This window comes from Hemiscyllium ocellatum, chromosome 42 (genome assembly GCF_020745735.1).
Source record: "Hemiscyllium ocellatum isolate sHemOce1 chromosome 42, sHemOce1.pat.X.cur, whole genome shotgun sequence".
In the NCBI taxonomy this organism is placed as follows: Eukaryota; Metazoa; Chordata; class Chondrichthyes; order Orectolobiformes; family Hemiscylliidae; genus Hemiscyllium; species Hemiscyllium ocellatum.
In genome coordinates, this window is record NC_083442.1 from 24,937,227 (window position 1) to 25,009,315 (window position 72,089).

The 72,089-nt window shown below is 42.8% G+C and overlaps 1 protein-coding gene across 3 annotated transcripts; it reads right to left on the reverse strand.

Moving 5' to 3' along the window:
- Positions 1–6,092: 6,092 nt before the first annotated feature.
- Positions 6,093–35,312, reverse strand: pkma (pyruvate kinase M1/2a). 3 transcript variants are annotated; one of them, XM_060853921.1, is made up of 11 exons: positions 35,231–35,312; positions 27,639–27,817; positions 26,970–27,061; positions 20,300–20,431; positions 19,169–19,355; positions 17,692–17,962; positions 16,069–16,219; positions 15,266–15,418; positions 10,064–10,230; positions 6,848–7,029; positions 6,093–6,706 (listed from the first exon to the last, which is right to left on the reverse strand). In XM_060853921.1, the coding sequence occupies exons 2-11, from the start codon at positions 27,799–27,801 to the stop codon at positions 6,600–6,602; spliced, it is 1,605 nt and encodes a 534-aa protein (XP_060709904.1). In that variant the 5' UTR covers positions 27,802–27,817; positions 35,231–35,312; the 3' UTR covers positions 6,093–6,599. The 3 variants fall into 3 exon arrangements, with proteins under 3 accessions (XP_060709904.1, XP_060709902.1, XP_060709903.1); XM_060853919.1 differs by lacking the exon at positions 10,064–10,230 and adding an exon at positions 9,500–9,666 and having other exon boundaries at positions 35,231–35,308; XM_060853920.1 differs by lacking the exon at positions 10,064–10,230 and adding an exon at positions 9,500–9,666 and having other exon boundaries at positions 35,152–35,235.
- Positions 35,313–72,089: the final 36,777 nt, after the last annotated feature.

The window sequence follows — 72,089 nt, forward strand, 5'->3', positions numbered from 1 at the left end:
CACCATAATGCGTTTGTTACAATGTGATTGAGGGGACAACGTTGACAGCTTAACTTTCCGGGATTTCAAGCTCAATAGAGAAGGATGTAAAAGAGATGCCAGAGTTGTGTTATTGCTGAGAGAACAGTATAACTGGACTTTGAAAGGCCCATCCAGCAAGGTCATTCGGGTAAAGCTCAGGAATAAGGGTGCAATCACTTCGAAGAGATTGTACTACAGTCTTCAACAGCCAACAGGTGATACAGGGACAGATATATGGACAATCGAAGAAAACAAAAACAAGGTTACTGTGTTGGATGATTTTTAACCGTCTCCACTATCAACTCGGACGCACCGAGGGGAAGTGTGCATGCAGGATGCTGTTTTTTGAATCTGGTTATGAATTGTAGGTGTACTGTACCTTTAAGAGACTAGAAGTTTGCATGGACTAAAGAGGCAGAGTGTGTACTGAAAGTTAAAATGCAATATTGGACTGTGAAAATGTAGTTGAGTTGCCATGATACAAAAACCAATTCAAATCCAGCCAGTTTAATTTATGACCCAAGACATCAAATTCCAATCAAGTGTGAACATCAAAACCAATTAAATGATCAATGTTTTGGGGTATAAAACCAGACATTTTGAACAACTGGGGTAGAATTGCCAAGCCACCAACAAATACAGACTGTTAGGTGAAAGGCTCTCTGAAATGTACTTGTCTATAAAAAGGTTTGTGCAGAACAAAGCTGACCTAGAGGAAAATCCAGAGGAAGGGCTACAAAAGGAGAATTGACAAAGGTTTTGAAGTGATTTTTTTTTGTAAATCTTAATTGGGGTTTTTATTGGACCAGAGCTGGAAATGTGTTGCTGGAAAAGCACAGGTCAGGCAGCATCCAAGGAGCAGGAGAATCGACGTTTCGGGCATGAGCCCTTCAGGAATCCTGAAGGAGGGCTCACACCCGAAACGTCGATTCTCCTGCTCCTCGGATGCTGCCTGACCTGCTGCGCTTTTCCAGCGACATTTTCAGCTCTGATCTCCAGCATCTACAGTGCTCACTTTCTCCTTTTTATTGGACCAGTAGAGTGGGAGGTAAAAGGTTTAAGAGAAAGGATTTGTAAATAGTTGTTTTACTATTCTGTTGGACTTAAAATTGTTTAAATAGTTCTTTGCCTTTTGAAATTTAACAGATTATGACAAGGTGAGCTTGTGTCAGTTTAAATTAGTAGAGAGGTTTATCCTGTATCATAATACATACACAAGTCCAATTAGGGAAGGTCCATACAAGGCCTGGTGTTGGGGGATGAGGCCAACCAGCTGATCAAAGTTTCAGTGGGGGAGTATTTCAGCAACAGTAACCATAATTCCTTAAGTAAAACAAGGCATAAGGAAAGCTTAGGAAACTGAAGACAGAGCCCTTGAACAAACAATACAGGAAAGAACAAAAAAGGAATGAGGAGGGTTAAAAAGGGGGACATGAAATGTCTTTGGCAAACGAAGGAAAACCCCAAGACATTTTATACATAGAGAGCTAAAATCCATTTTGACATCACTTGCCCTGCCCTCATTGATTAATGTCACTATCAGAAAACTCCAGTTTGAGACGTGACATTCCACACAAAGCAATGTTGTCTATCACTAAGTCCATGTTTTTGCAAATGTGAGTAAATCCTATCCCTAAGAAGTTTCTCCAAGAACCTCCCTATTGCCGACATAAGGCTCTAGGGTGTCCAGGGAAGTGGAGAGGTCCTGAAAGACTTTGCAGTGGTATTCACAAAGGAGGACATGGTGGATGGGGAATGTCGATTGCCTGGAGCATGCTAATATGAATAAAAGGTGGTATTGGGTATTTTAAAACTTTAGACCAGTCCCCATCTATCCCACATCACTGAGAGAGGCAGGTAAGAAAAGTGCTAAGATTTTGTGCATTCTTTTCAATCTTAAGACTGGAGGGTAGCCAAATGCTGTTTTTTTTTCCCCCAGAGGGGGCAAACAGGGATAGCCTGGCAAATTACAGGCCAGTGAACCTTATGTCAGCAATAGGGAGATTCTTGGAGAAAATTCTTAGGGATAGGATTTACTCACATTTGCAACATGGACTTCGTGCTAGACAACACCACTGTGTGGAATGTCACGTCTCTCAAACTGGAGTTTTCTGATAAAGTGGCATTAACCAAGTGCAGGGCAAGTGATGTTGTCAAAATGGACTTTAGCAAAGCTTTTGAAAAAGGTCCCCTCAAGGCTGATTCAAAAAGTGAAGTCACATGAAATCCAGTGAGCTGTTAAGATGGATACAGAACTGGTTTGGTCATACAAGACAGAACAACAGTGGATCCTTCTGACTGAAGATGAGTGACCAGCAGTGTCCCACATGGATTGATGCTATGGAAAATAAATAGCATGAAAGCATGGGAAGAGTTAAAGCATGAAGACCACTAGCAATCTTTGGTGTGTGGAAGGCAGGATGGGATAAGAATAGTGGAATGCTCTTATACCAATTAACAGAGTGAGGTTAAGGCTGAAGGTCACTATGGCAAAATGAGATGTTAGTAGAAAGGTTGTTTCCCTGTTAAGGATCATTATGACGAGATTGGACCTAAATATTTGGGACATGACATTAAATATCTAATTAATAGTTAGTAGAGTTAGCTTGAGACAAGAGACTATTATAATAGATGGAATAGCTAAATATCTAATCATGACAGGTTAGTCTGGAATGGAAGATCACTGTAGCAGAGGTAATCATAAATATCTAATCATGACATTAGGAAAGTACCAAGTAGAGTCTGGAGTGAAAGACCATCGTTGCAAAAGTTAGCACGAAATATCTTAGTGACATTAGAATCATGTTAAGTGGAATGTACAACTAAAGAGATAATGGGAACTAACATGATTGGTTTATTGTGTAGCTAGAGTAAGGTATGATTAAAATAGATGGACATGCTGATAAGCTAACAGAAACAGGATAAAAAATCCATGGACCCAGAGGGTCCAGGCATTTGAGAATCTGCTTTCTCAGTGTCACAGTTTTTTGTTGGCAAATAAAAGACCTACATCTTGAAGAACTCTGCATCTCCTGGTGATTCTCTACATTTTCTCCACGACAGTGCCAGTTATTTAAATGCATGGGTGTAGGTTTGCTTTCAGAAGTTTCATCACTACACTAAATGACAGCAGTGAGCCTCTGGATGAAACATTGGTGGTATGGCTTGCTTTCTATTATAGATTTACCCAGAGGCTCACTCATGTTACTTAGGTGGTGATGAAACTTCTGAAAATGAACCTTCCAGTTCAGTGAGCAAACCTACATCCAGAACCTCAACCGGAGCCACAAACCTTCTCAAAACTGTTTAAAGACATAAAATGATGGAGAACATCGGTTGCCTGATTTCTAAGCTTGCAAACAAAAAGACTTTGGGAGCTGCAGAGGAGTGCCGGGGTGATAGAATGTAGTTTTATCCAGCCAAATGCAAGGCTATGCATTTTGGAAGATTTAATAAGCTGCATAACTTTTAGCAAGAGGATAAGTATACAGGTCCACAGATCTCTAAAGTGGCAACACAAATTGATAAGGTGGCGAGGGTTATGGCATGCTTACCTTCTTCAGTTGAGTCAGAATATGAAATTGCCAACTTATATTACAGATATATAGAACTTTAGTTAGGCCAAATTTGGCATATCATGATACTTCTAGTCACAAGACTACAAGGCAGATGTGGAGGCTTTGGAGGGTCAGAAACAGTTTACCACGATGTTGCCTGGTCTGTCAGGTATTAGTTAAGAGATTGAACTCTTTTCACATGAATAAAAGAAGGGGTGACCTGATAGCTAACAGAATTGAGGCATGCATGGAATGGTTAGTTCTTTACCCCTGGGGGTAGGAATGTTAATTACTAGCAGTAATTTTATTTTTAAAAAGTTAGTATATGTTTGGAACGCATTGCCAGAGATGGTCGTGCCAGATACAATAGCAAAGTTGAGGCATTTTTATAGAAATAGGAAGGTGGAGATATGAACTACACAATAAATTTAGTTGAGAAAAACATCATGCTGGTGTAGTTTTGGTGGTCTGAAGGGCCTTTTCCTTTCCTGTACTGTGCTTGGTTCTGTCACATCCTTTAACAATGCATATTGATAATCTATCAACACATTAGCTATTTTGAAGCTGTACAAGAACTTGTGCGTGGTTAAGTTGACGAGTGCCTCCCTGTACTTCTGACAGGCCAATTTGGAAAAAAAACAAGCTGCTGGGAAAACTCAGGTCTGGCAGCTTAGATTCCCTACAGTGTGGAAACAGGCCCTTTGGCCCAACCAGTCCACATCGACCCTCCGAAGAGTAACCCACCCAGATCCATTTCCATCTATCTAATGCACCTAACACTATGGGCAATTTAACTGACTCGCACATCTTCGGACTGTGGGAGGAAACTGGAGCACCCGGAAGAAACCCATGCAGACACAGGGAGAACTGTGGAAAGAAATCAGTTAGTTAATGTTTTGGGTCCAGTGACTCTTCAGTTCTGAAGCTAGGAAGGGGAAGGAGTAAAATGTTAAGTTGAAATGAAGCTCAGAACAGTTGGACAAAAGGAATAGATGAAGGTCAGCCTGGGGGCCAATTTGATACATGAGAATGATCTGGTGAAATCACAATTAAAGAACATGTTGCTATTTAAGCAAATGGTATCATTAAATTTTAAATCTCTCATTAATTTGGTCATTATCAAGCAACTTGTTGGTAAGTTCATTCAGACTGGACCAAAAAACCAAAAGAACTGCAGATGCTAGAAATCCAGAAGATAAATTTTTGCGTTCTGACGGGACTGTCACTGGACCAAAAACATTTAACTGCTTTCTCCGACACATGCTGCCAGACCTGCTTAGTATTTCCAGAGATTAGTTTTTGTTTCACTTAGATTGTAGTTTGCACAGTTGCCTGTCAAGCATTTTGGCATTGTCAGATCCATGTGTTTTAATCTTCCTTCACAGGACCTGAATTACCCAGTGGTTCAGGTTGTGATGATCTTCATTTCCCAAGGATGCAGGGATTAAAAATAATCAGTTACTGCCCCATTTCACACAACAATTGCTATTCTTTGATAAGATTCATTTACTAGCAAATGAGTATTTCATTTCTTGCATTTGTTCATTCTGAAATGAGCTTTCACTTGCTGAATGCAACCAAAACATTTCCAATATAGGCTTTGATCATGGGATTAAACTAATTGCATTGCTGCAAAGTTCATTGTTCTTCTTGACAATGGTCAAATGCTAACTAGACTGTCCACAGCCTTGGTGACAGACCCCACCATACACTAGATAGTGGGTGGAATTCATCTTGTACCAGCTCTTATAACCCTCATTCCTTGATATTTCAAAAAAATGATCTACCTTCAAATTTTTTGGAATGTCTGTCTGCAACTCTGGAGTACGGAACTCTAAGCATTCACTGGCAGAAGAAATTCCTTCACAGCTCAATTTTAAACAAGTGTCTCCTGATTGTGTAATTATGTCCCCTGGTTTGCAGTCTTCCTGCTGGTGGCACCATTCTCCACTTAACTCATACCACACAGGGACTGAATAAAGACTGTCCACACTTACAGACAGGCAGTGACATAATGACAATGTCACTAGACTAGTAATCCAGAGTCAGACTAAAGATGTGGGACATGTGGTAGGATTTGAATGCCAGAAATCAAAATCAAAACCTGGAGTTAAAAAGCTAGTTACACTGTCACTATATTGCCGATTATTGGAAATATCCTTGAATGCCTTTATGGAAGGAAATCTACAAATCAACTGCACTCCAAACTGGCCTCGCAAGTCTAACAAGTTCAACAAAAAATAAGGGATGGTCAGTAAATGCCAAGTTAGCCAGTGACGGTCACATCCCATAAATAAAAATATTTTCAGTGTATCCCTCTGAGCGGATTTAAGAATCAAGGTGCATTCATTTGAACTGAACAGTGTAGAAGACTTGGTGGATTTTCACTATTTGAAACATCTCACATACTATTTTATATTCAGCGAAGAAACATTTGCAACATTAATATTTTATCCCAACCATGACATCAATTTAAAGTATCTAATAAGTATGGAAAAAAATAGCTGGTGAAACTTTTGGGAGCTAGCTTTTATTGGTATCCACAAAATGTGCAATTAAACTGCATTTCTCCTACAATCACAAAAGCATGTTGTACCAAGTGAAACATCTGGTCTAATCTCAAACTTCAACAGAAGAATTGCACAGTATCTGAATAATGCACATCTAATTTAACCAAGACCATACCTGATTAATACCAGGGCGCATTATTGGGCACTGTTTCTTTTACTGTCGGTCTCAACCACAGAAGTATAAATAAAGGTTTGTGAAGGTATGATGCACTTAGTACAATATACTACACACTGACTGAAACATTTATAATAGTCTTACATCAGAAAGTCGAAGTTCAGTACAGAGCAATGTGATAAGGAGTGATTATATTACGACCGAGAACGCTGCATTCCTTTATTTGCTGAAGTGGAGGTGCTGAAAATGTTAGCAGCCGCTCTGCAGTACACAAAGCTACAGCTGCCTAAAAGGGAGGTGGTGGTACTGCAGTGGACAGAAGGTGCTCCTAACAGTTCAGGGCACTTGCAGCACCCGCATGGTGTTAGTGGAACCAGACCCTGGACGCCAGCCTGTCAGCACAATCACCAGGTCACACGACTTAAAGAAACCACGAGTCTTGCCTGCAAGTTTAAGAAGAAATTAATTATTCCATGTAATTGAAAAAAGTGAGGAAACCTACTTGCAAAAAGATTCATGCAGCCCAAGTATTTTGAGTGAGCGCCGTCCTGAAGACAATGCATGTACCACTGGGGTAAACTTACCAACTTCCATGGCAAAATTCACCCGGTGGTCAACATCATCAGACCACACTGCATCAGCTGGTGGTTTGAAGAGGACAGGGAAGATACCACGGTAAAGATGAGCCTGACGTGCAGTCTGAGGTTCACGAGTTACAGCAATGATTGGAGCTCGTGGACGGTATCTGGATACCAGGTGTGCAGACCTAAACAAACAACACTTAGTTCGAAGTAGTGGGATAAACAGTTATGGTTTCTGGCAGCAAGATTTTCCAAATCAATTCCACTAAGCCAAAACTCCAAGGTTAAGGCCTCAGAAGTAGGCTGAAGTCACGAGACACAATTTGACCAACATTAAACTATCAGGCTTACACACTGGACCTGAAGACAGTCAAAAGATTAACGTTCATTTCACTGAACTCTCCCAAGATACTAATTAATGTTTATGCTACAGGGTAAGCAGCCCCCAATGCCTCACCAAGCTTTTGAGACAGCCAGGACAGAGCATTAGCAGACTAGTCAACATTATAGATGTCAAACTCAGTTTCAGGTTGACCCAACAGTGCAGAACCAGAAATGACAATTTCCTTTATGTTCTGCAAAACAGGAAAACAGATTTTTAACTTTAGTATCTGAGTCAAACAGAATTCCAACTGTAAAACTGGCTTGGCACAAAAGAGTCAAATCTGCTCTGCACAAGCTTAGCAAGTACACATTCTCCCAGTTCATGAAGTGCAATGTGTTTAACAGCCAAATCAACCTCCAGTTCTAAAAAATTTCAAAGTGTGTAATCTTATTTCAAAAATTAAACGATATGTAAATTTACACTACTTCCCTGTTTTCATTCAATACCTACTAGATTCTTGATTTTACATCGTTAACTCACTTCACTTTGTCCTGAAGGTTGTTTATCTCACCCATGAAAAGGATTTATTACAGAAAGCTTTGCTTTTAATCAAATCCCAGATGCATGACTTCTCTCTGATCATTGGCAGCTCATGTTTAGCATTAGCTACACAATTGGAAAAATCTTAACTTGCTAGGCAAGTTTAAATCTTCGACAAAGCAATTTCTTGTCCAAAGCGGAGTTCAATTGCAGGCAGAGGAATCAATGGACTACTTCTGGGACATCAAAAGCCCGGATGATACAAAGAAAGCTCAGAGTTTAGGTAAAGGATCTTCTCTGCCAATTTACAACCAAGAATCTTTATTTCTAAGAAAGCATAGGGCAGGTTTTTGATAAATGTACACTAGTAAAATGTGCACTAGTAATATACTTTAATTATGTGGAGCTAGTCCAAACATAATTGATCATGAATTTGGGGGCATTTGTCATTGCATAGTTGGGCTTGAGCTTCATTCAATTTACCAGAGCACATCCCATTTTTATCCAATTGCTCACCAAACATGATCTGCATGTAGTTCTCAACATTTGATATTTGCTAACTCAGCAAACTACAAGGTTGATTAGTGAGGATTTTAAATTTAACTTAATTTGAGACATGGAAATGCTGCACTTACGATTTAGGTTACATGATAAACCCAACTCTAAAAGTGATCACAGCCACATGGGGTGGTACAGCACAATGACAATGAGATTGGACTAGCAAACCGAAAGTCCAGGCCGGTGTTGTAGGGTCATCAATTTTAATCCTACTGCACCAGATAAAGTTTGAATTCAACAAAAGTCTGGACAAAGTGGCCTAATCTCAGCTGTGAAACTATTGTAGATTGTCATCTGGTTCACAAATGTCCTTTAAGAGATGGAAATCTGCCACTCTTGCCTGGTCTGGCCTATATGTGACTCCAGACCCACAGTAACGAGATTGCCTCTTAACTGCACTCTGGGCAATAAATTCTAGCCAAGTGACACCCAGATTCAACTAATGAAAAAAAAATCTCAGGTCAAGGTTTTACATCTCATCCCAGTTCGTGCCCAATATACCTGGATTGCAATTTGAAACTGCTTTTACATTTAGTCGCAGTTGACTTAGGTAGTGACACCTGAAGTAGCCACACTGATGGCATCAGCTGCATCGATTCCAAGGATCTCCATGATGCTTGTTTAAAAGGATATACTGTGCAGTGCTGCCCAATGTAATCAGGGCTGCGAACTACACCTTGAAAATGGAGGAAGCAACATGGAAAAATGTATTTACTACATGCTGAGCACTAAAATTGGAAGTGAAAACTAGTAATTGTCTTCAAACATTGCACAGAAAATTACACTCTGGTGCAGCTGATGAAGCCATTGACACGTAACTGCCCAACACAAACCAAGTTAGTGATGGTATAGCAACATGTGGCACTTACATTCCAATGCGCACAAAAGGGAAAATGTAAACAATTGGCCACATTAATCAGATCCAATCTAAGGACAGACTTACTGGGCATGGAAATACACCTGTGTTAACTGCTTTTAGGCAACCATAACACATGGACTACAAAGCCCAACTTCAAATTACACTTCAAAAAACAAGTAATTAATGCAACACTAAGGTGCACAGAATTTAGCCTTCACTTGAATAAAAGGAGAGATAGCTACAGCTTAAAATCGGAGTGACATTTGCAGTTCAGTCCGCCTATGTACCCTGAAAGGAAAAGGATAACCAGCTGATTGACGAAAATAGACCAGTGAAATGTCAGTAGTTCAGGGAGCAATGGAATCATTCCTACCTTCCAGACTTAGTCAGCACTATCACAGCTGCAGCACAGCACTTGAAAGAGGCCTCCACGGCACCAATGGCTGCTACTTCTGATGGATCTCGGGAGAGGGGTGCTAGGCGACGCAGCTCTTCAAATAGCTGCCTGTGGTACATGGCAGCCTCAGCCTCACGAGCAATCTGCAGATGCCACATAAAACAGCACCAGGGAAGGGAACATTCCGGTCAGTCACCGCTACTTCTGTTCCATTCATCCTGCCTACACCTTGTGCACTGGGTTTCAGGTTACCTTCACCTACCTTTAGTCGACATGCTCCCTTAAATCGGGCATGGTCATACCTGGCAGCATGATAAAAGCCAATTAGGTGGACTCCTTCTGGATCAATGAAAGACACTTGGGTCAGTTCATACATCCAGTTCATTTCTAATGTCCCCAGTGCAAGTGTGAAAAGGTTTAATCACTGAATTAAAAAAAGACTTTTGGCTCTGTGGCCACCAGGCCACGAACAATCCAACAGCCTGCAAGGAGAAATGGTTAATTCTAAACCTGCACAGTAAGACTCCTTTGCTACTCTACCTGCCAGATTTGGTCAAGACTATAATACCAGCAGCAAGGCATTTAAAAGAGGCCTGCACAGCGCCAATGGCAGCAGTCTCCGTAGGATCTACCGTAGGAGGCGCGAGGTGAGCGATCTCAGAATACATCTGTCGGTGATACATTGCAGCCTCTGCCTCACGAGCTATCTGTAGGCCACAAAATAAGACAGGGAACAGAGAAAGATGCAAAAGAATCAGCTATACGTGATACATTAGTGAAAGATAGATTCAGATAGTTGTGCAACATTCACATGGCAGGAGTACAAGGGGAGTGAAAATCAAAACTCACTTGTCTCTCTTTGGGGTAGCATAAACCAAATGATTAGGTTCGAAGGGCATTACTCCTTAAAAATCAACCTGCACTTAGCACTTGAAACTACAATTTTTAATTGTATACTAAGTCAATGTGCACAGACTGACTAACTGGGCAGGGTTTTACTGTTATATGTATATTGCACAACTGCCATCTAAACGTGCCAATGCTCCAGACCATGCAAAAGAACAACATGCAAATTTAGTACTCAATTGAAAAATTAGAATGCAAGGCAAATCACAGTAGCAACTGGCAGAATTAGTCAGGCTACAGATTTACTGGGACTGAATGGTTCCTTAGACAATGACTATTTTGAGATAAGATTATGAAAAATTAGTCAGTGGGGAAAATATTAATACTGAGGAATTCCACAGATATGAAGATGAAACATCCCATTAATTCATCTTTCTCCGGTGGATTTGATTTATTCTTATGAAGCCAAAAGATTTTACAAAGGTCTCCGGGCCTGTGACAAAAATTTCCAAGTTACTGTAGCTTGTTTCTACACCTAGTCAAACACCTCCCATACTATTGGAAATAACTTCCAGGTAAAGTTAAGTAGGACCTTTTAAAAAATGCAACAGGTGCATGATTTCATCGAATATACATTCATTCTCACTGTGCAATGTTAATATTAAGGACAGGACAACTAATTTGAATCCAAATTAGAAGGGATAAACCATTAGACTAAATGATTGGCTGCAAAGGTTGTAACTGTGGTTTAACTTGATCATGCCAATCAAACTTTGAAAAATTCTGAAGACAACATCTATTGTAAAATTCTTATTCCAAAGCTAACCTACAAGGCACACATTTAGTAAACAACCTCAGCATGGAGGCTGACAACCACCAGATAATTTTCATTACATGTACTGGAGCCAAGCAAAGTCCATTCTTCCAGTAAATACCAATTCTTGAAAGAACAGATCACCTGGCGGTGTCTAGGCTGCTGCCCTGTTAGGGCTGCTTCCTGCTCCCCACCCTCAGTCACTGGTGGGCTTTCCCAACTGCAAGCAGGACAGTATGATGACAATTTTACTTCCTTTGGGGAAAACCTATAAACATGTCTACATGAGCAGGATGGCATCAATGCAACCTGGAGTAGCTGTTTGTGCCTGCTTCAGGTGACTATGGGTACCTATGATTTCAAAGTCTCACCTAGAAGAGAACCTTTGATCAAAGGCCATTAGTGCACTCCTACTCCTGGCTCTAACAAGGGAGTTGGGCCATGGCAAACATGTGGACTTTTCCAGTGACATTAGTTTAAGGGCAGAAATTAGTGTGTGCAAATACACAGGAATATTCCAGGTCATTAGCATTACCAATGAATGTTAATTCTCACGGTGAATATTGATGCACTTAAATCTAGATGGACAGAACAAAAGAGCCAAATGCAGTTCGACGACTTTTGCTGGTAACTATTGGTCCTTCAAAAGGTAGCACACCCCTCCATAGATCCACGGTAGCCGGAACAAACAAACACAAACAACTTCACCTTTCTAGGTTACAGATTAATTCAGGGGGAGGCTTACATACAGGTTAAATGCAAATTTTTTAAAGTCAAACTTTCATGCATCAAGACTTTATATGGCAATGTAACTCACACATCTTCCAAATTCTAGAGAATGTTCTGTTCACCAGAGAGATTTACTGCTATTGTTTTTGTCGAAACAACATCAACATCTTGTAACTGAATGTGTGGGAGTAACAAAATTAAGCTGCACAACTGAAGGCGAGATTAGTAAGGCAAACCACCAGTTAAGGACCCTACCATTAAGCCACAAAAACAAAAATCAGTCAATGCAATACAGTTTTGCAAAGATTGATTACCGTATGATGCCTTACTTTCAGGCAAAGGGGCAGAAGTTAATACAAGTGACAGGGATTTCATCTGCTAACTGGATACGGGACCCTAAGTCATGCCCTTTTAGGAACGATCACTGCATCAGGTGTCAATTTGACACTTTATTGGACAGATGGAGATCCCACCTACAGACATTCAGCAGCATTAACTGGAAGGCAGTGGCAGCTGCTACTAATGCACGCACCTAAGACCAAGGATTGCCGAGGGAACCCATGCCCACAGGATAAGGGATCATACGGTAGGGAGTGAATATACGAATGCCTTTGAATAAGGGGCATCAATCCAATTCCTCGACAAAATTCTTATCAATTTGACCAGTGAACCTCATTGTTTTATGGGCAGACGACCAACCACTTTCTTCCAATACACAGATCACAGTCATGTGGTACTCCCTTGTCCAATGGGCTGCACTCATTAGTCAGGCATTAGTTTGGACCTGTGCCAATGAAGTTCACTCTGCAAACAAAATGAAGCACTGAAGGCTGCTGGAGGAGGTGGATCTCCAGGTTAGGTCAAGGTTTAAACAAAAATCAGGTTAACTACACATTACACTGTCCCCATCTCAGTAAAGGAAAGTATGTCACATGCTGATTAAATGAAGGCCCACACTAATTTCAGAATCCTGTGCAAAATGGGACAACTGCATACCCAGCTCAACAAAACGCCATTTTAAAGCAGTTGTCTACATTCAATGCTTGGCCTCTTACTGGCTAAATGCAACTTCCTTGCACTGTGGGGAGAGAAGATTAAAAAGGAACCTTTCTTTCAGGAGTGCAGCACTTAGGCAATGCTATTGCAGGGTGATAGAACATTGACTGCTGTGCCTAGTTATTAATGAATTCAGAATAAAACTGCAAAAGTTCAATTTTCAACTTAAGCAATATATAGAATCTTTGTCTAGATTTTAAGCATCAAATTCCTAATTACTACATGGATTAACTTCCTAAACCACACCAATGGAAAAGTAACATTTTGCCAGAAATACTGCAGTATTTGGATCTTTTACACAAGCAGATGACAAGTTTAAACGCCGGTATATGAATTAGATTTTGTCTTATCCAGTTTGCATGGAGTATTGGGGACCTGTGACAGCTACTGAAATGCTTCAGATTTGAAGTTTAAACTTCGACAATTTTAAAGCTTTAATTGCAAAATTAAGACTGCTGTAACGAATTTCCCAGCTTCAAATCTAATGGAATGATTAATAAACATTTGAGAACATTTTCTGTCCAATTCGCCCAATTATCTAAGATGGTGTTTCTCTGATGCAGCATGGCAAAAGTTGGCCTTATTTTCAGTTCATTCTTGCATGCACCAAATTTAAATGCAATCTGGTAGATGAATGCTACATTAAAACCAAATACAGATCACTTTAAGGATAATATTTAGACTATTAAAAATGGGACATGGTGTTTTAGCTTCCAACAGTTAAACACAATTGTGAAAGTAATATTAGAAACTCAAAACAGCTTTTGGAAATGAGTATGACGCCTTGACATTAGGTGGCAATACAAGTAACTTCGTTGAAATAGAGAAAAGTTCAATTAAGGAAAACTGGACAATAACTACTTTAATGGCTGTACTAGGAATTAGCTAATTTTGTTGTAAAATGTGCAATGAATTTGTTACATTCTTACAGACAAGAGTGTCTCAAATGACTCTGCATCAGGAGCAATCACAAGGAATGATGCAGCTTACTCTTCAAGTGATTTGATTGAAAGTGCAGTGGACATAGTAAGAAACTGTGGGTCTTTTGACATTAGTGAGCAAAATAGATTAGATGTAAATGAAGGAAAGTAAGGTTTACATCCAGTCATTTAACAGAAAATGCATGCCTGCACACATGCTTGGAGGCTGAGCACCTGTACATCATGCAGTGTTTCAAACTCTAGGACTTAGGTGGGAGTCTTGGTGTCAATACATTTCTCCCAGTGCTTGTAACTGTGCTTTTATATGCAATGTTTCCAGAATGTATGTAATAAGAACTTAGATTCCTTATGCTGAGAAACAGACTTCGAAGAATGCTACTGGTTTAAAAAACATACTACAGTAAGGCAAGGGCATTATGGTTTAATGCCTAGGAGAAACAAAATATACTGATAATCAATGAGAGCACAATTGTTAAATTTGGTCCTAAAATGAATAAACTAGGGGGTTGGAACAAGGGCATCAATAAAAACTAAGCCAGCATTGAAACAGAGACAAGTCCAAAGCTGGACAGACTCCAAACAAAGATTGATTTTACTGTGTTTAAAAACAAATACATAGGGTCACACCACAGGGATGGTTGCCAATGGGATCTTGGACCACATACTTTCATTTTCAAGTGTCATATCAATCAAGTGTTTCACCCTCTTCATCCCAAAGTTAGCTTATGATCTTATTTTCATGTCCCCGGGAGATAATGCAGGTGAGTCACGCTGCTCATCATGAAGAATTGTAAACTGCATGTTATACAGGACTGGTGAACCAGTTAGTCTGCTCCAGTCAATCAATCATCCTACAGCAGAAGTGTCACTGCATGGAAGGATTTCATTATTCAGAATCCAATACTCATCTTGAGTAGCACATTTTAACACAGCAAGCCAGTAACATTTTTCAAAGTATTGCAAGGAAAACAGATTCCACAAAATCAATTGCATTCATCGGAGATGAACAGGTAATTAGTTAGATTAAAAAAGGTGAACTTGCTTGGAGGTCTAAAATGATACCAACCAAATATCTAATAACCCCAAAGCAGGAAATAAAACATTAGGTGCTATTAATCTAACATCTGATGAGACAGCTCAACAGCCCAGGAAAATGGAGATTGCATTTAGTATTGCAAGATCACCACATTAAGACCATATTTCCCCAAATTGTTTCTTGGCTCTTTAGCAGGAACTGGAAGTAGGAGTCTTACACCACATTCATTAGTTCAGAGACCAAATTCATACCTCTACTCTTGTAAGTACTAACAGCTTCCAAAAGGAGTGGCTGCCACACCACTACTGTTAATTACCTACCAGATGCTGCATTTTTACAGCCTCAAGAGGGTAGTCTCCTTTAGCAGTCTCTCCAGACAACATGATACAGTCCGCACCATCTAATACAGCATTAGCTACATCACTGCCTTCAGCTCGAGTGGGTCTGGGTTTCTTGATCATGCTTTCCAACATCTGAAAGGAAAGCAAACCAGACAGCATCTAAGATCCATTTCACAAACAGGTCCATCTCGCTACTATACAATTGCTGCATGGTCTGAAATCATTACCCTCATTAATCATGAACAATGATCAATATGAACATAATCTGTAATGTTAAAATCTGAATCTATGCCAAAGCACACAAATCTTGCATACTGCTGAATATAGGTCTGCCACTAAAGATTTTAGTTTGCCCTCATCAGGACAAGCACAAGAATGCCAAATTTCAGACAATTTCTGGAAAAAAGGTGCTGATTACATAAATTGTCTCAATTTTAGAAATTCGGCATTTTTCCTTGGTTATTTCAGCAACACTTACAAGTATTCTAAGTTGCAACATGTCTGAAAGAAAGTTAAAATTTCACTTGCACTTCAATTCAGCATATTAATGAAGATCTTCTTCATTCCCTAACCAATAGAAACAAATACCTGTAACTTTATTATAGTTTATTTGAGAAGCATATACCGAATACCAACTAGTCAGCTCAAAAATGTGAACAAGGCTATAATTTACACATTTATAATTGACTGCAGTGCCAAGAAAGCATTCTATGACAAAACCTCACCCAGCAGGCAAGTTCTTATTAACCACAATACCACTTGAGAAGAAACCAACTACACACCTGAGTAGCACAGATGACAGGTTTGCCAGCCCTGTTGCAGCGCCCAATCATCATCTTCTGAGCAAGGAAAACTTTCTCACCAGGAATTTCAATACCCAGGTCACCACGAGCAACCATAATGCCATCACTAGCCTCCAGAACCTCATCAAATCTGAAATGGAGAAACAGTATGAGAAGCTCAATAGTCATGGCTTTCTCCAATTACAGATTAAACAAATGGTGATGAGAGCCACTGCTGAATTAGACTACAGGACGTCCGTTTCACACTGAGGTTAGAGAGAAATTACTGTTGGCCAATTAGTGTTCACCTCAATGTTTAAAATACCTTGAACCAGATTATATACACTTTCCAAGTCAACACTGAATTAACATTTCTATTCAGAGATGCACTTTTAGAGTTGCAGGACTGAAGGTGATTTGGCAGTTTGGATCAGAAATTGGCAAAGTGAAAGAAGAGAGATGGTGGTGATTGATGGGAAATGTTCATCCCAGAGCTCAGATACCAGTGGTGTGCTGCAAGGATCTGTTTTGGGGCTACTGCTGTTTGTCATTTTTACAAATGATCTGGATGTGGGTGTAGAAGGATGGGTTAGCAAATTTGCAGATGACACTAAGGTAAGCAGAGTTGTGGATACTGCTGAAGGATGTTGTGGGTTACAGAGGGACATCGATAAAGATGCAGAGTGAGCTGAGAAGTGGCAAATGGAGTTTAATGTGAGAAAAGAGAGATAGTTCACTTCGGAAGTATAAACAGGATTGCAGAGTATGCGCTAATGGTAAAATTATTGGCAGTGCAGATGAACAGAGATCTTGGTGCCCTGGTGCATAAGTTCCTGAAAGTTACCACTCAAGTTGATAGGGTTATTAAGGCGGCATATGGTGCATTGGCATTTATTGGTAGGGGGATTGAGTTTCGGAGCCACAAGGTCATGCTTCAGTTGTACAAGACACTGTTAAGGCTGCGCCTGGAGTATTGCATGCAGTTCTGGTCACCGCAATAGAGAGCTTCCTCCTCCCTATAAAGTGTTCAGAGGGGCTTTACTAGGATGTTGCCTGGTAAGGAAGGAAAGTCTTACAAGGAAAGGTGGAGGAACTGGAGGTTGTTTTCGCTAGACAGAAGGTTAAGAGATGACTTAGAAACGTATAAAGGTAGAGGGTTAGATAAGGTGGGCAGAGAGCCCTTTTTCCTCAAATGGCAAAGGCTAACACGAGGGGACATAGCTTCAAATTGAGGGGTGATAGATTTAGGACAGATATTAGGGGTAGTTTCTTCACTCTGTAGTAGAGGCTTGGAATAGTCTGCCTGCAACAGACTCCCAGACATTAAGGACATTTAAATGGGCATTGGATAATAGAACTATGTAGGTTAGATGGGCATCAGATTATTTTCACATGTCAGTGCAACATTGAGGACCGAAGAGCCTGTACAATGCTGTAACGTTCTATAAACTGTATACTAGTCTTTCCAATTTGGTTTTAAATACCAGACAACAAACTGGGGCGTCTACGTGTGACAAAATGTACACCAGCCAAAGTTGGCATAATTGGAATTTCCAATGACTATGTTACTTACCCCATTACACTGATTAGATAATTGCCTCAAGATCATAACTAGCCACTCACCGACGAACTCCCTCGTGGTTCTCAATTTTGCTAATAATTTTGATGCGTTTTCCTTTTTCACCGAGCACTTCTCGAACAGCATGGACATCAGCAGCCTTGCGTATGAATGAGGCAAACACCATGTCTACACCCTGCTCCACGCCAAATTTCAAATCAGCGATATCTTTCTCTGAGACTGCTGGAAGGTCAACAGCTGCTCCAGGCAGGTTTACACCTTTCTTACTACCCAGGAAACCTCCGTTCTCAATCTCAGTGTCACAATAGTCCGCACCTGTAATTAACCAGACAAGTGGTCAGGTTGTAAATAGTAATGTGAAGTTGATCAAGTGCATGGACTCTTGTGGGCATGCACATAGGCACGGAGTCCTAACTGCGGAGCCAGGAATCCCAGGTTCTCAATCCCGCCTGCACCAGAAGTGAGAGATAACATCTTAACAGCTGATGAGAACATAGCCAAAAGTCAAGTAGACAATTTGGACAAAGTAACTGAATACAGATCACATCAAGGAAGGAGGGAAAAGGATGACACTTCTGACCACAGAGAACATGATATTGACCAATTCACATCAAGATTCTTTGACAGATGACAATGCCATATTGCTACATTTATGCAGTGTTGTTGCTTGCCACATGCACTACGAATTTTATATCGAAAGGATGGAAACATCATGCCCTGTTTTGGACATATGAATGCTGTTACCAGGAAGCAATCACTGATTTATCAAAAAAATCACTTTGCAAGATATCAAACAAAATTTGTTTAATCAGAGTCTGGCCCAGTAAAGGCAAGCTTGCAGTATAAAGCACAACTGTAGTAAGGGTGTGCTTTGGCAGGGTGGTGAGGATATGGATCAGACAGGTGATATCACTGGTCTAGTAATTCATAGAAACAAACAATAAGAGGCAGGCATTCAGCCCTTTGAGCCTACAGTCAATCACGATCATTTGTGAACTAAATGGCCAGGTCCCACTTGCTCCTAATGTCCTTTGGACCCTTATTTCAAAGATCAGGTCAATGCTGAGGACATGATCAATTCCGACCATAAAAGCAGATGAGTTTAAACTCAATTAACAAAATTAACTGAAAGCTTATTTTAATGACAATGAAAATGAAACCACTGATCGTTGCGATTATTCGAAGACCACTGTTTGGAAATCTGCCTGGTCTGGATGACACGCGATTCCAGACCTACAAACATGGCTAGACTCTTAGTTGCCCTGAAACAGCTCAGCAAGCCACTCACTTAGGGACAGCATACAAATGTTGGGCTTGCCAGTGACGCCCACATTCCATGAGATAAGCAAACATCTTGCTGTTTGATACTGGGAGATCAAAAACAGTATTTCAAAGCTGGTTTTGAAGGGGAAAATAACAGTTAATGGCTGAACTTGAGCACTCAATGTGATGACTGCCACAAAGCAAACTAACTTGACAAATGTCTAGAGAAGTCAGAATACATGCTGATACAACACCAACCTTTTTCCAGCACACGAAGAGAAATCAAACCATCATCCACGTAGATTCTGCTATCTTTGTCAACGACTTTAGTCAGATTCTTGTAATCTAACCACAGTATATTTTCGTCGCACTTCTCTTTATATGCATCATCCAACGTGATTTTAAGTTTTGCTCCTTTCTTCAGCTCAACCTCAGCAGTGCCACTCTAGTAAAAGGAGATAGATACTAAGCTTTAATGTCAGTTACTCTTTGAAATAGAGAGACCATGACACGTTAGAGAATTGCTGACTAGGTAAAGAAATACAGATATAACCGAAAACAATCCATCTTGGCTTGAAATAGCTACATATTCAAATCGTATGTAATATACATTTGATATACAAAATGGGGTGGGAATGAAACAGACATCTGGAAGCTTCTCTCAAAAGCTGCTCTCCAGTGAGTAATTTGACAAAATTTACTTTAAGAAAGGTCACAGTATTATATAATTTGCAAATAAACTGGGCAATTACTAACTGAAATGATTGTCCCATTTCAAAATACCCAGGCTAAGAGAAGTTCTTCACTGCTCCTAACAAAAATCCAAAATAGTTCAGGTACCAGAAACTTGCAAACTGTCAAGACATTCACTTAAGGTGGTGCTATTTGCTATGGCATGTTTTATTTGTGAATTCTACTAAACTGCATCACAACTCTCCTGTTGAGATAATGCATGTGTAATACCCACACTGGTGTGTTTAATCAACTTGCAACTGCACTTTGTAAGATTCAGTTGAAATTGGGAAGTTTTGCAGATTGAAAGCATTTTAAATCAACTGTGGCATTATTTAGCTCAAAAGGGTGTTACATACACAAAATGAAATTCTATGTAAAACACTCCACAAAATTTGAATTTATACAGAATGTGCTCCACAAAATGGAACAGCTCAAACACAGACTCTTGCCCTTTTTCCAACTAAAGTAGCAAACACACAAATTAAGCAGCTCTTTTGGTTTGCCAGTTCTAGTACCAGATCAATCAAAATGATCAAAACAAGTACAGATAACCAATTTCACAATGCCACACCGGAGAATGCTATCACCCCTACAAATTTACTTTCAAGTAGCACAGGATTGGGCCGAGGTAAAGTATTACACAAAAATACATACTCCCTTAATAAGTCCAGTGCGGATTTCAGGTCCCTTTGTGTCCAGAGCAACAGCAACTGGTCTATAGCTGATGGGATTCCCAGCAAAACTCTCTGTAGCCTCACGGACATTCTTGATGGTCTCTTCATGGTACTACAAAGAAAAAGTAAGTTTAACATTCTGCCAATATCAATGCTTAATGTACTTTGTGAAAGCATTAGGCTAGTGTTTGAATGTATTTTCAAGTGACAGGCTTGTCATTCATGATTGACAAAGGCAGAACCAAAATGAACGTAATATTTGAGACTGCCTTTACAATCGGCATGCTGCCTGGCTTTCTCAAAACATCTTTAAGTATTTAAGAAACTTAGTAATTGCAGAATAATTTGAGCAGATAAGCCCAAGTCTAAAAAAGGTAAAACAACTTGATTGTATGCTTCTCCAACAAAACAAAAACACTTCCCCATCCTGATATTACAAGGTGTCAACGATTACCAAGGCAAGTTATATCTGGCTCAAAGCTTAACATCCCATGCAATGCACAAGTACAATGGAATCTCATTTGCAGCTTCAATCTAACAATCACATAAGCACCCCACCTTCCAACCCTTAACTGTGCCTCAAAAAACAGGGACTGAAAGATGACACCAAGTATTCAAAGTGCTTGTATCTCAATTTGGAATAGGTTGGCTCAACAATAAATGCTGGAATATGACCCAGTTACTCATTCAGGTAAACCAAACTTTTAAACTATCAAGCTTTAATTTGAATGACAGACATTTAGAAAACAGTGCAAGCCCACAGGAAGTAGTTAGCAACATTTGTCTAGCAACATTTTAGAACACGAATAGTACAGCACAGGAATAGATCCTTCAGCACCCACCCCCCCCCCCCCCGCCAATCTAATCTAATCCCATCTACATACACATGGCCCATATCCCTCTATTCCCTGCCTGTTAATCAGTCTGTACAAACATCACTATCATATCTGCTTCTACCACTTCCTGAAATACTTATATCCTCAAACAAAAACTGCCTCAGCTCCTTTAAACTTAATCTGACCTTAAATCTATACATCTTAGAAGTTGAAATTTCCACCCTGGGAGAAAGAACGACTATCCAACCTATTCATGCCTTAATTTTATACACTATCAGGTCACCCCTCAGCCTCCAACACTCATTAGATTAGATTACTTAGTTTGGCCCAACAAGTCCACACCGACCCACCGAAGCGCAACCCACCCATACCCCTACATTTACCCCTTACCTAACACTACGGACAATTTAGCATGGCCAATTCACCTGACCCGCACATCTTTGGACTGTGGGAGGAAACCGGAGCACCCGGAGGAAACCCACGCAGACACGGGGAGAACGTGCAAACTCCACAGTGAGTTGGTTGCCTGAGTCGGGAAATGAACCCGGGTCTCAGGCGCTGAGAGACAGCAGTGCTAACCACTGTGCCACCGTGCCGCCCTAGCAAAAACAATTTAAGTTTGCCCTATCATTGCACTCCAATCCAGACAACACCCTGGTAAACTACTTTTGCACCTTCTCTAAAGCCTCAAAATCCTCCCTAGTGTGATGACCAGAACTGCACACCATACTCCAAGCATGGCCTAAGGTTTTACACAACTGCAGCACAGCTTGCTAACTTTCATACTCAATGCCCTAACTGAAAGCAATCAGTATATCACTTTTACAACCTTATTCACTTGTTTCGTACATTTTGAAAGCAATACTGAATCTAAAAAATCCATGACCGGTGCAAACTCTGCTCTTTAACAAATCAATTACAACTTTCACAGAGTTAAAGCAAAAATTTCAATAGCGTTTTAACTCCTCCCATGACAACAGGCACACTATGTTGACACAGACTGCAATCTTCAGAGAACTGACATATTCCTTGATAAGATGGCTCTCCTTTTCAACAACTAGCAGATTTATAGCACTGAGCATTTTTATCACTTATTTAACCTCAAATGTGTTTAATCTGAAAACAATGAAATAATACAAGCTATAGTTGCACTTTAGGCAATTAAAGCCTTAGAACAATGGAAGCTCAATAGCTGAATATGACAACCCTACCAGACTACTTCTGGCTGAAACAAACTATTGCTTCATTTCCAGACAGGTCTAGGGTTCAGTAGAGCCTTGCAGTGCCTGTAAACTGTACAGTAAATTTGAATTGCTTTGAAAACTTGTACATCACTGCCAATTTGTATATGCTTCCCTGCCAGTAGGGCTTTAATATTAAGCACTCAAAGGGAGCTGTCAAGGTTTTGACAAGGATTCTGGACACCGACATTTTGTTCATCTAGCAACTGAACAGTTTGGCTACATTGCAGATCCACGAAAGGGATACAAGAAAGCAAGAAAATTTCCTACTTCAACTGTCAGAAATTTGCCCTCAGACAAACCAAGCAATCCCCAATTGTGGTCTTGTTTATGAAACACTACTTTAAGGTTCATCCAACTGTACTATTAACAAAAGCCTGCACTTGATTGCAAGATACAACAAGTTGGAAGATCATGGGAGGCTCCCCACAATCAGTCAATCTCTGACATTTTCATCTTCTATTTGAAAGAAGAGAAGCTAGCTAGGTCAGAGGGCCACCAGAGGATATTGTCCAAAATAAGCAAGATAACAGTACATATAAATATTTTAGATTATGATTCAAAACAGGTCTTTTCAATTCCCTAACAGCTCTATCACTGCTGATATTATGCATGGCAAGGGCTTTTAAAAAAAAACTTTGGAAAGAGCAATGGAGTGTCACATTAAATATGGACTAATGAATAAAGTTAAAAAGTGAACACCACTCAGTACGGTCCAAGGAGATTCGCTAATTGCTTTCCCCAAAAGTGTAAAGCCATATTTGACCTCAATAAGAACAAGTCTTTCAACAGATATCCCTTACTTATGCACTAGCTAAATTCAAGTTACATTAGTAAACAGACTGGGAAGCAGTACAGACAAATTGCTGGAAAAACTTCAGTCTGACAGCATCTGTGGAGTGTAAGCAGACTTAATGTTCTGGGTCCACTACAAACTTAACTCCCACAGCCACCTTGACTATGCATCCTCACATACTGCTTCCTAGAAAGATTATTCCATTCTCCCAGTTCCTTCATCTCATGTGTTCCAGTAACACCAAATCCAACGAGGGCTCCAAAATGACCAATTTCCTCTTCAACCAAAGATTCTCCACCATCATGATTGACAGGACCCTCAGATGTGTCTAACCCATCAACCACACTTTAGCCCTTCCCTCCCACAACAGCAATAAGGCCCCCTCTTCCTCACCTATCATCCCACCAGCGTCACATCCAGAAGGATCATAGCTGCTATTTCCACCACTTCAGGCAGAATCCCACCACCAGACACATTCCCATCCCCTCCCTTGTCAGCCTTCCACCTGGACTGTTCCCTCCAGGATACCTTGTTCGACAACTCCATTCCCAACATCATCCCTTACCATTCAAGGACCCAAGACACCTTCCAGGTAAAGCTCACCTCTACAATAGGGAGAGGAAATGGGGATTGGGCAAAGGCTTTGCGGAACTCTTGCGCTGTCTACAATGACAGCTTCCGATTCCCAATCATTTCAACACACCATAATGTTCCCAGGCCAACATCAGTCATGCTTGCTTCAGTGCTCCAGCCTAGTTCAATGCAAGCTGGAAGAACAGCACCTCATTTCACCACTTGGGAATTCTGTAACCTTGGAATCTAGAATCCCTACGGTGTTGCTGCAGGCCATTCGGCCCATCAAGTCCACACTAAGCCTCTGAAGACCCAACCCACCACGCCATCTCTGTAACCCTCCATTCCCCAAGGCCAATCCACCGAAACCGCAAATTTGGATTGCGGGATGGATTCTTCATACAATGAGGACCTGCAAACTCCACACAGTCACCCAAGGATGGAATTGAACTGATCCCTGGAATTTTGAGGAGGCAGTGTTAACCACTGAGTCATTAACCCACCCCATGTGGACACATATCAAGTTAGAGTTCAATAATTTTAAGTCATGAGCACCTTCTTCCATGTCTTTACCCCAACACACGCTAGACCTCACCACATAGGCTGCTACCACTAACAACCCATTGTTGACTACTAATGGTCCCTATTGACAGCTACTGATTATCCCAGGCTAGCCTTTACCCATTTTTTTGTCTGCCTGACTCTCTCACTCTGGGCTCCATCCCTATCACTGACTTGCCCCTCTTCACTCACCCCATCTTTAGCAAGTATACTTGCCCCTTCCTAGTTACAATCCGTTCTAAAGATAGATCACTGGAGCAACACATTAACTCAGCTTCCTCTCCATAAATGATGCTCCACCTGTGTTTTCCAGCAGTTTCTGAATTTCAGTACTTGGAGTTTTCTTGGGGCAAGAGCTTCACTAGGCTAAATGCCATGAATTTCCACAACAGGCTCAGTTTGCCTGGTTTCCATCCTGTGCAATGATATAAAAACCAGGACTGTTGGAGACATCTGCTATTTGAAACAAATAGAATAAGTGACCTTTTGGTTTCCTAGGCCTCCCTCTATGCTTCTCTTCCTGAGTGTAGACAGTAGTTAGTTACACAGCACAGCCGGAGATCCTATAAATAGACAAGTTGATCAATGGAACATATTCCATTTCAGTTGACCTCTACTATATGGAGATATATACCAGTGCAATACGTTCTAATCTCAACTGCTGAAAAGGTCGAGCAGACAGACAGACAGCTGCGCTCACAAACCAGCCTGCATTTGATAGGGCAACTTGTGAAAGCCTGATCAGCGATAGCCCCAAAATTATGCTTATGATCGGAACTGCCATTTAGCAGCTCATACTACAGCACTAGCTGGAGTGTTATAATAACTATTCCAACTCTAGCATAGTGATTAAAAGTGATTAATGAGTTCACACATTAAACTTGAATATTTGCTGTCTCAGTCAAGAATTGCTACCCACTTTTCAAATCAAATGCAGAAAAACACTATACTGGAAATTTGAGATTACAAAAAGCCTCCAATTGGGGCCAGGAATATTACTTGACAAGGTGCTCATGACCCAAACTGAGGACTTCAGAGCTAGTCCAGACGAAGCAGCATCCCGGTCTGAAGTGTTGTTTTGCCTCAGATTCTCTTGACCTGCCCAGTGTTTCCAACACTTTGGTGTCAAGAAAACAAGGCTTTTCCTTTAGCACTGCACGAGTTCACACTTTGTGGTGAATCCATGCAGAAAAATCCTCCAACGTTTAACTGGTGTCAGTTCATTAACCAAAGAGCATGGGTGTAAGTTTGCTAAAATTGAAAGCACTGACATATAGAGGGTAAAATCTAACTTAAGCAGCCATTTGTGATTAAATCTCAAATTATTGCAGCAGGCAAATAATGCATACAATATTCTTTGCAAGCAGCAAAATCAGAATTTCTATTACCACCCAATCACCAGAGATCACTCCAACTAGGCAGGCAAACAAAATTAACTTCTGGAGCACCTACATGTGCAGAGACTCATGTAGATATTTGATCTATCCAACAAAATAAAAAAAGTTAAATCACTTTAGCACCACTGCAGAACATTCAATGCAATACTGGCCATCATTTTGCTTCAAAAAAATGAAATGTTGCTCAAACACCATGTTGAAATTAGTCAGAAGCTTGGTTAAATGGACAAGACTTAAGTGCAAACTGCTGCATTCTAAAAGAAAAGCCTGGTTTTCTTGATACCTAAAAATGTTGGAAATGCTTAAGAGATCAAGAGAACCTAAAGCAAAACAACATTTCAGACCGGGATGATGTTTCATCTGGACCAGCTCTGAAGTCTTGTTTGGGTTGTTGAAAAACATTTGCAATGCTCCAACGTTACTCAAGATATTTATTAGGGTGGCACAGTGGCTAGCATTACTGCTGACAGTGCCAGGGGAACCGGATTCTATTCCGGCCTCGGGTGACTGCGTGTGGAGTTTGCACACTCTCGCCATGTCCGCATGGGTTTGCTCCAGTTTCCTCCCATAGTCCAAAGATATGCAGGTTAAGCGAATTGGCCATGCTAAGTTGCCCATAGCGTGTAGTGATGTGAAGGTTAGGTGCATTAATCAGGGGGTAAATGTAGGATAATAGGATAGGGCAATAGGTTTGAATGGCGTACTTGCAGGGTCAGAGTGGACTCACTGGGCCTAAGGACCTGTGTCCACACTGTAGGGATTCTATTCTAAATGCTGCATCAAGCAATTTCACTGAAATTTATTCCACGGCAACTGCTGACTCGCCAAAGAAACCCCAGTGCAATCACCTTTATCAGTGGAATTGCCTCAGGACAAGAAACTGACACTGAATGACACCATTTTCTTTAAAAAAAGAAACCCCTAGCCTAACCCCTAACAGAACTTCAGTACATGACTAACATCTTTTTAAATCAGTGCTAATCAATGAACAGACAGCATTATAAAACAAATGCTTGTCTAACGTCCACATGTTGAAAGGAAACACCAAAAAACAGAATGAACCCTGCCTTCATTCCAGAATTCTACCCAAAAGCATCGACTCCTCGATTCATATTTCAGATGGTCATCCTAGTTGAATCAGCCAACTATACAGGTGAATAAAGCAGAAGCTTCAAACAGACTTCCATGGCTCAGCACTACAGAGTGGTTTGACAGTGTTCCAGCTTGGAGTTCAGTAAGGCTATACCTCATGTGTCCCATGTGAGAAATTCATCCGTGCCACATTCATCCCAGCTTTGATCATTTCCTTCAGCATTTCCACAGATCTGGAAGCAGGCCCTGGAATTAACCAGCATAATTACATCAGTTCCTTTCAAGTTGATTAATATTTTGATGGTCCCTCATGAGTGATGCAATGCAATACAACTAAGCATCGAAATTCTCAGGTAAAACAGAGGTTTGTGTCTAATCCTTCTGGGGATTCAATGCATCATAACAGCTTTGGAATTCAATAAATAGATCAGGTAAGGAGATGCAACAATCAGGGGAATACAATAATCAAAACAGAGGAATGGATCAGAGAGAAATGCTTCTAATAAAGGTTTTATTTGGCTCCAGATCAGTGACCACTAAACATGTTTTGCTTGAGCAAAGCATTCAAGTATTCAACATAAACCAAGGAAAGCTTCAGGTTAGTATGGAAGAAATAGCATAATTTCTAACCAGCACATACTGATGTAATTAAATGGACGCCTCAGCAGGCATACAGGTTGAAACACCATCATGAATGTGATGCAAGGGTTTACAACAACAGCATTTTAAAGCAGCCAACTCAATCTGCAGAAGAGCAAAGATTAAACCAACTTCGCTGTAACAATCTTTCACATGATGCATTTGTGACTTATACAATACTTACCAATGGTACAGACAATGCCAGTGTTCCTTGCAATTGTTGTTTCGGAGTCAATATCTAGCAGACAAAGGTGCTCCAGGAAAGTGTCAGCCATGGCAGCACTCAGCTGCTGGCGCTGAACAAAGGCGGTGCCCATTTCGTGCGCAGCGTCTTTTGTGGTTGGCATAGTTGTTGATTCTACCCTGATGTGGAGAGAATATATAGAACCTTTAGTCTGTTATGGTATTTTGCCCAACAGTATCTTCCTCAGATTTGATATTAATTTCTATACACTGCAAGGTTGAGACATTACTTTTGGATTTTTTTTTCCCACTGTGACCCCACTTAGACACAAAGGTTGTCAGGGTCTCAGAACTCAGACCGAAGCAAGCAAAAACCAATGAGAACAGGGGTTCTGTGCGTCAGAACACCCAAGACCCAGGCTGGAGAGGAAGTAAAGAGATAGAACTACAGTGTCTGTTATTGCCTGAGCTAGTAACCCAAAAGTTCTACACGTTTAAAAGTCAAACTAGTTTCAATTAAGATCAACCACATACCATCAGGCTGTTTAAACCAATAGCACTTGAGTTATTTTCAAAGATATTACAACACACCTCTCTGCTCCTCTGGAAATACAGAGCCACATACAAATGTAGTTCTCTAAAGTATTGCACTGTTTGCATACTGACCTTCAAATTCAAAGATTTCAGGCCTAACTGACTGCTTAGGAAAAAGCTAAGATCTGTAGCATAGAAAGTAAACTTGATTTTCTTCCCCAACTATCAAACCACCTGATAACTAAGATAATCGCTTGGCTGCTGCATTGAAAAGGTGAATTTACCAAACATGACACAGCAGATTACTATACAATGACCTTACAAAATTCAGCAAGGGCAAACTGAATTGCTCCTGGCTCTGCCAGAATCATGCTTCAGGAGGCAATTTTATTACAAACACATTAAGGATGGGTTATAAACTTATCTGAATAGATCAAGTTTGCTAGAAGTTTGTTAATGCATTCTATTCTGATAATATTAGACTTGCAGCTTAAGCGTACAACTTAGACAGCAATTATAAGCATAAAGGTCACAAGAGATCTACAATGTAGTGGAATTCATTAAGCGGCTAACTTATAAGAGCTGCATTTAGGATAATCTTCGCCAAGGACATACTGACTTTTTATACCATGTCTTGTTTAAATGGCCTTACGGCTTTAGTTAGCAATGCACATTGGTTACCAAAACTAGGAGCTTCCTGAAGGCAAGATTTAAGCTCCCATCTCTGTCTTGCATCTATTGTTGGCAATCATTAGTCAAGCTTATACAAGGAGGATATGATTCACCCACAGTAGAATAAATCAAATAGCTCCTGGCAGCTAAAAGTGAATTGGAGGCAAGTCTAATAACATGTTCATAGGAAACCTTTCATGTGATGGATGATTCATTTTTACCAAGTGAATGGAAAGCAAGGAAGGAGAAATTCAGTTTGCCAATTCAGAGTTGAATTGAGCACACGCCTTTCAGAGCTTTGAAACTGAAAGGAATTTGGGAAAATAATTCTGACAGGAGGATTCAAATCAATACAAAGTATAAACAATAACTGGTAGGGGCTTTTGTGACGTAGTGTTAGTGTCACTGGTCATGCCCCACCTTTCCAGAGGTGTATCATAACATTTCAGTAGGTTGATTAGAAAAATATCTAAGTTATTGGTGATAAGGAGAAATGGGAAAGTCAAGGAGGAAAAATGCACAGGAGAAAGTGTGGTCTCCAGCATCTGCAGTCCTGAGTTTAAAAATGTGGTGCTGGAAAAACACAGCAGGAAAGGCAGCATCCAAGGAGCAGGAGAATCGACATTTCGGGCATAAGCCCTTCTTCAGGAAAATGCACAGGCCAAGATCAGGTCAAGTTAGGCTGGAATGGGATGGGCAGAGTGGGGTTAAAGGTAAAACCTAATTATAAGCACACTGACTCCACTGAGATTAAGGGATTAAGTAAAGAGTTTTGACTGAGGTTTGGAATTTGGAACAAGGCAGCGAAGACAAGCGTGTTGGGAAAGTGGAATATGATGTGGACAGGATTCTGACAGGAAGCAGACAAGCAGTCAGCTTTGGAGGGAAAGACATTAACCTCAAAAAAAGGTCAGACAAGAGTAACATGTTTTGTAAAAAGATGCAAAGCATCCATTTCAGTAGGGTTGAGTAGAACACACCATTGAAAAGGAGAACTCAGCAAGGCTATGGACAAGGGAGAAATAAAGAGCAAAGTGAGGGAAGCTGAAGATAATAGCTTTGGTCTTTCCCAGGGCTGAACTGGAGAGATGCAAGGTTCAACCAAGGTACACTCTTACTGAGCAAACTCAAAGGTTAAGAGATAAGAATCCAATAAAGGAAGCTGAATCCACAGAGGACAGAAAACAGTTCCACTATTTCAGTATTTGAACATGTAAGCTACTTCAGATTTGCTGTATGGATTTCCAGATTTCTGACTGGCACCAATGGAGGAGAGACTACATTTTCTTTAATGCAAATCTGTTTCATATCTTTCCCCTAATAAAAAATCCTATGCAAGTTTCCTATGCTCACTTTTGTCCACAATGAAGACAGAGGTATTTTTGCTGTAAAGTCTTCATGTTATCTGCTTTATTTTGTGAAGATAAATGCAATCTGATTTACTTTGATTCCAATTTACAAGTACTTTAATTAAGAGAAAAGGCTTGGTCAAAATGTTCCGTCCTACGTGTGGGCGGCACGGTGGCACAGCGGTCACAGCACCTGAGATCCGGGTTCAATTCCCGCCTCAGGCAACTGACTGTGTGGAGTTTGCACATTCTCCCCGTGTCTGCATGGGTTTCCTCCGGGTGCTCCAGTTTCCTCCCACAGTCCAAAGATGTGCGGGTCAGGTGAATTGGCCATGCTAAATTGCCCGTAGTGTTAGGTAATGGGGTAAATGTAGGGGTATGGGTGGGTTGCGCTTCGGCGGGTCGGTGTGGACTTGTTGGGCCAAAGGGCCTGTTTCCACACTGTAAATCTAATCTAATCTACCCGACTGCTGAAGACGTGCTAACATATTGACTACCTAGGTTCAATACTGGAGTCTCACCTTCCTCTGCAACAGTGACTACACCTTAGCTCAGCAGAATGGAATGCTGAGGTTATGAAAGGTGTATTATAAAAGCAAGTTCACCTTCTCTTCTGCTGTAGCTTTCAGAACACCGTGCTAACGCCAAACAGGATCTGCTGTCCAGCCCAGTTCAAAGCCAGAAAGGGAATCTGGGCCACTGCAATTGCACACATTCCTTGTAACATTAATATTCTTTAAACCAGAAAATAGTAATTTAGAAGCTGGACATCAGTCAGGATGCTCCATAAGGAGCTCCAACTAAAACGGTTATCAAGTTTAAGGCAGATGTAACAATTGAGCCAGCTCGTAGCCAACATAGCAATTGAGAAGGTTGCGGATTTTTAAAAAACTTGAATTTAAAGTTCCAAATGTGTAAACTAAACATTAAGAGGCAGTGGAAGTTTTGCTCAAGCATAGCCAATATACCCAAGAGCTGTAAACTATTATGACACTGCAATCAATCACAACCAAGATGACTGATCATCATTAGAAACTGAAGAGATAACATGCATTGTATCATGATGACAGAATCAATTCAGAAGAAATCAAAATTCTTTAGTAAGAGGTAGCCATCCCAGAGAACAAGTATATCAAAGGATTAAGGGACCTTTAGAGATAAAATGCAAATTCAATCTCAAGGTTATACTGCAGAGACTCCGGTATTGATTGAACCTAAATAGTCAATGTTAGGTTTGCAAACAAACATTGAATAGGTGGTGAAGACTGCAAATCCTGGAGATCAGACTAGAGTGTGGAGTGAAGGGTTATGCTGGAAACTTTGATTTTCCTGCTCCTCGGATGCTGCCTGACCTGCTGTGCTTTTCTAGACCATACTCTCGAAACAAACAATGGAATACCTGTTTAACATTGTCACAAATTTTATTACAAGACAAAATCTCTGTTGTAAGTGAACTAAGCTCAAGATTTCACATGTTAAATACAAGACTGATCCAAAAAATTATTTCTATTAGCAAACACAGATGAACCAGATAAGAGATAACAGGCTAAGACTGCATTGAGTTGATGGAAACTGTGGGCTGCTTTACAGGGAAAAGTGAAGTGCCTAAGAACATTTTGCGTGGCTTCTGACACTGTAGACATTAATCTAAAATGAATTCTGTTTCAAACATTTGATGCAGAATCTTGTTTTAGGGTATAGAGGGTGAGGAGAGAGGAGATTGGAGAAGGTCATGGAGGATGGAAGAGAGAGAATTAGAGATGGCAAAGATGACAAATGAAACTGGATCACCAGGGCTTTGAATTTTGACCAGCAAGGAGATCCTCTATATAGTACAGCAATGACGCATCAATTTTGGACCAAACACTGCTGGAAAGCACTTTCGTGGAGTTGAAATGCCGATGCTCATCAATTGAGTACTACTTGCAGTATTATCAACTTCAGGTTTCCAGTATCCACAGCATTTTGTTCCTATTGCAACATTAAATTCAAAAAGGGAAACCAAAGAAAATACAGCCTGCACATTAACCTTCTACACAATCAAGGGCAAGAAAAGGTTTTTAATGAGGAGACGCTCGCTCTGCAGCACCAATCTGGGCGCTGTGGCAGTCACGTCCATATGGCGCTGGGTGTACGTGCAGTCTGCCTCGTGTCCACTGACTCAGAAAAGGAAGGCGGAAAAAAAGTGACAAAATTCCATACATGAGTAACGAGAAAAAGACCAACGTTATGTCGAAAAATTGCACATTAAAAAAAAGCGAAAAACTTAAAACGCGGAGGCAACCCGAAACCGCAATTGACGCACCCAAGGGCAAACATTCATTCCAGGTTGTAACGCGGCATGGTCTTTAATGATGAACATTAAAACTGAACCGCGTCTCCAAACCAGTCGAACAATACTGGTATCAAAGTTGGGGTGGGGGTGTACCAGAACGTGTGGAGTTGACCGCATGGCAGAGGGAGCACAAGCTGCTTTCCATCTCGTTTTCACACACAAAAAAAGCATTTACTGTACATGCCTGACTTTCTTCCCCCACCGACAAAAAAAACACATTAACCTGCACCAATCTGTGGTGGTTCCCAGGTTAGATTAAGGGATATCTGGACAAAAAGTTCGTCTGGACGACGCCACATTCTCTGAACTCCCTCTGCCGGCTAACAACACCTTCAGGAAGACGCAAAGAAAAATCTCAATTGCATACGATTTTTGAAACAAAAAAATCTAGGTACAGCCAGCTGAGAAATGTCCTTCAGAAGAGAACACGATTTGCTGGGGATACAGGTAGTATCACCTTTAACGAAATTGCAGAGGCAGGTTCAATCGTACCTTTCAAACGGGGAACTGGATATGCACCTTCAGAGAAATAAGTGGCATGGGATTTGCTGATTTCTTGCAGAACCATGCTGCGGTATAATTAATCTCTGCTGAGGTAGGGCTCAGCATGCGACACTCCTGCAGGTTTCTTTCCGCCCCAAGTTTTACATAAAAAGTGGTCGCTTTAGGCTATTAAAAAAAATGCTCGCTACTTTATTAAAGCGCATCCGAGAAATCACCAGATATCTGAGGGGTGAACACATCCCCATGGTAAATGGAGTCACCAAGGGCGAATAACTCGCCATGAGTGCCAGGTATCATATTGCTGCAAGAGGAATCATTACAAACTCCTTCAGCCAAGGATAGATCACATAAAAGTACTCTAGTTACCAAGGATTAAAATTAGCTCAAGCACTATTCTGGCAAAACCTAAAATTTCTGGAACGAGGTAGACACAATATAAATGAGCGAAGTGGGACAAACAGCACCAATTTTTAAAAATCTGGATAAAAGATCAACTTGAAGTGAATAAGTGAACATTAAATAAAATATTAGGAATGCACCTATTGCAACAGCACAAATGCACTTGCCGTAAGAGGATGCAACAAACGGTTCAAAGTCCGTTAGGAAGAGCAGATGGAGAACGAAAATAAAACAAGTTATCCGAAATTAAACATTTAAAGCTCCTTATGATTTCCAGTCTCAAGGCGAGCGGTAGGACGCAGAGCAGACTGGCCTACGTGCGAGCATCACGCCGCATGATGAGTGGCAGCAGCGATGGAGAGAGCGACCTTCAGAGGGGGAAAGAAAGGGCATCCTTACCTGCGGGGGGGGTAGGGAGGGAGAGGGGGAGAGGGAGAGGGGGTGAGGGGGGAGGGAGAGGTGGGGAGGGGGGAGGGAGAGGTGGGGAGGGGGGAGGGAGAGGTGGGGAGGGGGGAGGGAGAGGTGGGGAGGGGGGAGGGAGAGGTGGGGAGGGGGGTGAGGAAAGGGAGGGAGAGAGAATAAGGACAAGCGATTTGAGACGAGCAAAGAATGGAGCTCAAGGCCATTGTAACCAGGAGGGATGGAGAAACAAGGGAGCTGCATGGTGAAGGGGAAAGGAGCATCTCAGGGCAATTTCTTCAGGGATGGGGGAGCAGCTGAGGGCAGTTTTAAGGGGGGGGGGGAGAGAGAAGAGTTGAAGAGGAGCCCAGGGTAATTTTAAAGGGGGGGGGAAAGGTTGAAGAAAAGGAGCCCAGGGTAATTTTAAAGGGGAGGGGGCTGAAGAAAAGGAGCCCAGGGTAATATTAATGGGGGGGGGTTGTGTGGAGCTGGGTTTATTTCGGGGGGGGGGCCGCAAATGTGTTGCTGGTCAAAGCACAGCAGGTTAGGCAGCATCTCAGGAATAGAGAATTCGACGTTTCGAGCATAAGCCCTTCATCAGGAATGATTGGGGGGGGGGGGGGGGGTTGTGTGGAGCTGGGTTTATTCCGGGGGGGGGGGTTGTGTGGAGCTGGGTTTATTCGGGGGGGGGGGGGTGTGGAGCTGGGTTTATTCCGGGGGGGGGGGGGGTGTGGAGCTGGGTTTATTCCGGGGGGGGGGGGTTGTGTGGAGCTGGGTTTATTCCGGGGGGGGGTGGAGCTGGGTTTATTCCGGGGGGGGGGGTTGTGTGGAGCTGGGTTTATTCCGGGGGGGGGTGTTGTGTGGAGCTGGGTTTATTCCGGGGGGGGGGGGGGGGTTGTGTGGAGCTGGGTTTATTCCGGGGGGGGGGGGGGGGTGTGGAGCTGGGTTTATTCCGGGCGGGGGGGGGGGGGGGTGTCGGTCTCGGCCATTTTAAACGGGCAGGGGTGAGAAAGGAGGAGGAAGCATCAGAGTCGTGTTAATCTGGAGGGAGGGGGGTGATGGAAGAGATGGGGCTCAGGGTCATTTTTAACCGGGGGGGGTGAAGTCAGGGCTTTTTTTTGGGGGGGGGAGGGGGAGTAAAGTGCGAGGGGGGTGTCTAACGTACAATCAGGGGCCGGGTGAGGGGTGGAGGGAGCCGCCGCCTGCTGCTCACGGAGGCCCCGGGGCCTAGGCCCTGCGGCCTCAGCCTGGGAGCCGCTCCCGCTCCCTCACCCTCACCCTCACCCTCTTCTCCCCCATCCCCCCCCCCCGTGAACACAAACCTGTCCAAGATTAGACCAGACCCTCCGACAGAACGCACGCGTCCGGCCGATGGCGCCGCCTCCCCTTTATATAACCTACCGCCGCCTCCTCACACCCACTCGGCCGGGTCGCGCTCCGCCTCTGGAGGACCGACCGCGTCACTTTCGGAGGACCAACCGCTGACGGATCCGTCCGCCGCCGCCGCCGCCCGGCAGTCGTCCTCCAGCAAGCGCCGTGTGCCGCTCCGCTGGAGGACCGACCGCATCACTCTAGGAGGACTGGACGCACCCATGCCTATTCCCTGCTGCCCCAAAACCCGCTGATTACCTGACAATCGCTTAAGAGGCTGAGCGCCATTCTCCCTCGAACCTCTCGCCCGGTTTCGGCGTGCAAAAGAGCGGCCAAGATATCAAATAAGGGAGAACTATTTTCTTTCTTTACCTGGTGGACGGATTTCACCACAGGGCCGCGAAGTGTCAGGGCACCACGTGACCAGGTTCAGCCCTGAGGAGCAAAGGCGCTGCATCTGAACCATACAAGACCCTCACAAATAAACCTTAAATTGTACATTTGGAATAAAACTGTGACATTTGCGTGTGTTAATTCTCACTTCCTAAATAAAATGCACCAACTTAAGCTGAAACATTATGAAACAAAAACAAGTTGCCAGAAAAACTCAGTAGGTTTGGCAATATCTGTGGAGAGAAAGCAGAGTTAACCATTTTGAAGCTTCTTCACCAGAGCTATCAGTCACTGGACTCAAACTGTTAGCTCTCCGTTCTCCCCACAGGGATATTGCCAAACCTGCTGAGTTTTGCAAGCAATTTCTATTTTTATTGTCGGTTAAACTATTGCATTTTGTCCTAAATGGTATGACCTAGCCCACATTGACCATAAGACATAGAAACAGAAGCTCATAATTTATCTCTCAGTCCCCAATCCACAAGCCTCATTCCTGATGAAGGGCCAATGCCTGAAACGTCGATCCTCCTGCTTCTCAGATGCTGCATGACCCGCTGTGCTTTTCCAGCAACACACTCTCGACTCTGATCTCTCGAGCATCTGCAGTCCTCACTTTCTCCATTCAGCTCATCATGTCAGCACTGCTGCCTCACAGACTCACGGACCCAGGTTCAATTCCATGTTGGGTGACTGAGTTTGCACGTTCTCCCCATGTCTGCATGGGTTTCCTCTGGGTGACCTGTTTTCCTCCTGCGGTTCAAAGGCATGCAGCTTAGGTAGATAAGACATGGGAATTGCAGGATTACAGGGATGGAATGGGGTGGGGGGTTTGTCTGGGTGGGATGATCTTTGGAGAGTCAGTGTGGTCTCAATAGGCTCAATGGCCTGCTTCCACACTGAAGGAACACTATGATTCAATGAGATCATGACTGATCTGATAATCCTCACCTTCACTTTCCTGCCTTCATAACCTTTGATTCTCTTATTCATTCAAAATCTGTCTATCTCATCTTTGAATACACTTAATCATCCAGCCTTTACAATCCTCTGTGCTAAAGAGTTTCATAGATTGTCACAAGTAGGCATTTAGCATGTTTGTCTTCATTGCTCAGACCTTTGAGTATAAAAATTGGCATGTCATGTTGAGATTTTACAGGATGTTCACGAGGCTTCTTGTGGAGAACTGTGTGTAGTCTGGTTGCCGTGCTATCAGAAAGATATAATTAAACTGGAAAGGGTTCAGAAAAGATTTACCAGGATGTTTCTGGTAATGGAGAGCTTGAGTAATAAAGAGAGGCTGGATAGACTGGGACTTTTGCACCGGAGTGTAGAAGGTTAAGGGGTGACCTAATAGACATTTATAAAATCATGAAGGCATAGGTAAGGTGAATAAAAGGGCTTTTTCCCTAGTTTGGAAGAATTGAAAACTAAGGGGCATATTTTTAAGGTGAGAGGAGAAAGATTTGAAAAGGACATGAGGGGCAACGTTTTTACACTTTAATATAGTAGCTCCTTAGTAAAGGAATATATATTTTTAATGTTCATTCATTGTGGGTGTCCCTGGTCAGGCTGTTATTTTCTCCCCAAACTTAAGTTAACGCAACCAATAATTTGATATAAAAACAAAATGCCAGAGATTCATGTTGGACTCTCAACATTAACTGTTTTTCCCTCTCCGCAACTGCTGTTAGACCTGCTGACTTTCTCCAACACCTACGTTTTTGTTTTTCTTTTAGATTTCCATCTTCCACAGTATTCTGCTTTTACCTCTTAAAATGTGATTTGCAGGGTGTTGACATGATTGGCACAGTGAGGGGTGACCTTATTGAAGTGCACTATTGCCTTCGCAGACTTGACAAGGTAGATGTGGAAAGGTTGTTTGCTGTTGGAGCAGATCCCAGGACATTATCTCAAAATAAGATGTCACCCATTTAAGACAAAGATGAGGAGGGATTTCTTCTTTCCGAGCCATGGAGTCATACAACATGGAAACAGAGCCTTCGGTCCAACCAGTCCATGCTGAAAATGTTCCCAAACTAAACTATTCCCACCTGCTTGCACTTGACCCATGCCTCCCCTAAACCTTAAAAACCAAAACATCTGCAAATGCTGAAAATCAGAAACAAAAACAAAAATTGCTGGAAAAGCAAACAGGGTCTGAACAGCATCTGTGGAAACAAAGTAGGGTTAATGATTTGGGTCCAGTGGACCCGAAACATTAACTCTGATTTCTGTCCATAGATGCCACCAGTCCTACTGAGCGTTTCGAGCAATTTCTGTTTTTGTTTTTGTTCCCCCCCAAACATTTCCTATTTATGAACTTATCCAAATACTTTTTGAATGTTGTAGCTGTAGCTCCATCTCTGGCAGTTCATTCCACACGCGAACTACTCTCAGTGGGCAGGAAGATGCCCAAGAACCACCATGATCATATTGAATGACACAGCAGAATTGAGAGGCCATAGTGCCCACACCTGGTCCATCTCTTGAGAAATGAATGCCCTCAATGCTGGAATGTAAATTAGATGCAGTTGATAGATTTTTGCTCGGCAAGGGTGGGTACAGCATAGCTAGATGAAGTTAAAGATCTTTATCATGGTCTAATTGAGTGGTTGAACAAACGAAAGAGTTTGACTCAAACAAAGAGAATGATGGAGAAACTCAGCAGGCCTGGCAGCATCTATGGAGAGAGAAAGCATAGTCAGTGCTTCAGTATTACCTTTCTTTAGAAGTGGAGAAGGGCTAAGAAAACACAACAAACAGCGGAATCTGAGAGGTGGAAGAAATGCATGGACACAGTCCAGTGTAGGTGGTAGGGCAGGTGGATAAGAGAGTAAAAACGTTCCTTTACTGGGTGAGGTGTTAAACACAGAAACAGGGATATAATGGTGGAACTATATAAAAACATAGAACATTACAGCGCAGTACAAGCCCTTCGGCCCTCAATGTTGTGCTGACCTGTGGAACCAATTTGTAGCCCATCTAACCTACACTATTCCATTCTCGTCCATATACCTATCTGATTACCATTTTCATGCCTGTAAAGTTGGCAAGTCTACTACAGTTGCAGGCAGTGCATTCCACGCCCCTCCTACTCTCTGAGTAAAGAAATTACCTCTGACATCTGTCCTATATCTATCACGTCTCAATTTAAAGCTATGTCCCCTCATGTTAGCCTAACCATCTGATGAAAAAGGCTGTCACTGTCCACCCTATCAAACGGGTAAAAAATGAGGTCTGCAGATGCTGGAAATCACAGCTGAAAATGTGTTGCTGGTCAAAGCACAGCAGGCCAGGCAGCATCTCAGGAATAGAGAATTCTTATATGTCTCAATTAAGTCACATTTCAATTCTTCTTCTCTCTGACGAAAATAGCATCAAGTCCCTCAGCTTTTCGTTGTAAGACCTTCCCTCTGTACCAGGCAACATCCTAGTAAATCTCTTCTGAACCCTTTCCAAAGCTTCCACATGCTTCCTATAATGCAGTGACCAGCTGCAGAATGACCTCATGGTTTCGAAACCCAATTCCTCCGAAAAGTTAACACACCGTGTGCCTTCTTCACAACCCTATCAACTTGGGTGGCAATTTTCAAGGTAACAGATTGTTTAGACCACAGCTGGAGTTTCGTGTGCAGTCCTGGTCACCGGACGGATATAATTGTTCTGGAGAAAGTACAAAATAGATTTGCAAGGATGTACAGTCTTGAAAATTACAGATTGAGGAAAGGTTGGATAGAGTAGGGCTGCTTTCCTCAGTACAGAGGAGGCTGAGGAATTATTTAATTGAGGTGTACAATATAAGAGGAGCCTGGATAGGTTGGTCAGGGAAGGCCCGTTTCCCCTACTGGGGAGATCAATTACCAGCAGGCACAAGATTGACAGTGGTCGGTTGAAATGTTAGAGAGGACATGAGAAAAAAAACGTTTTTAGCTAGAGGGTGGTGGATATCTGGAATTCACAGTCCAGTTTGTGATTAAGGCAAAAACTCCCCAACTCATTTAAAAAGAATCTGAATCCGCCCCTGCAGCTCTGGAACATTCCAGGCTACAGACCAGGTGCTGGATGGTGGGATTAGAATGGGCGGCTAGTTTGTTCAGCTGGGCACCACAATGGACTGAATGGATTTTCCTTGTTGTAGTTCTTCTATGGTTTCTGTGGTAACATACCTTTCCTTTTTCAAAACCTGATGTGCATAAATAGTGTTTATCACTACATTTAGCTTGCATTTTTTTCTGTTAGCTTTTCAGACTTACTAACGCTTGTCATTAAATCCAACATTATAGCACACACAAGTTCTCAGGTTTGAGGGTGGCATGGCGGCACAGTGGTTAACACTGCTGCCTCACAGCGCCATGGACTTTGGTTTGATTCGGGTGACTGTGTGGAGTTTGCACATTCTCCTTGTCTCTGTTAGGGTTTACTCTGGGTGCTCCAGTTTCCTCCTACAGTCCAAAGACGTGTGGATTGGCCATGTTAAGTTGCCCTGTACTGTTCAAAGATCTGCAGGCAAGGTGGATTAGACATGGGAATTGTAGGGATGGAGTGTTTGTGTGCAGGATGTCCTTTGGAGGGTCAGTGCAGACTAGAGGGGTCAAACAGCTTCTTTCTGCACTGGAGAGATTTTATGTATTTGTACATTTTTTTTCAGAGAGTTATAGAGATGTACAGCATGGAAACAAACCCTTCAGTTTAGCCCTTCCATGCTGACCAGATACCCCAACTAGTACCACCTGCCAACACCCGGCCCATATCGCTCCAAACCCTTCCTATTTATATACCCATCCAGATGCCTTTTAAATGTTGCAATTGTACTACCCTCCATCACTTCCTCTGGCAGCTCATTCCATACACGTGCCACCCTCTACGTGAAAATGTTGCCCCTCAGATATAAAAGAGTCCTAAGGGGCAACGTTTTCACAGAGGGTGGTACATGTATGGAATGAGCTGCCAGAGGAAGTGGTGGAGGCAGGTACAATTGCAACATTTAAGAGGCATTTGGATGGGTATATGAATAGGAAGGGTTTGGAGGGATACGGGCCGGGTGCTGGCAGGTGGGACTAGATTGGGTTGGAATATCTGGTCGGCATGGACAGATTGGACCGAAGGATCTGTTTCCATTTTGTACATCTCTATGACTCTATGCCATCTAGTTCTGGATTCGGACCACCCCAGGGAAACGATCTTGCCTATTTATCCTATCTATGCCCCTCATGATTTTATAAACTTCTATAAGGTCACCCCTCAGCCTCTGACGCTCCAGGGAAAACAGCCCTAGCCAATTTGGCCTCTCCATTTAGCTCAAATCCTCCAACTTTGGCAACATTCTTGTAAAACTCTTTTGAACCCTTTTAAATTTCACAACATCTTTCTGATAGAAAGGAGACCAGAATTGCACACAATATTCCAAAAGTGGATGAACCAATGTCTTGTACAGCCGCGACAGGACCTCCCAACTCCTGCATTCAATACTCTGACCAGTAAAGTATAGCATCCTAAACGCCTTCTTCACTATCCCATCTACCTGTGACTCCACTTTCAAGGAACTATGATATATCAATGCACTTGACAATCAATCAATTATGTTTCAAAGAGTTGCGATTGATTCTTTGGGGGAGCGAGTGTGGGGAGGGGTCAAAGGACATATTGGTAATTTGGAATTATCACCAATGATCATAATAAATGGCAGAGTAGGCTCAAAGACTGAAAGACCTACTCCTGTTCCTATTTCAGCTTTATCTATTGTTTGCGGTGCACTTATTGCTGTTTTGACGGCAAATCTAAAAATCAGTTTCAAAAAACGAAACCAGGACTTGCTGGAAAAATTCAGCAGGTCTGGCAGCACGTGTGGAGAGAAATCAAGAGTCAACGTTTCAGGTCCAGTGAGGCTTCCTCCGAATTGACTTTAACTGGGAAAGAGTTGGTATTGACGCTAAAGGTGAGGTGGAGGGGTGGGGGGAAGCAGTAAGCAATAAGTGGAGATGGAGTCCAGAGAGAGAGAACAACAATCAGACAGACAAAGGATTGCATCAAGGTCAGTCTGGGAGAAGGAAGTGCTGCTAATGGGGGCCATTAGTGTCTGACAAAGGTCTGTTTGTGGTCCCAATCCATGTGATGTCAAGGCCAGGGTGTGTGGGGTTGGGGTAAGGACATGAGGGAAAGGGCTTTGGAGCCTAAAATGATTGAACTCAACATTGAGTCCAGAAGGGTCCCCAAGCAGAAAATGAGGTGTTGTTCTTCCAGATTGTGTTGAGCTTCGCTGGAGCACTGTAGCAAGCCTTAGACAGAGATGTTGGCTAGGATGGCATGTTGAATTGTCAGACAGAATGTAAGTGCTCTGCATAATGGTTGCCCCCAGTCTGTATTTCATCTCACCACACTGTGAGCAGAGAATACAATAGTCTAGATTGGGTGAAATGCAGAGAAAGCATTGCTTCACCTGGATGGTTTGTCTGGGTCTTTGTATGGAGAGTGGTTTGGATGTAAACGGACAAGTGTTACACCTTCAGTAGTTACAAGGGAAGGTGTTGATAGGGAGTGGAGGTTTGTTGGGAGTGGAGGAGGAATGGACCGGTCTTTGGGAGGGAGCGGTCTTTGCAGAAGGCTGACATGGGGTGGTCTAGTGGTGATATGCCACAATAGGTGTTGGAAATGGCTGCTTATGATCCTCTGGATGTGGATGCTGGTGGGATGGTAAGTGAGGACAAAGGGGGCCCTAATGCTGTTGTGGGAGGCAAGAGAAAGGGTGAGAGCTGAAGTGTGGGAGATGGGTCGGACCCGGCCGAGAGCCCTGTCAACCATGGGGCTGGGCATTCCTTGGTTGAGGAAGAAGGTGGACATTTTGATGGCTGCCTTGTCGAAGTTGGTCTCATTGGAACAGACGTGACTGAGACAGAGTAACTGGGATAAAGTAAAAGAATCTTCACATGATGTGGAATCGGGGCATGTATAGTTAAGATAACTGTGGAAGTTGGTGGCTTTGTCATGAATATTAATGACCAGCCTATCTCTAGAAATGGAAATAGAGATATCAAGGGAGGGAAGTGAGGGGTCAGAGATGGACCAAGTGAAGTTGAAGGAGGGGTGGAAATTGGAAGGGAAATAGACAAACCTTTCCAATTCCAAATGAGAGAGGGAAGCTGCACCGACGATGTCATCAATGTACTGGAGAAAGAGTTGTTGGTGGGGGCTGGAGTAGGATTGAGACAAGGAATGTTCCACACATCCCACTAAGTGCTGGGCAGGACTGGGGTCCATGCGGGAACCCATGGCTACATCTTTGACCTGAACAAAGTGAGTGGAGTTAAAAGAAAAGTAGCGCAAAGCGAGGGCGGGTGTGGCCAAGTGGAGGAGAATGGTGGTAGGTAGAGATGGTTGAGGCCTTTGTTTCCAGGAGGAGGTGGAGAGCCCTGAGACCATCCTGGGGGGGGGGAATGGACGTGGAAAGGGATCGGGCGTCCATGGTAAAGAGGAAGCAAATGGAGCCTGCAAACTGGAAATTCTGAAACTGACGTTATAGCGAAGGAGGAATAGAGGAAGTAAGTGGGAAGGGACTGTACAGGTGGAGAAAGAAAATTGCATTGAGGTAGGAAGAGATGAGGTCTGTGGGTCAGGAGCAGGCAGAAACAATGGGTCTGCTTGGGCAGTCATGTTTGTGGTTTTTGGGAAGGAGCTCAGGCTTGGGAGATGATAAACCTGGAGGCAGTGGAGCAGAGGTCACCAGATGAAACAAGATTAGCGGCTGTTGTGGATGCAGTAGTCTGGTGTTCATGTCTGGGGTCATGATCCAGGGGAAACAGAAGGAGGTATCTGAGAGCTGGCAGGAAAAAGTGAGGACTGCAGATGCTGGAGATCAGAGCTGAAAATGTGTTGCTGGAAAAGCGCAGCAGGTCAGGCAGCATCCAAGGAGCAGGAGAATCAATGTTTTGGGCATGAGCCCTTCTTCAGGAATGAGGAAAGTGTGTCCAGCAGGCTAAAATAAAAGGTAGGGAGGAGAGACTTGGGGGAGGGGCATTGGAAATGCGATAAGTGGAAGGAGGTCAAGGTGAGGGTGATAGGCCGGAGTGGGGGTGGGGGCGGAGAGGTCAGGAAAAAGATTGCAGGTTAGGAGGGCGGTGCTGAGTTCGACCAACCCAAATACCATACAACCCAAATGGCCTCCTTCTTCAAAGACCGCAATTTCCCCCCAGACGATGCCCTCCACTACATCTCATCCACTTCCCGTTCCTCCGCCTTTGAGCCCCGCCCATCCAATCACCACCAGGACAGAACCCCACTGGTCCTCACCTACCACCCCACCAACCTTCATATACATCACATCATCCGTCGTCATTTCCGCCACCTCCAAACGGACCCCACCACCAGAGATATATTTCCCTCCCATCCCCTATCAGTGTTCCGAAAAGACCATGCCCTCTGTGACTTCCTCGTCAGGTCTACACCCCCCACCAACCCAACCTCCACTCCCGGCACCTTCCCCTGCAACTGCAAGAAATGCAAAACTTGCGCCCACACCTCCCCCCTCACTTCCCTCCAAGGCCCCAAGGGATCCTTCCATATCTGTCGTAAATTCACCTGCACTTCCACACGCATCATTTACTGCATCCACTGCACCCGATGTGGCCTCCTTCAAATTGGGGAGACAGGCCGCCTACTTGCGGAACATTTTAGGGCACACCTCTGGGACACCCGGACCAACCAACCCAATCACCCCATGGCTCAACACTTCAATTCCCCCTCCTACTCTGCCAAGGACATGCAGATCCTTGGACTCCTCATCGCCAGGCCATAGCAACATGACGGCTGGAGGAAGAGCGCCTTATCTTCCGCCTAGGAACCCTCCAACCACAAGGGATGAACTTAGATTTCTCCAGTTTCCTCATTTCCCCTCCCCCCACCTTGCCTCAGTCAAATCCCTCGAACTCAGCACCACCTTCCTAACCTGCAATCTTTTTCCTGACCTCTCCGCCCCCACCCCCACTCCGGCCTATCACCCTCACCTTGACCTCCTTCTACCTATCGCATTTCCAACGTCCCTCCCCCAAATCTCTCCTCACTACCTTTTATCTTAGCCTGCTGGACACACTTCCCTCATTCCTGAAGAAGGGCTCATGCCTGAAACGTCAATTCTCCTGCTCTTTGGATGCTGCCTGACCTGCTGCGCTTTTCCAGCAACACATTTTCAGCTCTGAGAGCTGGCACTCAACCTCAGCAATGTTGAGGTCAGTCTGCCAGACAACAACAGCACCACCCTTATCGGCAGACTTAATAACAAAGTCACAGTTGGATCTGAGAGCATAGAGTGTAGTTAGCTCAGAAGAAGATAGGTTCAAATAGTTAGGCGGCAGAGAAAGTGTGGTAAGCAACATCAGCTCTCGACGAACAGATTGAGACCAGGTAAAAGGCTAGATGGAGGGAGAGTGTTGGAGCTGGATGGAGGGATCTGTGGGATGGACTCTTGTCCAAAGAAATGCTCACGAAGGCTGAGTTGACAGAAGGAATGTCCAACATCATGTCATACTGGAAATTCAGTGAGATGGGTGAGCAGAGGGATAAAACTAAGACCATTGCTGAGTACGGAACATTCAGCATCAGTGAGCAGAAGGTCAGAAGGAATAGTAAATATACAATGGGAGATGGGGCTCAGAGAGGGGATGGAATTAGAATGAAGAGATGGGGAGGGTGGTTTCAGAGGGGCATGTGTATCTCTGTTTTGTTACTTTTTGTGTTCCTTAATGCCTGAAAGGAAAAGAAAACAAGTTTCTTGTTAGAACATGGAATGGGCCGGAAGATGAAGTGGAACTGGGAGGCAGGGCAGGCCTGAGCCAGTGTGAGGCATAGCTGATGGAGAGAGGGGTCCAGAGCGTACATATAGCAATGCACAGCACTGAGTGTGAATCTCAGGATGCGGTGAGAACAGCTCTCTGAGGAACATTGAACATCACGGAGATGCCTGTGATCCTGGGCAGATTCAAAACACGAAGGGTGAAACTTCAGTTGGAGTACACGTGGGTGTGAGTCTGAGCTCAGGCAGTCACTGAGAAATGAGATGTGACTGTGAAAGCGAGATTTGGCAAATGTCTCACCAAACATCAGAAGCAAAATGGAAGTAAGGACAGCGAACAACATTAGAACATAAATCCTGCAGGACAGAGGAATAGAACTTCTTCAAGTTGAATTTAGCTGGAAGAGACATGGCAGTGAGGTAAACACTAAATAAAACAAACCAAAGAACTATAGAGACTGGAAATCAGAAACATGAACAGATATTACTGGAGAGTCTCCACATCTGTAGAGAGAAAGTATAGCAATTTAGCAATCAAATTGTTTGAGCAATGCATAAGAAATGGCAATGCAAAAGCTGAAGCAACATAGATTTTCCTGGTCTATAATCGTCCATTTCATGAAAGGATAGGAGGTGAAAAGAGAATAACATTTTGAGAAGGTTACAGGTTGTTTATTTCAGCCTTTCAAGATGTTAATCGGGTCGGACAGTCTCTCTCCACTTACTCGGTTCCTGTTCTTTGAAAGACTAGGGGTGCTTAGAAAATAGACCAGATCTTTCATCACAGAAATTCGGAAACATTTCAACACGCAAAGGATGGGAGGTGTCTCGAACTCTTTTGCAAAGGCAGCCAATACGAGAATACAAAAAAAAGTGCTGGATAGGTTCAGCTTTTTGGGTGACATCTGCGCAGAGAAAAGCAGAGAGTGAGCTTGGTATTTTTTGCCGAAGTGACAAATGTGTTGAGGTTTACGTTCAGGATTTTTTTCTGCCACAAGGCCGAGCAAGATGTCTCACCATGTCTTACTGAATCCACCTCACTAACTACCTACCTGCCCCTCTCACCCTATTCTAGCCCTATGCCATACCTGGATCACGCTCACTGGATCTCAAGGTCTTATATTGTTTCAAATGATGACTGCTCATTCTTCTGAACTCTAATGATTACATTCCTAACCTGTTCAATCCCCCCTCATAAGGTAGGCCCAATTTTAGATATTTTCTAATCAACATACTAAGAGATGTTATTACACATATCCAGGGCAAGTAGGATTTGAGCCCAGTTTTAACTCTGTGTCCATTTTTGATCTGTACTATATAAATGGTGGGAGGGGCAGCACTGCTGTCGAATTGCATCAGGAACCCAGGTTCGATTCCAGCCTTGAGTGACTGTGTGTAGAGTTGCACATTCTCCCAGCGTCTGCTAGAGTTTCCATCACGTGCTCCGGTTTCCTCCCACAGTCCAAATATGTGCAGGTTGGGTGGATTGGCCATGGCAACATACAGGATTATAGAAATAGGGTGTGTGAGTGGATGAGTATGGGTGAGATGCTCTTCAGAGAGTCAATGCAGACTCAATGGGCCAAATGGCCTGTTTCTGCACTGTAGGGATTCCATAATTCTAGAAAGGAGGGAGGATTAAGATTCCATAGGATGTCACATAGTATGTGTTCTTTAACCTTACTGTGAACACTGTATTGTTGTAACTTTAACCAAGCACTGAAGATTGCAACAATTTTACAGGCAGGCATATTCTTGAGTCATTGGACTACTTTAATAGCTGAGTAAAAGTGAGTACTGCAGATGCTGGAGATCAGAGTCAAGATTAGCATGGTGCTGGAAAAGCAGGTCAGGCAGAATCTGAGAAGCAGGAAAATGGATGTTTCGGGCAAAAGCCCTTCATCTGGAATCCTGATGAAGGCCTTTTGCCTGAAACATCGATTTTCTTGCTCCTCAGATGCTGCCTGACCTGCTGTGTTTTTCCAGCACCACACTCATCGACTTCAATAGCTGAGTCAGTCTCATCCATATTTATGTGACAGGAAATATTCCAGTGCTACAAATGCCAATACTTAAATTAAGGAATGTCAAGGCCCTTCCCATAGTTTCATCATCACCTCCACCTCATAATAATTAGACTCACATATAAGTTTACTTCATTGGAAAATTATGGATCATTTTATTAATGTTATGTTTTGGGTCTGCTGCCTCAAGACGCATTTTAGTGTAAAAATCTTACAGATCTACAGATAGTAAACTCACTATAATCCCAGAGGCTGGTAGTAGTTTAACCCAAGGGTCACCACATCTCAGGTGAGGGGAGATGTTGAGAAGGAGTGACCTTCATTGTAACCTTAGGAGGTTTGGAAACTGAACTTAGACTGTTGCCATCATGATGCTTTGCAAACCAGCTGTTCAAGCGAAATGATCTACTCACGACACAGATAGGTGTCAGATTATAAACATGTATTGACATTGCTATAGTAAAGGACACTAATTCAAACTAGCACTAAGTCACCAAGGACAGTTGACTGAAATGTAGTATTAGGAAAGTACTAGAAGCCATTCTTACAACCTTTTACTTTTACAGTCTCTGTGTCACTCAGGAAGTAATGTCGCTGTTGCATTTACAAAATCAGGAAGTGGGGAAAGGAAGCACAGAATGATTGCCTAAGAGACTGAAAGATAATCGCTCTTCGAAACAGCTTAGTTTTAGGACTCTATATTGTCATAGCACAGAATGGCAGGATATGTGTTGCTGAAACACGGGCACAGTAGTAAGTAATTCAAGATTTGGAGATGCCGGTGTTGGACTGGGGTGTACAAAGTTAAAAATCACACAACACCAGGTTGCAGTCCAACAGGTTTAATTGGAACCACACTAGCTTTCGGAGTGACGCTCCTTCATCAGGTGATAGTGGAGGGCTAGATCATAACACAGAATTTATAGCAAAAATTTGCAGTGTGATGTAACTGAAATTATACGTTGAAAAATTGATTGTCTGTTAAGCCTTTCATCTATTAGAATACAGTGATAGTTTCACTTCTTTCATGTGGAAATCACAAAACCTTTTTTTAAAAGTTGCATTCTCGGTTTAGCTGTTAACAATGGTGATAGCTAGACAATATGTTGAAGGTGTTAGCCCCCTGTGTTCTCTGTCTATGACCTGATGTTTAGATTGATTCTAATCTAAAAAGTGAGATAACAGAGTTTTACATAAATTCATGCAGTTTTTGAGCTCAGAGTTCTACAGGAATGTATGCAGTTTTTGAGCAAAGTACAATGTAACTCTGCAAGTATAAATTCACCCCACAAAATATATGTGTGCATGTGGGTCTTTGTCTGTCTGTGTGAGTATCTGCCTGGTGTGGGGGTTGTGAGTGTCAGAAAGTGTCCGTGTGTGGTGAGTGCAGAGTGTCTTAAGTCTGTGAGAGGGTGCATGTGCGAGTGTGAGTGTGGGAGTGTGTGTGTTTATAAGGGTGTGTGTGGGTGTCTGTGTGCATGTCTGTGTGTACCTGTGTCCGTATGTATGAGAGAGTGTGTGTGTGTGTGTGTAGTGCAATGGTGATCACCTGTAATGTGACATGAACCCAAGGTCACATGTCACATTACAGGTGATCACCATTGCACTACACACACACACACTCACATACACACGGACACAGGTACACACAGATGCGCACACAGACACCCACACACACCCTTATAGACACACTCATCCCATACTCACACATGCACCCCCTCACAGACTTAAGACACTCTGCACTCACTACACACACACACACACTTTCTCACATTCACAACCCCCACCCCAGACAGACACACACACACAGACAGACAAAGACCACAAGCACACATATATTCTGTGGGGTGAATTTGTACTTGCAGGATTACATTGTACTTTGCTCAAAAACTGCATGCATTCATGTAGAACTCTGAGCTCAAAAACTGTATGAATTTATGTAAAACTCCGTTATCTCACTTTTTAGGTTAGAATCAATCTAAACATCAGGTCATAGACAGAGAACACAGGGGGCCAACACCTTCAACATATTGTCGAGCTATCACCATTGTTAACAGCTAACCCGAGAATGCAACTTTTTAAAAAAAAGGTTTTGTGATTTACACATGAAAGAAGTGAAACTATGAGTGTATTCTAACAGATGAAAGGCTTAACAGACAATCAGTTTTTCAATGTATAATTTCAGTTACATCACACTGTAAATTTTTGCTATAAATTCTGTGTTACGATCTAGCCCTCCACTATCACCTGATGAAGGAGCGTCGCTCCGAAAGGTAGTGTGCTTCCAATTAAACCTGTTGGACTGCAACCTGGTGTTGTGTGATTTTTAACTTAAGTAATTCAACTCCTTCAGCTAGATTGTAGACAATATGTATCTTATCTTTATTGCTCTTACCTTGTTTTCATAAAGTTGAATAACCTTTCCCAACAAATGTCTACTGATTTTGGTTTTGATGTGTTCACTTGACACATGCCAACACTCCCCTACTTGCTTATTTTGGAACAGAGAGAATTGAAGCTTGCAATTTAAAACAAAATCTCAGAATTACCCAGTGCAGGTGTTGAAAAGAGCTTTTCACAGAGGGAAAAGATTGCGTCCTAACTTCTAGCAGCTGCTCCAGGGTATATTACTAAAGTAACTGACAGAAGCATCTGTGGGGGAGGGGAGAAATACTGTCCAACATGCGCACGCACACACACCCTCATCTGGAGAAAGGTGAGTGCTTTATTCTTTTGTGGGGATGTGAATGCTGGAGATCTGAAATAAAAACAGAAAGCACGGAAGAAACTCAGCAGGTTTGGCAGTTTCTGTAGCGAGAGAAAAACAGTTGACATTTCAAGTCCAGAATATGACCCTTTTTCAGAATTGAAAGTTAAAAATCTGACAAAAAGTCACTGGATTTGAAACACTAACTCTGCTTTCTCCCCCTCTCCCCCTACCCCCTCCTCCGCGCGCACACACACACACACACACACGAAGTATTAAGCCCAAAACAAGGACTCTCTTGCACTTCAGATGCTGTCTAACCTGTTGTACTTTATCCAGTGCCACACTTCAGCGACTCTGGCTTCTCCCCTACAAATACTGCCAGGCCTGCTGAATTTCATGAGCAATTTCAGTTTTTGTTAAAAATCTATCCTTTGGTGAACACTCAGAGTTATACAGCATGGAAACAGCCCAACCAGTCCATGCTGAACCTAATCCCAAACTAAACTAGTCCCACCTGACTGCTCCTGGCCCATATCCCTCCAAACGTTTCCAACTCACGTACTTATCCAAATGTCTTCTAAGCGTTGTAATTATACCGTCATCCACCACTTCCTCAGGAAGCTTATTCCACACACAAACCATTCTTTGTTTAAAATATTTGCTCCTCAAGTCTTTTTCAAATCTCTCTCACCTTAAAAATGTATCCCCTAGTCTTGAAATCCCCTAATGTAGGGAAAAGAGAACCACCATTACCCCCCATCTATACCCCTCAGCTTAAGATAAAAGTCAGAATTTAGGTTTATTTGAGTTCCAGCAACACTTTATGCCAAATTATGTTTGTTGTATGTGTCACGTATGTGTGGTTTAGCTTTTTTGACTAAAGGGATTTTCAGTCTCGGCAATATGCATCATAACTCACTTGGAATCACAATTTAGGTTTTGTCGACTGTGAGAGAATTGTGCTGACTCAGAAACAGCACCAACCCCTATTCTGACCATGTGGAAAACGTTTTCCGCTGTGTATGCCCAATCCCACGAGGAAGAGTTGCAGTGTCAGAGAGACTGTATTTCAGATTAAGATGCTGAACCGAAATCCTGGCCATAAACCGCTTGTCCAAAATGCTGGATGCTGATTAAGAAAATGAAGGGAGCTGCTCCTGGCCAACATTTGTCTCCCAAAGAAAAGATGATCCGAAAATCGTGCAGTACAGGCTATCTGGCCCATCGTTCTCTGCACAGCTCTTTGCTCTTCACATTTCACCTTTTTAAGTCAAAATCTGATTCTCTTTTTGAAAAGGATTCTGCTTCTACCAGTTATTCATTTGCACGTTCCAGTTCCCAACAGGCCATTCACTCACTAATAATCATTTATCTCAGTTACCATCTGTTGAACCGTTATTTTGTTGGTAAAATTTAACTGAGATGGTAACACAAATCTAAATCATTCCTTTGAAAACAATCTGATACATAAACCAAGTTCTCCTTCTTACCTTGTTGTCAACTGCAAATGTTTATCTAGGCTTTGTGCAAATTGTCAAAGGCATTAGATCATGAAATTCTGGTCTCCTTCCTATTGGAAAGATGTTGTGAAACTTGAAAGGGTTCAGAAAAGATTTACAAGGATGCTGCCAGGATTGGAGGATTTGAGCTCTAGGGAAAGGTTGAAGAGGCTAGGGCTGTTTTCCCTGGAGCGTCGGAGGCTGAGGGGTGACCTGATGGAGGTTTATAAAATTGTGAGGGCATGGATAGGATAAATAGACAAAGTCCTTTCCCTGGGGTGGGGGAGTCCAGAACTTGAGGGCATAGGCTTAGGGTGAGAGGGAAAAGATATAAAAGACACCTACGGGGCAACGTTTTCACGCAAAGGGTGGTACGTGTATGGAACGAGCAGCCAGAGGATGTGGTGGAGGCTGGTACAGTTGCAACTTTTAAAAGGCATCTCGATGGGTAAATGAATAGGAAGGGTTGGGAGGGATATGGGCCGGCTGCTGGCAGGTGGGACTAGATTGGGTTGGGATATCTGCTCATCATGGACGAGTTGGACTGAAGAGTCTGTTTCCGTGCTATACACCTCTATGACTCTATGACTCTATTAGGAAATATGCAGCATTAGAATTTACTAATACATCCAAATCCTACCAATGTACGTTTTAGAGTTGGTGTTTCACACCACGGCTTTTTAATGTCTTATAAAAGGGCATCAACCTGAAAAATTCCAAATTTCTTTCTTTCCCAATGAATTGAACACAAAGATTTTGCTGGCACTTCAGTGCAGTACTGAGGGAGAGTCATACTATTGGAAGGGAGTATGGGGAGGTGATGGTCTGTCAATCCAGACAACATCTGAGAGACATTGGTTTAAATCCCATCATAGCAGATGGTGGAATTTGAATTCAATAAAAATATCTGGAATTAGGAGTCGAATAATGACCATGAATCGATTGTCAGGGAAAAGCTCACCTGGTTCACTAATGTCCTTTAGGGAAGGAAACCGCCATCTTTCTCTGCTCTGGCCTATGTGTGACTCCAGCCCACAGCAATGTGGTTGACTCTTAACTGCCCCCTGGGCAGTTAAATGCTGCCTGGTCAGTGCCACCCTCATCCTGTGAATGAGTAAGCAAAAAAAAGCAGATGCTTCCTTTTGTATGAGATGTGAAGCTGAGAGCCTTCCAGCTCTACTGGGCAAGAGTGAAAGATTTTATTGCATTTTTTGGACATGGTCAGAAGTTACATGACACCAGGTTATAGTCCAACAGGTTTATTTAAAATCACAATTTTCTGGAGTGATGCTCCTTCACCAGAATAAAGTTATTGGACTATGACCTGGCGTGACTTCGGAATTTGTCCACCCCAGTCCAACACCAGCACCTCCACATTATTGGGCGGCACGGTGGCACAGTGGTTAGCACTGCTGCCTCACAGCGCCAGAGATCCGGGTTCAATTCCCGCCTCAGGTGACTGTCTGTGTGGAGTTTGCACGTTCTCCCCGTGTCTGCGTGGGTTTCCTCCGGGTGCTCTGGTTTCCTCCCACAGTCCAAAGGTGTGTGGGTCATGCTAAATTGCCTGTAGTGTTAGGTAAAGGGGTAAATGTAGGGGTATGGGTGGGTTGTGCTTCGGCAGGTCGGTGTGGACTTGTTGGGCCGAAGGGCCTGTTTCCACTACTGTAAGTAATCTAATCTAATCTAAAAGTACAGCAGACCTCTGGTTACCTGGTCAGTCAAGACAAAAAAATAAAGCAACAGATGATACAATTATAGAATCAGACAGTACAGAAAATGCTCTTCAGCCCATCAAGTATGTACTATCATAAATACAGTACTAACTACAGCAGCCCCACTTTCCCACATCAGGCTCATCGCCTTGAACACTTTATGTTTATTCAAGTACTTTAAGGTTGTGATTTTCTCATCAGTATCACATTTCTGTTCTGAATAAAGGTCACTGGACTTGAAATGTAAACTCTGCTTTCCCTGCATAGATGCTGCCAGACGTGCTGAGTTTCTCCAGCAATTTATGTTTTTGTTTCAGATTTACAGCAGTTCTTGGTTTTATTTTATTTCACACGTCAGTTCCTGGGATCTTGCTGTGTACAAATTGGCTGCCACGATTCCCAAAGCATGACTGCATGTCAAAAGTGCGTCATCAGCCGCAAAATGCTTTGCGAGGTTTTGAGGATGTGACAGGGGCTGTACAAATGCACGTCTTTGTCCTTCCACAGATGCTGCCGGAGCCAGCTATGACTCTTCCCTCGAGGAGGACAGCTTATTCCATACACGCACAGTGTGTCCAACTGTGCAGCCAATCAGAAATGTTCTGCACATTAAAATAAGCAGGTTGCCCACGAGACCCCCAGTGTGTCAGCAGAATTTCCAGTGTGGTACAGAGACCTGGCTTTTAAAGTGTAAGCTGCCCAAGCTTACATAAATCTCAGAGGAATTCACAGTCCACCCAGTATTCTAAACATTTAGCAGAAACTTTACTGTCAGGATGCCGTGCAAGTATTCATCAATTCCAATGCATTTATGTCCATCGATTTCAGCAAGTGTTCAGAAGAACAAAAGGTTATCTTTGGAAATGAACGCTTGGAAAAGCACTTTGACATGAAAGCAGCTTAATTATTTCTCAGTCTCCTCATTCACTCAAACCATTCTGGCATGAATAAGATGGAATCAATTCACATTGTTTGCCTCTCCTCACTCATTCCAGGCTCAAAGCATTGTCATTCCAAGAGAGATACACACCAAGGTCATCTTCAGGCTTCAAAGGAATCAATCCTCAGCTCATGAGAACTGTGCGGCATCCATTGTTCTGTGTGCAAACATTGTGCATCAATAGGTGAAGGGAAACCCCCAACTTGAGGAAAACAGATTCATTCTAATTTGAAAGGCCACCATCTTGTGCTTGGGGGAGGTGGCTGTGAGTGTGGGGACAGCAAACTATTCTCACAAAGGGTTACAGAAAGCGAGGAGAAAGTGCAGAGTGCGGTCGCTGAGGGTGAGGGGAGAGTCAGCGTTGAAAGTGGGGCGCTGGGAAAGCACAACAGGCCTGGCAGCATCTGGGGAGCAGGAGAGCTGATGTAAAGCTGGTATGATGCAGCAGGTAATAAGGAAAGGAAACTGAATTTTGTTGTTTATTGGTAAAATAATAGAATACCAGTGTAGGGAAATGTTGGTGCAACTATATAACCACACCCCAAGTATTGCACACAGTTTGGATCCCAGACTTGAGGAGCAATGTCATTGCATTGGAGCCAGTTCAGAAGAGTCACTTGATTAACTCCAGAAAATGAGAGGCCTGTCTTATGAAGAGAGACAGAACAGTGTGGGCTTATACTCTCTGGGAATTTAGAAGAAGATAGGATGTCTTTGAGTCCTAATTGGCCAGCAGGCTGAGAATTGACTTAACATTCCCATAGGCAGGTATAGAGTCATACAGATGTCCAGCACAGAAACAGACCCTTCAGTCCAACTTATCCATGCTGGCCAGATATCCTAAATTAATCTAGTCCCATTTGCCAGTATTTGGCCCATATCCCTCTAAACCCTTCCTATTCATATACCCATCCGGATGCTTTTTAAATGTTGTAATTGTACCAGCTTCCACCACTTCCTCTGACAGCTTATTCCATACACGCACCACCCTTTCCATGAAAAGGTTGCCTCTTAGGTCTCTTTTAAATCTTTCCCCTCTCACCTTGAACTTATGCCCTCTAGTTTTAGACTCCCCTACCTACCCTGTGGAAAAGACCTTGTCTGTTTAGAGTCAAGAGTGTGGTGCTGGAAAAGCACAGCAGGTCAGGCAACATCCGGGGTGCAGGAGAGTCGATGTTTCGGGCAGAAGCCCTTTCACCTTGTCTCTTTACCCTATCCATGCTGCTCATTATTTTATAAACCTCTAAAAGGTGAGCCCTCAACCTCTGATGCTCCAGGGAAAACAGCTCCAGCCTATTCAGCCTCTCCCTACAGCTCAAACCCTCCAACACTGCCAACATCCTTGTAAATCTTTTCTGCACCCTCTCAAGTTTCACAACATCCTCCCTGTAGCAGGGAGACCAAAATTGATTGCAGTATTCCAAAAGTGGACTCACCAATGTCCTGTACAGCCAAAACATGACTATATTTTCTTTTCCAATAACTGCAAACGTGCAGTCCTACTGATCAGAACTAAATTCTGTTGTTCCTTCCTTAATGAGATGTGTACATCCCTGGCAAAGCCAGCTTTTGATGTCCACTTGTAATTGCCTTCTGAGGTCAATTAAGAGTTAACCACATTGCTGTATGTTCTGGCGTCATATATGAACCAGACCTGGTTAGGATGGCAGACTTCCTTCTAGTTAGGTTTTTCCTGACAACTTATGGCATTTTAATGGTCATTATTATTGAGACAATCTTTCATTTCAGTTTCTTTTGAAAAAAAATAAGATGACATTGGACTTCTAGTCCAGTAACATCACCGCCGCCTCTCCCTACTGTGCATTTCACCAGTGCTCAGAAGGTAGAGATAAAATATTTTAATAAGTAATGGTCACACTTGAATTGATATGATGCTTTGTTTTGCAGACAGGAAGTGAATGTACAGAGTATCTTTCAAGATCAAATCTTACCTTGGAACTTCTTCAAGAACAAATAATACATTATCCCTATTATCAGGCTGACTAAGTCCTTCTTGCTCAATGTTGCCGCTTCTGACCTCAAGCTGGACATGTTTTCCGAAATTATGCTAAGCTTCCAACCAAGAATGAGCTGTTGTGTTTGAATTGAATTGAACTGATTTGAAATGAATTAGCTCAATTCTCACATGTACACAAATGAGTCAAATGTTTACAGTCGCCACATTATAGCACCATCTGAGTTCGAAAGGTATCCGAGTACAGATACTTAAGACCAAATTCTTAGGAAACAAAAAAAAATTAGAAAAGTCATTTCTATGGTAATTTCTACCATGGCATAAGCCATGGTAGGCTTATGCGGAAAGTCAGGAGGCATGGGATAGAGGGAAATTTGGCCAATTGGATAGAAAACTGGCTAACCGGTCGAAGTCAGAGAGTGGTGGTAGATGGTAAATATTCAGCCTGGAGCCCAGTTACAAGTGGAGTTCCACAGGGATCAGTTCTGGGTCCTCTGCTGTTTGTAATTTTTATTAATGACTTGGATGAGGGAGTCGAAGGGTGGGTCAGTAAATTTGCAGATGATACGAAGATTGGTGGAGTTGTGGACAGTGAGGAGGGCTGTTGTCGGCTGCAAAAGGACTTAGATATGATGCAGAGCTGGGCTGAGGAGTGGCAGATGGATTTCAACCCTGCCAAGTGTGAGGTTGTCCATTTTGGAAGAACAAATAAGAATGCGGAATACAGGGTTAACGGTAGGGTTCTTAGTCAGGTGGAGGAACAGAGTGATCTTGGGGTCTATGTACATAGATCTTTGAAAGTTGCCACTCAGGTGGATAGAGCTTGTAAGAAGGCCTATGGTGTATTAGCGTTCATTAGCAGAGGGATTGAATTCAAGAGTCGTGAAGTGATGTTGCAGCTGTACAGGACTTTGGTTAGGCCACATTTGGAGTACTGTGTGCAGTTCTGGTTGCCTCACTTTAGGAAAGATGTGGAAGCTTTGGAGAGGGTGCAGAGAAGATTTACCAGGATGTTGCCTGGAATGGAGAATAGTTCGTACGAGGATAGGTTGAGAGTTCTCGGCCTTTTCTCGTTGGAACGGCGAAGGATGAGGGGTGACTTGTTAGAGGTTTATAAGATGATCAGAGGAATAGAGAGAGTAGACAGTCAGAAACTTTTTTCCCGGGTACAACAGAGTGTTACAAGGGGACATAAATTTAAGGTGAAGGGTGGAAGGTATAGGGGAGATGTCAGGGGTGGGTTCTTTACCCAGAGAGTGGTGGGGGCATGGAATGCGTTGCCCGTGGGAGTGGTAGAGTCAGAATCATTGGCGACCTTTAAGTGGCAATTGGATAGGTACATGGATGGGTGCTTAATCTAGGATAGATGTTCGGCACAACATCGTGGGCCGAAGGGCCTGTTCTGGGCTGCATTGTTCTATGATCTATGTTCCATGTTCTAAATACAGCACGACCCCTGTGTCCGCGGAATTGTTTTCCGCAGTGTCACCTACCCGTGGTTTACCATGGCTGGATCATATAAAAGGGAATGTTCTGGAACCAGGGAGCAGGAGGCTGCTGGGAAGGTATGTTTCCCATTGAACTCAATGGGTTCACTCCTATCCGTAGTCTCGGGCTTCCATGGTGGGTCTTGGAACGTAACCGCTGTGGGTACGGGGAGCTACTGTAGTCAAGCATTATAGGTCATAGGAATAAATTAGAAAAATAATGAAGTAAAAAAGTTCAGAATATCAGTCTTTCTGACCCCAGTCCATGCCACCATGTAGCCTCTGTGCTGGAGACTGCCATCTGTGCAGGACCCACCAATGTGTGAGTTGCCCCTCTTCAGACGCCATTGCTTCAGCGCTGGGCTCACACTCGCCCCACAAACACAAGTCTCTGGCTTCGCTGCCAGGCTAGGCCACTGCTGGGTCACGAGTCCCATTTCAGCTGCAGATGTGCCTTGCCAGCGCCGCCATCTTGAAGAATCCATTGCCACCATCGCTGCCATCCCCAAACGTCAGGAGAATGACCTCGCTGCCACTGCTACAGACATGCACATGAATCTTAACCCATTCCTTCAGCCAATGAAAGAGCTGTCCTTCAGATTTTTGTCCAATGAACAATTCAATAGTTTGCCTTTCAAAGCAATGAACATCTTCTTCACTGGTTCTTGGAATGCAGATGTAAAGCAAACCGTTCCACTATCTGATGTTGAGTAAAGCAGACCATAGCCGATGCACCAGTTTGAGATAGACTGGTGAACTGCTGCAATGCTGATTTTTCTAACATTTTCAATGCACTTACCATTTTAAAAAGTGCGTAATCATTATTTTAAAACTAATTCTTCAATGTAACTCAGTCTAGATATTGTCTATGTAAACAGAAATGCAAACCAATCCACTGAGACATTAATACCCATTATCATGTGGAATTGTGTCCAGATCATAATTCTGAAGGGAAAGGGACATAAAGCACATTGGAAATCCCTACCATGAATACTGTGGGTTCATATTTCTCATTTGACAAAGTTGTAAACTGTAGAATTGGACCCAATGGAACTTCCTGTATGGAACCATGATAGAACAGCAAAAATAAAGCATTAACTCTTCCAACGTTCCCAAGGATGGAAGGAGACTGGAATAGGGAGGTGGTTAATGGGAGATGGAGTTGAGTCTCAGGCAGCAAAGTGAAATTGCCCACCTGGTTAATTTAAAATGTTGGGATAACTACAGAGAGTGTAGGAAGGACTCAACAGGTCTGGCAGCATCTAGAGAGAGAGAAATACAGTTAACCTGTGAAGTCTGATATCATTCTTCTGACTTCTTTCAAAGATTTTCACAGGGTGGGTGAGGTAAGAGCTCTCTGGAGTTGACCAGACATAACATGGTTAGATTAGGGGCAGCAGGGTTGAAACATTTGTAGTCGATGCAAAAAAAGTGAAAGTTGGACCAAAACAAAAGCAACTGGACAAAATCTTTTCAATCAGTCTTTCCTGGGTCAGCCACATTACACTGTGGATCTGACGTCACATGTACAACAGATGAATTTATGCAATGAGGAGGCAATGGCCTGTTAATCCAGAGACCCAGATAATGGTTTGGGAAAACTGGTTTGAATCTCACCATGGCAGATAGAGTCATAGAGTCATAGAGTCATAGAGATGTACAGCATGGAAACAGACCCTTCGGTCCAACCTGTCCATGCTGACCAGATATCCCAACCCAATCTAGTCCCACCTGCCAGCATCCAGCCCATATCCCTCCAAACCCTTCCTATTCATATACCCATCCAAATGCCTCTTAAATGTTGCAATTGTACCAGCCTCCACCACTTCCTCTGGCAGCTCATTTCATACACGTACCACTTTCTGTGTGAAAAATTTGTCCCGTAGTGAAGTCAGTTTAAAAAGAAATCTGGAATTAAGAGTCTCGTGGTGATCATGAATTGATTGTTGGAAAAACTCTGCTGGTCACTAACGTCCTTGAGAATAGGTAAGAATGGCCTACATGTGACTCCAGACCTACAGCAATATGATTGCCTCTTTACTGGGCAAGATGGCCCAGCCAGTGATGGTGTCATCCCGAGTGAATTTAAAAAAGAGCAAGTTCCCACCAACAACAACGTGGTAATAGCAAAGTAATCTGGTTCTGTGATATTGATTGAAGGTTAAATATCAATTTAATCATGAGTGCCAATGTTGCACAAGGTAATTGTACTGAAGGAATTACTCTTAAGCTATATGGAGTTAAGTCCAATCTGACAATGTCACACAGTCATTGGGTGGTGACAAAGTCTTACACAAAACCTCGATGGAAACAGACATGACAGACCTGACTCCTCATAGTTGGAATTATGCCTAATTTGTAAATGTTAATTTGTATTTTTCCTGCTATAAACTATACAATGATAAGTAAGAAAAGTTCCTCTTCTTGTTCAGGCTTTATAATAGTCTAACCTCTACCATTGATAATTAGATTCAGCATGGAAAGGTATATTGGACTAGTGATTGAAACAAAGTCAGCCAGGTGGACCTCATACAATATGAGGTCCCTGATTGGGACTGATAATCTGGTCCAATCAGGGAGCCCTGGCAAACAGATAGAAGCAGGAGGATCCAACTCTATTTTGATTTAGTCCCTTCCCTCCCCTTCACTGTTTGATCACACAGCATTGCCCTTTGATGTGAAGGGCACTGCTCGTCACTGGCCACCCGGGTGTTTTCCTATCTTCCTGGTGGTGGAAATTGAATAAAGATTCATGCACTTTGTGTCTCTCACTGTGTCTCACGCTTGTGCACACACACACCATAGGTGCTGGGGAAAAATAAGCACTACCGCAGTTAGGCGGTAGTGTGGGGGTTAATAAAAAAAGAAAAGAAAAAAACAAAAAAAAGAATAAAAAGAAAAAAAAGAAGCAGGAGGGTGAGAGGTTCTGCTCACACTAGGAGCCAGTTCTGAGCCAGCTGGGTCAGTGTCATATAGTACGTAAGTGTAAATAAAGGGTTATTTGGTGATGGGATACCGGCCTCTGTGGAGTTATTGCACTTGGCTTACTGCAGGGGCGGGGCAGCATCATCACCTTGGACAATGACATTTTGATTGAGTAAGCTGCTGTTTCCTTATAAGTTCCTATTAACCATTCATTTGTATTTTCATTCCAGTGCCCCATCAGGGTTTTTTTAAATGTTAGGAAGAAGGATTGGTGGTAGCAGACTACCCCAGCAGCAAACTGCAAGTATATGTGACCAGATACGATAGACAACTCTCCCCCTCATTCCCAAAATAGTGACATGGAATTTTTTACATCTGCCCAAGAAGGCAAATCATAGAATCCCTATAGTATGGCAACAGGCCACTTGGCCCAACAAGTCCATGCCAAGATGAAGCGTTAGTTTTACCATCTGAAAGATAGCACCTCTGACAGTATTGTATCTCCTCAGTACATTAGTGTATTCGGGTGTCAGCTTTGACTTTTTATGCTGAAGTCCGAGTTGTGAACCTACAATATTCTGATACAAGGGAAGAGTGCTATTAGTTAAGCCACAGTGTATAGTTGTCAAGTGGCATTCTGAGCCAGACGATTGTGGAATCAAACCCCAATTCAGAGGATTGGGCCCTTGAAATAGCCCTACGTCTCACCAGAGTTCTGGAGGACGGTGAAGCATTCAGAGGAGCTGAGTTCTGATGAGACATTAATAAAAGGACCTGCCTACCCTCTTAAGTTGTAACAAAGCATTCTGCCACTGCATTCTAAGGTAAGGGTGCTCCACCCAATTTTCACCCTTCAATTGACATCAATAACAAATCCCACCATCTCGTCATAATGACTAAGTTGTTTGTGGGATCTTGCTATGCCTACGGTTGGAAGGTTTGAGCTATAGGGAGAAGCCAAACAGGCTGGGGCTTTTTTCACTAGAATGTCGGAGGCTGAGGGGGGGGCGACCTTATAGAGGTTTATAAAATCACGAGAGGCGTGGAGAGGGTGAAATGTCTTGTTCCTGGGGTGAGGGAGTCCAAAACTAGAGGGCATAGCTTAAAGGTGAGAGGGGAAAGGTTTAAAAGAGAACGAAGGGACAGATTTTTCACACAGAAGGTGTTGCACGTTTAGAATGAGTTGCCAGCAGAAGTGGTGGAGGCTGGTACAATGACAACATTTAAAGCATATCTAGGTGGATACATAAATAGAAGGGATTAGAGGGATGTAGCAAATGGAATTAGAATAATTTAGGATCTCTGTTCTGCATGGATGAGTTGGATCAAAGGGTCTATTTCCATGCCATACGCCCCCATGACTCTACATTGATTGCCAACAGAGATTGCATTTCAAAAGTACCTACCATAAAGTAATTGAGATGTACAGCATGGAAACAGACCCTTCAGTCCAACTCGTCCATGCCGACCAGTTATCACAACCCAATCTAGTCCCACTTGCCAGCATCCTGCCCATATCCCTCTAAACCCTTCCTATTCATATACCCATCCAGATACCTTCCAAATGTTGCAATTGTACTAGCCTCCACCACTTCCTCTGGCATCTCATTCTTCACTGGTCTTAAAATGCATTGGGATATCCTGCGGTTAAAGACAGCACCACACAAATGCAAGTCTTTCTTCTCCACCCTTTGCTTTCAGCTCTTGGCTTTACCCTGTGGTGAAAGAATTACTGACTTGTTAAAAACTGCTGCACAAATGACAACATCTCTGGCTAGCTGTTAGCTGTTTAACCACTTCACTCTTCGTGTTTTCTCTGACACAGAACCTGAGGACTCAAAACTGTAATGAACACGTGGGAAAATATGTATTTATAAAGCCCACCTGATCCTTGTAAGAGGATAATGGCTTAACGTTTAACTGGACACCATTATCCAAATGAAATGAATCCGTGCTTGTAATAATTTCCTAAACTCGAATAGCAATCATCAGATACATGTTGAAAATATTTTTAAAATATGTTTACTTGTCTAAATGTAATAATAAAACATGACATTTCATAAGAATGAGCTATAAGGTCTGAATGTTTGCTCATTAGAATTTATGTTGAAACAAAGGGAATAAAAATTAATCTATATTTTCTTTATAGAACATAGAACAATGCAGCGCAGAACAGGCCCTTCAGCCCTCGATGTTGCGCTGACCTGTGGACTATTCTCAGCATGTTTCCCAACACTATCCCAAAATCATTCATGAGCTTATCTAAGGATGGTTTAAATCTCCCTAATGTGGCTGAGTTGACTACATTAGCAGGTAGGGAATTCCACGCCCTTACCACTCTCTGCGTAAAGACAGAGACATACAGTACAAACTCTGCTCTTGAATTGTCCCACATTAACACAGTATGGATATTCTGAAAATGCTACTCATACATAGTCATGCTTACTGCTTTAGATCTATACTTACACTTTGGTATTACTTGCAGCATTGCCCATCACAGATGACCGGTTACAGTAACTCTGCAACTTTTAAAACATTTGAAATATTAGTCACTTTCATACAGGAGAAACACTCAAGATTCAGATTACCAATTAGAGCTGCATGAAGGCGAGGGGAACATTTGATTGACATACCTGGCCAGCCAATAAAAGTTGAAATCTTCAAGAATCTTGATTGACATTTTAAACCACCAATAGGTGGACGCAACCAATAAACAGGGTCAGAAACAGAAACCGCTGGAAAGGTCCAGCAGGCCTGGCAGCAGAGAAGTCAGAGTTAAAGTTTCAGGACAAGCGACTGCCTCAGAGCTCAATAAACAGCGTATCTTGTCAGATACTTAGGCATCATCTAGACTCGAAAAGTTAGCCTGCTCTTTCTCTATGGATGCTCTTTGAACCGCTGCGATTTCCACCATTTGTTGTATTCAGTACAGATTCCAGCATCTGAAGCAATTTGTTCCTCCACAGGGTTTTAAACCAATTGGAATTTTGTTGACATAAACCAGAAATTGCTAGAGAAACTCAGTAAGTCAGGCTGCATCTGTGGAGAGAAAGCAGAGTTAATGTTATCCCGCTTCAGAACATTCTGGGATTGTGCTGAACAGACTTTAAGTAGTGAGTACAGGAGTGAGTCAGTCCTGGTTCTGTAGTTGAGAAAGGAAATAACTGCAGGCTGAGAGATGTTACAATGATGTCAAGCTGCTTCATTGCTTCTGCCGGCAACCCGGACTTTCGTTTTTTGTTGAAAATGTGTTGATGGCATGTGTACACGGGTATTTGTTACCCAAGAAATGAGTGAGCCATTTCAGAGGACGGTTCAGAGTCAATTACATTTTCATAGGTCTGTAGTAACATGGATAGGCAAAAGTGAGGACTGCAGATGCTGGATACCAGAGTCTAGATCAGAGTGTTGCTGGAAAAGCACAGCAGGTCAGGCAGCATCCGAGGAGCAGGAAAATCGACGTTTCAGGCAAAAACCCTTCATCAGGAATGCAAAGCCTGCAGTGCTTTTCCAGCACCACTCTGATCTAGACACTGGGGTAACATGGATGCCAGAAAGGTAAAAGTCGCGGATTTCTTTCCTAAAAAAAATCAGGTGGGTTTTGTTTTTAACAACAATGGGTGATTGTTGCAATTGTCACCATTATTGACAATCGTTCAATTGCAGGTATTAATAATTTAATTTAGTGAAATAACTAACTCTGCCAGCAGCATTGTGGGATTTGAGCCCATGACTTCAGAACATTACCTCAGTCTCTGGATTGATACTTCACTGATATAATCATTACATTCACTTCAGGTGGAAATCGGTAGTATTCTGTTTTCATTTCCCCACTCACACGCAACCTCGATCTGCCATCAGGAGTCTGAGCATTGTGCATGTGATTTCTGATTATATTTTCCATTCTTTTACTTTTTTATTTTGTATATTAATCTGAATGGGTTGTCACATTTGCCACTTGCCCACCAGCCTTCAACAAACTCGTGATGTCGATGAAGCGGATTTGGGTTAATCACAGTCTCAACATTTGAACCCATCAGAGAACTCAGGGGTGACATTTGTTTGACGTGGTACTGGAGTGTCAACCTTCCAGCTGTCTGAGCAAACCGTGACGAGGCTTTCAAGTCAAAACTCTCTAGAGCTAAAGGTAGTTAAAATGAGTCAGAAGGGAGACTTGACCAACTTTCATGCTCTTAGGACACCCTAAATAAGTATACGAAAAATGATGAAGCTTTGAAGTGCTGTCCCAATAGAAGAGATGTAGCAGCCAGTTTACACACATGTAGCAATTGATAATGGGCTGGGTGGGGATTAAGACTGATAGAGTCATAGAATTCCTACAGTGCAGAAGCAGGCCACTCAGCCATTTGGGTCCACACCGATAAGCATCCCATCCAGACCCCAACCCCTTTTCCTATCCCTGTATCCCTGCATTCCCATAGCCAATCCACCTAACCTGCACATCCCTGGACAGTGAGGGACAATTTCTCATGGCCAATCCACCTAACTTGCACACCTCTGGACAGTGCGGGACAATTTCTCATAACCAATTCACCTAACCTGCACGTGCCTGGACAGTGCGGGACAATTTCTCATGGCCAATCCATCTGACCTGCACACCCCTGGACAGTGCAGGACAATTTCTCATAACCAATTCACCTAACCTGCACATCCCTGGACAATGCGGGACAATTTCTCATGGCCAAGCCACCTAACCTACACATCCCTGGACATCTCGGGACAATTTCTCATGGCCAATCCACCTAGCCTGCACATCCCTGGACAATGTGGGACAATTTCTCATGGCCAATCCACCATGCCTGCACATCCCTGGACACTACAGGCAATTTAGCATGGCCAATCCATCCTAACCTGCACATCTTTGGATGGGGAGAATCTCTATGGTTATCTTAAAAACAATAGAATGTGATCTTTTAAATCTAACTGAGAAGTTAGGCTTGTTTAAATTTATAATAAAGATAAATGGCACTTCCAACAGTGCAGTGATCTCTCAACGCGATCTTAAAGCATCGGCTGAAATGATTTGCTCATATTCCTAGACTGGGGCATAGCCCTAAAATTTGAATATCTCTGAAAAGAGAGACATATGTTTTTCATTTTATACTCATCAAGATAAAAGAAAGCAATGCAAAATTGTCAAATTCTCCACCAAGTAGAGGTGCCAGTGTTGGACTGGGGTGGACAAAGTTAAAAATCATGCAATACCAGGTTATAGCGTAGCAGGTTTCAGAGCTAGTGATTCCAAACTAGCACTCAGCAGTGCTTCAAAAACTAGTGTTTCCAAATAAACCTGTTGGACTATAACCTGGTGTTGTGTGATTTTTAAAATTCCCCACAAACAAAGGGCAATGTTCAAGCCTTCCAATTTTTATTGATTTTCTCTGTTGCTTCGGGAACGGACAATTACCCTGTTGTTTGCCCCATGGCAACATTTTGGCTATTCCGAGTCAACTTGCTGATTAATCAGCACTGTTTTCCCGGGAAATCATGTTTCACAAACTTGATTGAGTTTTTTGAGGAAGTAATAAAGAGGATTGATGAGGGCAGAGTGGTAGATGTGATCTATATGGACTTCAATAAGGCATTTGACAAAGTTCCCCACGGAAGACTGGTGAGCAAGGTTAGATCTCATGGAATACAGGGGGAACCCGCCATTTGGATACAGAACTGGCTCAAAGGTAGGAGACGGACAGTGGTGGTGGAGGGTTGTTTTTCAGACTGGAGGCCTGTGACCAGTGGAGTGCCACAAAAATCAGTGTTGGGTCCTCTCCTTTTCATCACTTATATAAATGATTTGGGTGTGAGCATAAGAGGTATAGTTAATAAGTTTGCTGATGACACCAGAATTGGACAGCGAAGAAGGTTACCTTAGATTACAACGGGATCTTGATCAAAAGGGCCAATGGGCTGAGGAGTGGCAGATGGAGTTTAATTTAGACAAATGTGAGATGCTGCATTTTGGGAAAGCAAATCTGAGCAGGACTTATACACTTAATGATAAGGTCCTGGGGAGTGTTGCTGAACAAAGAGACCTTGGAGTGCAGGTTCATGGCTCCTTGAAAGTGGAGTTGGAGATAGATATGATAGTGAAGAAGGCATTTGGTATGCTTTCCTTTATCGGTCAGAGTATTGAGTACAGGAGTTGAGGGGTCAGGTTGCGGCTCTACAGGACTTTGGTTAGACCACTGTTGGAACATTTCTTGCGGTTCTGTCTCCTTCCTATCGGAAAGGTGTTGTGAACTTTGAAAGGGTTCAGAAAAGATTTACAAGGATGTTGCCAGGGTTGGAGGGTTTGAGTATAAAGAGAGGTTGAATAGGCTGGGGCTGCTTTCCCTGGAGCGTCGGAGGCTGAGGGGTGACTTTATAGAGATTTACAAAATCATGAGGGGCATGGCTAGGATAAATAGACAAAGTCTTTTCCCTGGGGTGGGGGGGTGGAGGGTCCAGAACTAGAGGGCATAGGTTTAGGGTGAGAGGGAAAAGATATAAAAGTGATCTAAGGTGCAATGTTTTCACTCAGAGGATGGTATGTGTATGGAATGAGCTGCCAGAGGAAGTGGTGGAGGCTAATAAAATTGCTACATTTAAAAGGCATCTGGATATGTATATGAACAGGATGCATTTGGAGGGATACAGGCCGGGTGCTGGCAGGTGGGACTAGATTGGGTTGGGATATCTGGTCGGCATGGACGGGTTGGACCAAAGGGTCTGTTTCCATGCTGTACATCTCTATGACTCTTAGAGTATAAATTGTAGTAATTAATTGAAATTTGGCATTCTTGCATTTGTCCTGATGGGTTTAAGATGAAAAGTAATCGTAACCAAATTCTCTTTTCAGCAAAATTTAAGTTTGCTGCTGGCAAGAAACTCTTTGTGACTTGAAAGTTTTCTCACTCAAGGTGAAATGCTTCCATTGAGCCAGCCTGGCACTTAGCTCCAATGTAGAGTAGATACATAGCCTAAATGTGGGGACAGGTGCCTTCTGGGTCAAGTGACTCTCTCCAAATTCACTAATGAGAGAGAATGTTGGATCAAGCTCCAATTAGTCACTGCAGAACTGACCAGTGAGGTTCTTGTGAATCACAAGCCTCAATACTGAAGCCCCCACCCCTCCACCATCAGATTAAGCCAGACAATCAGAATCTGACAGCTTCTGGGTCCTAAAGAGCATCTCTCAAGAGTTAGGCTTTCGAGTCATGGAATCACAGAAAGCATGGAAACAAACCCTTCAGTCCAACTCATCCATGCCGACCAGATATCTGAACGTAATATAATCCCATTTCATGGAGTTATACAGGATGGAAACAGATCCTTTGGTCCAACCAGTCCATGCCAACCATAATCCCAAACTAAACTAGTCCCATGTGCCTGCTCCTGGCCCAGATCCCTTCAAACATGGATTCATCCAAATGTTTTTTATAAAATCGCAAATTGTTTTTGTTTTTCCTGCATGTCAATAAAACAAAATGGAAAACAATCTTAAATTAATAAGCTATAATGACTATAATAACTGTTCAAAAAAAAAGCTATAACAAATCTTTAACTAAGCCTGTAATCCCTGGCGCAGCTGCAAGATCCACGCTGCTAATGTGGATTAGCCAAGAAGTTAAATGTTTTATTTTCAGATCTTGTGGAGAATGGTTCACCCATACTCTCCATCCCTTGTCCCCACCCTCTCAGATTGGGGCAAGTGGAGGCTCCCCAGCCCAACCCAGAAGTTAGGCCAGACAGAAAATCAGTCACTGTTCTAGCCTGTTGGACAGGCTTTCAGTGTAGTGGTGAGTTGAAGATGTTAGGTGACTGTTAATTGATCATGTAAGGGCCTTTATTGGTGGCAAGCTGAGAAGTGTACACATGGAAATTCTCACCCGGCAGTTAATTGCTGAGGCAAGATGGGGGCAGGAGGTGGACAAGTATTTCTCTGGGGGCCAATCATTTGCCCTCATGCCACCTCCATGGAGGACATAATGGTGCACATAGTGCTTAAAGGGTTAGCATATGCAATTGTGATGGAAAATGAAGTTGAACGGAGTGATATTGGGTGAACACTATTATGTGACCAACCAAGTTCCTGCTTTGGGATGTAATGGTTATATGGCAAGGAATTTGGAAGGCAGACAGGTTATGAATTGTAGAAACGTCACAGCCTTGAAAGAGGCCCATTCAGCCCATTGTGTCTGTGCTAGCTGAGTGAAAGAGCCACTCATTCTAATTTCACTTGCCAGCCCCTGGTCCATAGCAGGTTAGACCACCTCACGGATAGATCCAGGTTCCCTTCAAATGATTTGAGGGTTCCTGCCTCAGCCACCAAACTAGACAGTGAATTACGGACACCCACGTTCTCCATAGGGAAAATGTTTTTACCTCATACACCCTCTACTCCTTCCAGCAATTACCATGCAAGGACTGCACAAAACACTACATAGGACAACAGGAAGACAGCTAACGATCCATATCCTTGAACACCAACTAGCCACGAAACGACACGACCAGCTATCCTTAGGAGCCACACACGCAGATGTCAAGCAACATGAATTCGACTGGGACAACACTATTATTATAGGACAAGCCAAACAGAGAACAGCCAGGGAATTCCTAGAGGCATGGCACTCATCCACAGATTCAATCAATAAGCACATCGACCTGGAACCAATATACCGACCACTGCAGCAGACAGCTGGAACTGACAACCGGAAGCGGCAGATTCAAACCACTATAAATGCCGGAGGAAAGATCACAGAAGTGCTTCACAGGAGGCTCCCAAGCCCTGAGGATGTCACCTAGACAGGGGACGAAACGTCTGCAACACAAATTCCCAGCTCGGCGAACAGAACCACAACAACGAGCACCTGAGCTACAAATCTTCTCCCAAACTTTGAATACCATGATATACCTCTCCACTTGAGAAAACATGCCTTTCCCATTCACTCTGTCCATGCACCTCATTATTTTGTCCACCCCAAGTTAGACAGCCCTCAACCTCCTCAAGAAAACAAGCCTAGCCTGTCCAATCCTTCCTCAAGGTCATGCAACATTGCTGTCAATCTCTTCTCTCTCGAGTAATTAAGACCTTCCTATAAGGTGATGGTTGGAACTGTACATAAAACCTCAGTTGTGGCCTAACCTGTGTCTTGTGTAGCTCCAGCATTATATTCCTGCTTCTGTGTGAGTGCCTTACCCAGTAAGGAAAAGTGTCTCATACAGGTGGTTCTTCTACAACGTGATAGTTGCATTATTGTGCAACCTCACACTATAGAAAAATCGCGCTTTATAAATAACGCTTAAAGTGTTGATGATGTAATAGCATTACAGCCAACACAAGCTTTAAAAGTTTGCACTTTAGAAATTGTCCCCAATTCGTCAATCACGTTACAGCGAATTTGCATTAACGAAACACGCTTTATAGCAAAATGACCTGCATCTTGAAACATCTTTGAGAAAGCATCTGTCTCCATTAAACTATCTCTGCTAATAGATTTTGGGAGTGAGTGCTTTCTTTGAATGGAAAGACAACACTTGTAGGACTAATTGCCTGGAATGTGAGCTATCACATCACTAGGTTAAGAAAAACTTTAGCATTCTTACCTAAATTGCTCAGACCATTGAGTATAGGAGTTGGGACATAGGTTTGCACGCTGAGCTGTAAGGTGCTTTTTTTTGAAGTGTGAACCCAGTCCGCCGATTTCTCAGCAACAAACCCCAACAAGCAGACAATACACGTCCAGAAACCCTAGCCACTCTCCCCTAGATCAAAGACATCTCAGAAACGATCACCAGACTACTCAGACCCCTTGGCATCATGGTAGCCCACAAACCCACCAACATACTAAAACAGCAGCTAATGAACTTGAAAGACGCTATACAGACATCAAGCAAACTAATATAATTTACAAAATCCCTTGCAAGAACTGTAATAAAGACTACATTAGACAAACAGGCAGAAAACTAGCCACCAGGGTTCATGAACATCAACTAGCCACAAAACGGCATGACTAACTCTCACTAGTATCCCTACATACAGATGAGGAAGGACACCACTTCGACTGGGACAACACATCCTTCCTCGGACAAGGCAAACAAAGACATGCACGAAAATTCTAGAAGCATGACATCCCAACTGGAACTCTATCAACAAACACATCGGCTTGGATCCCATTTACCACCCTGTGAGAAAGAGAACAGGAAATGACATCACCATAGGAAATTATGTCACCACAGCAAATTGCATCACCAACCCTTGGAAACTCAAACATATAAATAGAAAATGGGCTACACCACCAGTGCGCCATTCGAAGGTTCATTGAAGATGTTACCTAGCATGGTGACGAAACATCTAAAAACAAACCTTACAGCTCAGTGAGTAAACCTGCATCCAGAACCTCAACCTGACCTATAAATCTTCTCAAAACTCATTGGGATATCATGTTGAGGTTGTACAGAACATTGATGAGGACACTTTTGGAGTACTGCGTACAGTTCTGGTTGCCCTGACATAGGAAGTGTTATGAAGGTGTGGTGGTACCTCACCTTTTACAGAGTTAAAAGCTAGCAGAACTACCTGACAGCACCAAGTGTTCTGAACAAGATAACAATGTAACACTTGATCGAAAACTAGATTAGCTGGTTGCCTGGAAATGAAAACAGATTCGAATAGAGGCCAATCGATTTAAATTATACCCCAAAAGTACCATATTCCAATCAAGTTTGAATTTAGTATTTTTTAATTTTGAAAGCCAATGACTCAATCCGATTCTTTGGGGGTATAAGACTGGGGAAAATTGAACAGTTGGAAGGAGAACTGCCAAAGCAATTATATCTGCGGACTGCCCAGAGAATAGCTCTCTTAAAGTTACCTTTATCAATAGAACACTCGAAAGCTGGCTGGTTTTGAAAACATGAAATTTTTGGTAAATCTTAATTGGGGGTTTTGTCAGACTAGTATTATAGAAAGGGAGGTAAAAGATAAGTCAGAGGAAGGAGTTGTAAATAGTTGTTAGTTAATATTCTCTGTTATACCTAAAGAAATTTTCATAGATTACTGTACAGGATAAATCTTTTCTGTGTTGCTGGTTTAAATTAAGCAGGAGGATTTATCCCCTGTCATAACAGAAGGATATTATTGAGTTGGAGAGGGTTCAGAAAAGATTTACCAGGATGTTGCTGGGAATGTAGCAGGTGAAGAGGTGTAGCAGGTTAAGTGGTGACCTTGTTGAGGTTTATAACATCACAAGGGGCATAGATAAGGTAAATAGCAAAGGTGTTTTTCCTAGGGTGGAGAGTTTAAATCTAGGGGCATATTTTAAACTGAAAACAATCAATACTGGAGATCAGACAGTATCCATGGATAGAGAGCAAACTAATGTTTCATTGATATTTCTTCATCAGAATGCTTAAGCATTTTTTCAGGTGAGAGGAGAAGATT

What these genes read in the sequence shown, in the direction of transcription:
- pkma (XM_060853921.1), bottom strand. Translation starts at nt 27,801, where the DNA reads ATGCCAACCACAAAAGACGCTGCGCACGAAATGGGCACCGCCTTTGTT. An exon ending in GTCTTGACCAAATCTGGCAG is followed by an intron (nt 7,030 to 10,063) that starts GTAGAGTAGCAA and finishes TTGTTTGTTTAG; the next exon opens with GTCTGCACACCTGGTATCCA. An exon ending in GAATTTTGCCATGGAAGTTG is followed by an intron (nt 6,707 to 6,847) that starts GTAAGTTTACCC and finishes TTAAACTTGCAG; the next exon opens with GCAAGACTCGTGGTTTCTTT.